The 72089-nt window shown below is 47.6% G+C and overlaps 1 protein-coding gene across 1 annotated transcript; it reads left to right on the top strand.

Annotated features, from left to right (window-relative positions):
* Nucleotides 1-28480: 28480 nt before the first annotated feature.
* MLN (motilin) lies at nucleotides 28481-43074 on the top strand. Its single transcript, XM_078641255.1, has 4 exons — nucleotides 28481-28707; nucleotides 34089-34193; nucleotides 37642-37750; nucleotides 42908-43074. The coding sequence occupies exons 1-4, from the start codon at nucleotides 28591-28593 to the stop codon at nucleotides 42913-42915; spliced, it is 339 nt and encodes a 112-aa protein (XP_078497381.1). The 5' UTR covers nucleotides 28481-28590; the 3' UTR covers nucleotides 42916-43074.
* Nucleotides 43075-72089: the final 29015 nt, after the last annotated feature.

Here is a 72089-nt window from a genome sequence, read left to right as displayed (position 1 = left end):
GTGTTATGTGGTAGATGTGATGTAGCATAGGCTCCAGTAAGGTTGGAAGAGGGTGGGGTATTTAATGGCCTTTTCCACTGTGTTGCAAGGTGTATTTTGGAGTGGAACGGTACACTGTTTTGTTAACTAGTGTGAAGCCATATGGTATGGAGCAATGCAAAGTTGGGTGAAGTTATGTGGTATTAGATGGTATAGTGTACTGCAAAAGAGTGGGGTGTAGTACAGTGTGATGTATTGTCTGGTATGTGATACGGTGCTGGACAATCTTGTATGCTGTAATATGTGTTATGTAGTACAGTCTGATGTTTTGTGGTGTGATATGAAGTGGTATGGTCTGATGCAGCACAGTGTGTAAGTGTGTGAATAGTGTGGTATGATGTGGTTCCAATTATGTAATGTTGTACAGTACAATATGCATGAGGTATCATAGTTGGGTGTTGCATGGTGTGAAGGTGTGTAGAGCAGTGTTTTTTGTGGTATATTATGATGCACTAAAAAAGATTTTGTGGGGTTGAGTCATGTGGTATAGTTTTAAATGGTGTGATATGGAGAGTGGATGGCATGATGTGGTAGACTGTAATTTTGTTAGGATGAAAGTCCTAAGCAAATCTGAGAGAAGACATGCTGTCCTGTCGTGCACACTTATTCTGGCTAACACTATGTTTTCTTCCTGTGAACTTGACAGTCATCCAAGTCGTCAAGAGTTGCTCCATCTTTTTTACTTTTCTGCTCTTCATCACAGCCGAGATAAGCTCTGATGACTGGGGGATGTATAAAGTAAGATGCATTATTAGTGAGGGTAAAAATTGCCATTGCTTAAAGGCCATGAAATGACGGTTGGAGGTGATAAGTTGTTTAGTCTGTGAGCGTAGACCTGTATTGGTCAAACATATCATAAGGAGCTGAGCAGCTGTCAGATTGCTGCTCTCCCTCCACACTGGTCCTTTGGAAGGTATCCTGCATGTAGTGACATAAGGAGAGGCAGAGAGTTTACCAGTATGCACGAGGAATTAGTATTTCATTTGTATTCCATGCTGTATTTCAAAATGTGTAATTGTCTGCCTTTCTCATTTCTTCTAAAATACATACATTAAATGTCATTGTATTATATGTTAGCAAAAAGGAAGCAGGAATCATAGGGTGAGTGGTGTCTAAAGAGAAGGGATTCAGTCATTTCTCATGCACCAGAAGATTCCACCACCACAGATGAGTAAAATGAGGGTATCAGCACAGAGACTGTGCCTGCCTGGCGAGTGACGGTCGTAATCGAGTCGGTCATATCACCAACCCCTCATGTAAGGGGTGGATACACACACTCGTGCTACTGGATAGCAACTACCACCAACAGCAAAGATCTCCGCGGGTAGATTTTTCTCTGTGAGTAGGGCCCTATTTTTTGGAAGTAAACAGTTAAATTTGTAATCCAATTACAGGCTAGAAACTAAAATAAATATTAAAGATTTGCAGCCTGATTTTAAGTTTGATGGAAGGATTTCCCACCCATCTTGTTTGAGTTTTATTCACACCTTATTTTATATATGTATTTGACAGTTCATCATCACTGGGTTAGCAATAAAATTCAGCGTTCTTTTGGTGTATTTTTACATTTTGAACGTGGCACCACTATTCCATTCACATTCCATCAAGTACACCACCACTGTTGCAGCAATACCACAGTACAGGATGTCTTATCAGACTTGTGTGCCGCCTTTCATTTCCACATAGCCTCCTAAACAGTCAACCCAGAGATGTCTGTTTCTATATGGTCCTGATTATCAGGAACGATTCCTTAGAGAGGTCCAGCACCCAAGCTGCTCCGAGATGAGTAAATTCACAGAGGGGTGCTGTGCATCAGCCATAAAGGAGGGGAGGACCCAGATCGGTGGAGCGATTGGTTCGGTCAGAGGGATCCCAGGATTGGGGATCCAAGTGATCAGATCAAAGTTCCCTCACAACCAGGTAGGGTGTCATGCTTCATAATTGGGCGCTCATAATCAGGCCGACGCTGAAATGCATTGCGGGCTCCACAATGAGGGCTCTTTGACAGAGATCTTTTGGTCTTAAAGTGGTATGATGAGTGCAAGTGAGGGGTTATGGGTGTAGGGTGGTGCAACTGTGATTAAAAAAGTCTAAGGACTCCAAAGGAGTTTTAATGGAGTGGTGGTTCCCTTGACACAGTAAAAACAAGTGAGCTGTTGTGGGTAGTAATGTACTGTGAAATCTTCATTGCGTGTTGAGTGAGGTCAACTCAACGCACTCAACACACACTGAAGCTCTCACAGTACATTTTGCAGTTTCCCTATTTTCCCATGCAAGAATTATGTATAAAAAAAAGCTTGATTTTGAGAGTAAAGTTGTGTGCTTTTGTAAGGGCGGGATTTTTTCCTTCTAAAGTCTGCTTATCATTTTCTGGAAATCCCGTCACAGGTCGACTGGACCTTTTTACCTGTCATAGAATGAATTAGGCAATCTATCTACCAATAATCAACAAATTTCGACAGTTCCCATTGTTTCCCCCAAAGAACCACCAACCAAAGACTAAGTTTGAAGATTTATTACAAAGCCAAAAACAACTGAAGGTATAAACACCTCAGCAAAAGGTTCAGAAGATAAACAGGCACTAGTACAAACATAATCCTACGAAAGAGTCTCAGACGGCTTAGGAATACTACAAGGATCAATTCAAGAATCATCAGGCTAACAAGAATTGCTATAACCTGAATTTTAGTATGCATTTATAAAAGGTATAAATTCAGGTTAATCTGTCCCTACACTATACTAAGTGACATCCCTACTCAACAATAGCCCAACCTAATCAAGGTGTCAGCAGTGGTGACTTCCAAAGAAGTTCACCCACTTTCTCTCTGTTAGTCTAGAGTCTCCTCAGTCATAGCTACGCTCTCTGGCAACCAACCGCTCCCTCTCGTCTCTCAGCTCATCTGCTCTGCCTTCTCCCTCGGGGTGCTGTCCCTAATACAAAACCCCACAATGCGGACGACACGCCTTCAGGTACGCCCCTCTCGAAGGTGTTGGTTTTCAGATTTTTCCATTATGGCACCTCTCCATCCTTGTCCGTTAAAACGTCCTTGGGTCCCAGGCTTTCCTTCGCTTCAAGTTGCTTTCTTAAATTCCTCGGCTACTCCTCCACGTCTGAGCCTAGCATCCTAACACTCATACACAATGGGCCCTTCTACTCCACTATCGGCTTAGCTCTGCACCTGCAAAGGAATACATGTGAATCGGCTCACAAATTCCTAATGTTGCAATTGACTTTAGCTAAAGGCAGCTTTCTCTAAAACATTTCTACGATTTAATGCTAAACAAGACATTTTCTATCAGGCCTACACGATTTCCATGAACTAGGTCTCTGCACGTTTATAGGCCCAACATCCTAACATGAGCAATATCCTTCGTTCTTGTAGCCTCCATCTTTAAAGCAAAATACATTTTCTATCTCAAGCAATTTTATCACGGTTACAAAGGTACAACTATGTATTATAATTAAGCAGATCTAGAATTACAATGGTCTACCAAACACATCTCTATGTTAAAACAGCATTATTGATTTTCAACTCTTAACATTAACTCTCCATGTAATTCTAATACCAAGTACATTAGTTCTCAGCCCTACATTGCATTTGAACACGATTAGTAAATCCTTTATATATGCGGGTGTTAACTACTTGTACATATGATACACCCCTACAAATTTTACTTCTGTTTGGCGCTCTCTCAGTTCTCCCCTTTGATGACCTGTGTCATCACCACCATCACACCATCCCTAGGGTAGAAACCGAGTTAAACAGAGCCTGTCGCCATTTTGCCCCGCTTGAGCATCTCCAACGCTCTCAAACTTCGATATTGACTGTCCTGCAGTCTCTCCATTCTTTGCTCTTGCGCTCTCATTGATCTTTCCAATCTCCTTGACCTATACCCCTTGTACACTCTTACCAAACCCCACAATCCAATTACACATGCCACAACTATGATGAGGGGTTTCAGTACAAACCCAAGGAAACTCCTCCCCAGATTGGCAAACCAGTTTCCAACATGTCCAACTCCCTTGCCAACCTTCTCCCACACGTTCTCTTGTGTCAAATCCTCAATTTCATAATGAATGGCAGTAATGTTACTTATATATTTCTCCAGATCCTTGGAATTGTCTGGAATATATGTGCAACATTCCTGGACATTCAAACGTTTACAGACTCCTCCCTCTTTTGCTAAAAGGACGTCTAAGGCAAGACGGTTCTGTAAAACCATTGTCCTTATCGACAACATCTCACCCTCAACTAACACTAATGACTTAGCTGTACTCATTGACAGTTTATCCACCACTGTTGCCAACCGCCGTATCTTTACGTCATTCAAAATCACTCCCACCATGGGTATCACTGCTCCAAACACGTCTCCAACTCCAGACCCTGGTCTGATTTCCTCCCTCCAAGAGAGCAAAATCCTCAGTATGGTAAATTTTGGGAAAAATAATGTGAGAAGTTGGCCTGATGTGCAGTGTTCACTATTCTAGTGATCACTATATATCAGTCCAAACAACCCTTATTGATGATTGGTTGTAAGTCAACCTTATAGACCAGCTATCCTAGTAGCATGGATACGAGCAGTCTAAGGCTAAGACTCTAGAGGGCGTGTTAAGCCAGCTGTTTTACCATCACATTACCCCTTGAACACCCAGTGAAAGGACACCACACAAGTGTTATGGAAATAAACAATGTATTTATTAGAATCACAACAACCCTGTACTCTTTATGAGGACAGGGTGCTAAGCACACAACAAAACTCTTATGAAAATACTTAAGTTAGCACGTTATACACAAATGCCCGAGGGGCACGAAAAACCATATACTTTAAAAGTGGAATGCGAAATTACTAGCAGGTAAGTACAGTACTAATAGGCTTTGGAATCGCTAGGACTTGACTATAGAATCGTTAGATTACTTCTAGGAGACCTAGGGGACTCGGGTGCAGAGTGTGCACTCTCACGCGGGATGCGGGACAAAGTCTATGGAAGCTAGTAAAGGCAAAGTTAGTGTTCACGGGCGAACCCGACCTGGTAGGAAGAAAACGACAGTGGATCCTGACCCTTGGATAGTGAGGCTATGCTGGGACACCGAAGTGCCGAAGTTACCTAGCCCAGGGGCTGCAGCTGCATAGGTCTGAAAAGACGTCGGGAATCTCGTTGCCGGACCAGGAGCCTGGAAGAAGGAAGTTGCTGGCAGGCGACCAGTGAAGGAAAGTTCGATGGATCCAAGCCTGGATCAAGGAAGAAGGAAACCTGAAAGCAGAGGGGACCAAGTTCTTGAATCACTAGCCAGTGATTGAGTGGGCACCAGGATGGCACCGGGCGAAGTCACCGCAGTCAGGTGAGTGGGCGCTGCTGGGCTCTGCAGTCTCTCGGACCAGGAGGCGTTGTCGGCGACCAGGATGGAGGTGCGAGCTGTCCCACGAAGGTTCTTGCTGTCGACGTCGCTGGACCCAGGATTGGGCAACAAGTCTTGGCAAATGCAAGGCCCACGCGGTGGACCTAAAATGGCGTCTTAGCCGGACCAGGAGGGTCCAGGGTACTTCTCCGATGGAGGGAAGCAAGGGCCAGTCTGGAGCAACCAGACCAGCAGCAGTGTTGTCGTCGGGCGTCGTTCGGAAGGCCACAAGCCAGCGGGCTAGTAGCCAAACAACGCGGTGAGCAGCAGAAAGCAGAAGGGCCCCACGCCGATCGTGGAGATGCTGGGGGGCTGCTCTTCGGTGCTGGAGCTGCTCAGGGTGGGGGCTTCTCGGACCCCAAAGCACTCACCAGGAAATTACTCGGTGGGCTTGCTGTGCAGAAGTCGTGCAGTCTTGGCGATGGCCGGTCCCTCGAGGTCTCGTCACACCCACGAATCTCAGCGTGACTGATGATGTAGGTAGAGGTCAGAGGTGCCAGGGAAGCCGGTTCTCGTCGAGCTGGGCAGTCTTGATCCGGAGGAGAGACTTGCAGCAGACCGCAGTGTTCATAAGATGGTGCCTGCGGATGCAGGGTGACTACTCCTTAGTCACAAGGGAGAAATCTTAGGAAGAAGTCTTGAGTTCCTTTCGTGGAACGTAGTTTCAGGATTCAAAGATGATCTAATTTGGAAGGGGGCCTGCTCCTACCTTTATCTGGGAAAAGGGGGCTGGCACGCAACTAAGTCCTGCCCTAGGGGTGGGACCAGGAGGGGGGTGGTTACACCCACTTCCTTGGCGGGCTTTTCCCCAGCACAGGGTCTGGAGTGTCCCTGGAACTGGTTCAAGCCAGCCTATGCACAGTGAGCACCGGGGTGCCACGTGCAGTCACCTTCCTCTGTAGTCCTGCCTACCTGGAATACACAAAACCCTGTCTGGGACGGTGCTGGCACCGCCCCTGGCAGGAAACCCTTTGTCCTTATCTCCTGCTCTGGGAGGACTCCCAGCAGCAGGAGGGCAGACTTGTGTCTCGGTGGCAGCATCCATTTTGTGGAGCTGAGGCTCTGTTGGACTTTAACCGGGGTTAGGGGTTACATACATGTCGTGTCCCTCTAGAAGGGTGGAATGCTAACCCCATCGCCAGAATTGGCGAGGGGTTAGTATTCCAATTCGTATGACACCTTACTCGACATGTTTTGATAAAGCGATACCAGAGTTGGCATATAACCGCGAGGATTATAATGCACTTAAGAGTGTATGGTATGCGATATCATGGAAACGGCTAAGGGATAGATCCCGAAAGCCGCAGACAGGCTCAGCTCATGCCAGAGCACCATCTCACACGATTCCAAGCACTCTGCCTTCAGGATTGTTAAGGCCTGCCATAGGAGTGACTGAAAGGAGATCTGTGTGTCCATTTTAGGGTTAGATATAGGTATACTATATCTAAAGCAAAGGGTGATTACACCACCTTGCCCCAGCTGTCAAGCAGCCAGTTGTGTCAGATTTGGATGGCCAGCCAGGGGTGGCATAATACATGCTGCAGCCCCTGGTAGGCCCTGGGTACACCTATGCCCTGGGTACCTAAGGTACACTGTACAGGGACTGATAAGGTGACTCAGTATCCAATTTAGATATGTACCTAAGGTACATGGAATCCATTTTACAGAGAGAGCAGTAGGCCTGGGGCCCTGAATAGCAGGGTCCCAGGTCAACTAAGTCAGAAAACCAGCAAAACACCAGGCAAAAAGTTGGGGGCAACCATAGTCAGGGATCTACCTTCCTACATAACCCCCCCCAAACGAAAGGAGATAAGGCTAGCCTTGCCAGGTAAGCCTATATTGCCTGAGTGGCCATATAAGGAAGTACCAGCACTGGCATGGTTACCCCCTATCTCATGGTCCACTAAGCAATCCCTCACCCTAAGGGTGTCTGAGGGTCTCCACCATAGGGAATCTCTACCTGTGGTGTGTTTTGGCAAAGTAAAAGGCTGGTGCTGAAATGGAGTACTGAAGTGAGGCTCCACTAATTTTGGGCTCAGCTTCCTCCAATCATTTTCCACCATAGAGGCCTTTCTTTCCAAGACTGAGTTGTTTTGGGCTCTCAGGGTCAACCTCTGGCTACCTACAGCTGGAGGTTGGGTCCCTCTGTTTGTCTTACTGGAGGGACAGGTCAGGTTTGGGGCCCTCAGGTCCCAGGTTTGGCTGTGCCCAACAGTGTCCATCTGTGGGAGGTCCCTAACTAAATTTAAGGGGGATCCCTCAGGAGTTGGTTTTATTTTCACTTGGCTAGGACTACTAGCTTCAGTGCCCTTAATCTGCTGATTGGGGAATTCTTTTGGACAGGGGGCCCTCCCTTTGAGGTCCACCACTGGCCTCCCTGACCTCTACAGCCCTGGGCTGACCGAGGCAGGGTAGAGAGGGGCAGGTTACCTGCTCCAGACTGGGTCCCACCTTGGAAGGGTCCACTGACATCAGGGGTTCTGCCAGGCTAGGCCTGACTACCTCTGTGGCAGTTTCTTCACAAGGGGTCAGATCAGTTCCCTGAGGAGGCTGACCCTTTCCTAAAGTCTGGTGGGAGGGAGATTTCTCTTCCTCCTCAATGCTCTCTGTCTGAGTGGAGTGATCCCTAGTTTCAGGCTTCACAACACTATCATCTGTCTGAGTTTGAGTTGTGGCCATCACAACTCTCCCAACCTTTTCAGGAGGGGGCTCAGTTTGGGTGTGGGCTGTGACCATCACAGCCTTGACAACCTGTTCTGGGAAGGAAGTTGTCTGAGATTGGGCTGTGACTGGCACAGCCCTCCTGACCTGTTCAGGGAGGATATCTTGGACTGGGGCTGTGGCTACCACTGCCCCACTAACCTTACCATGGATGTTTACCATTTTAGAATGGGTTTCTTGCTCAACTTCAGCCCAGGCTGAGAGTTCTAAATCATTCCCCAGTAGGCAATCTACAGGCAAGTTTGGTGACACTGCCACTCTCTTGTGGCCAGTGACACCTCCCCAGCTGAGATTGACCACTGCCATGGGATGATCTCTCTGTACTCCATCAATATTGGTCACCTGGTATGTGGCACCAGGTAAAAGTTGCCTTGAGGGGACTAGACTCTCAGTCACCATAGTGATGCTAGCCCCTGTGTCTCTATAGGCCTCAACTTTTATACCATTGATGAGGGGCTCCTGTCTGTACTTGCCCAAAGTGTTGGGACAAGTTGTGAAGTTGGCAAACCCCATGCCAGTCTCACAGACAAGAGTATCTAAGTTTGGGGACCTGGTTAGGCCAGAGTCCCCAGGAACTCCCAAAGTAAATGCACCCAAATTCTTGGGGGCACTTCCACCACCTGGGGGATTACTACTAGTAGTAACAGGAGGTTTGGGAATGTTACTTGGGGGTATGTTTTCCTTATTGTTATTCTTTGGGCAACTGCTGTCAGTTTTTAAATGACCCACCTGTTTACAGGGATAACAATAAGGTTTCTTCTGATTGTTGGAAGGATTCTGGGACCCACCCCCCTCAGAGGATTTTTGGGGCCCTGATGTGGTTTGATCTGTAGATTTATTCCCACCCTTCTCTTGAGGCTTGGTTGATTCCTTTTTCTGGTCACCACCTTGGTTCTTGGGCCTAATCCTGGTTCTGACCCATTTGTCTGCCCTCTTACCCAATTCTTGTGGAGAGGTCAGATCAGAGTCTACCAGGTGCTGGTGTAATAACTGGTTCTGACAATTATTTAAGACTTGCTCTCTCATAATAAGATTATACAATCCTGTGAAGTCAGTAACCTTGCTACCCAGTAGCCAGCCTTCCAACGCCTTAGTGGCACAATCAACAAAGTCAGACCAGTCCTGAGACTGAGTTTTCTGGGTGTCTCTGAACAGCAACCTGTACTGCTCAGTGGTTAAGCCAAACCCATCAACCAGTGCATTTTTCAGGACCTGGTAATCATTAGCATCCTCCACTCTTGTAGTGAGGAGCTTATCTCTACCTTTACCATCAAAGGAGAGCCACAGTATAGCTGCCCACTGACTCTGGGGAATGCACTGCACAGTGCAGGCCCTCTCCAGAGCAGCCATCCATTTCTGGATATCATCCCCTTGCTTAAAGGGGGGCACTATCTTAGTCAGGTGTTTAGTATCTAAACCCTTCTCTCTATCTCTTGGGAGATTGCTGCCACCAGTGGGAGCTAGCCCACTCATCTGCTGCTCTCTAGCAAAGGCAAGCTTCTCTTTGGCCAGGGCAAGTTCTTCCCTTTCAATCCTCAGTTCAGCTTGTCTCATCCTAGCTTCATGCTCCCTTCTCTGAGGGGAAGTAAATCTCCTCTGTGGAGGATTCCTTCTCCCCTGAGAAGAGGCATTAGAGTGCAGAGATCTATTGGAGTCCCTAGAAAGAGATCTATCTCTCCTAACTCCAAGGTTAGGCCCACTTCGGGTTAGTACTGGGGGTCCCCCAGATCCTAGCCCAAGTAAGTCTAAGTTGGCCCTGGTTAGCCTTCTGACTACCTCAAGACCTTTGTCTACCTCATCCCCAGAGAGTTCCTCTTGATCCTCCTCCTCAACTGCAGTAGCAATGTTGGGGAGATCTGGATCCTCAGAGGTTCCCTCTAAGGCTGGCATGTTCTCATGTAACTGAGAAAGCTTTCTGGCATCATATGTCTCTAAGAGACCTATCAGAAAGGGAATGGTGGGGTTAGACCCCTGCTTCAGTTTCCTGGAGACACAGATCTGTCTCATCTCCTGGAAACTGAGAGCTGCATATCTTGAAGTGACCTGTGGAGGGTCAACACTGACCAGGGGAGTCTCAGTAGATTCTCCCTGGGTAGACATGCTTTTCTAGTGAGGTGTAAGTGGTGCACTTACCTACACTATATGTTTGCCTACTGATCCCTTGCTAGAGTTGTAGTTTAGGGTGTGCTAGGCCCTAGGAGCTACAACAGCTGGTTCAGTAGAACTCAGAGTATTCTAAGCTAAGTTATATGTACCTTTAGTACTTATGTGATCTTTCACAAGATATTCTTAGGGCATGTGTGGTAAAACAACAGCAAGCTCAAATCCCAACCGCTGCTCACCAATGTGAGAAGTTGGCCTGATGTGCAGTGTTCACTATTCTAGTGATCACTATATATCAGTCCAAACAACCCTTATTGATGATTGGTTGTAAGTCAACCTTATAGACCAGCTATCCTAGTAGCATGGATACGAGCAGTCTAAGGCTAAGACTCTAGAGGGCGTGTTAAGCCAGCTGTTTTACCATCACATTACCCCTTGAACACCCAGTGAAAGGACACCACACAAGTGTTATGAAAATAAACAATGTATTTATTAGAATCACAACAACCCTGTACTCTTTATGAGGACAGGGTGCTAAGCACACAACAAAACTCTTATGAAAATACTTAAGTTAGCACGTTATACACAAATGCCCGAGGGGCACGAAAAACCATATACTTTAAAAGTGGAATGCGAAATTACTAGCAGGTAAGTACAGTACTAATAGGCTTTGGAATCGCTAGGACTTGACTATAGAATCGTTAGATTACTTCTAGGAGACCTAGGGGACTCGGGTGCAGAGTGTGCACTCTCACGCGGGATGCGGGACAAAGTCTATGGAAGCTAGTAAAGGCAAAGTTAGTGTTCACGGGCGAACCCGACCTGGTAGGAAGAAAACGACAGTGGATCCTGACCCTTGGATAGTGAGGCTATGCTGGGACACCGAAGTGCCGAAGTTACCTAGCCCAGGGGCTGCAGCTGCATAGGTCTGAAAAGACGTCGGGAATCTCGTTGCCGGACCAGGAGCCTGGAAGAAGGAAGTTGCTGGCAGGCGACCAGTGAAGGAAAGTTCGATGGATCCAAGCCTGGATCAAGGAAGAAGGAAACCTGAAAGCAGAGGGGACCAAGTTCTTGAATCACTAGCCAGTGATTGAGTGGGCACCAGGATGGCACCGGGCGAAGTCACCGCAGTCAGGTGAGTGGGCGCTGCTGGGCTCTGCAGTCTCTCGGACCAGGAGGCGTTGTCGGCGACCAGGATGGAGGTGCGAGCTGTCCCACGAAGGTTCTTGCTGTCGACGTCGCTGGACCCAGGATTGGGCAACAAGTCTTGGCAAATGCAAGGCCCACGCGGTGGACCTAAAATGGCGTCTTAGCCGGACCAGGAGGGTCCAGGGTACTTCTCCGATGGAGGGAAGCAAGGGCCAGTCTGGAGCAACCAGACCAGCAGCAGTGTTGTCGTCGGGCATCGTTCGGAAGGCCACAAGCCAGCGGGCTAGTAGCCAAACAACGCGGTGAGCAGCAGAAAGCAGAAGGGCCCCACGCCGATCGTGGAGATGCTGGGGGGCTGCTCTTCGGTGCTGGAGCTGCTCAGGGTGGGGGCTTCTCGGACCCCAAAGCACTCACCAGGAAATTACTCGGTGGGCTTGCTGTGCAGAAGTCATGCAGTCTTGGCGATGGCCGGTCCCTCGAGGTCTCGTCACACCCACGAATCTCAGCGTGACTGATGATGTAGGTAGAGGTCAGAGGTGCCAGGGAAGCCGGTTCTCGTCGAGCTGGGCAGTCTTGATCCGGAGGAGAGACTTGCAGCAGACCGCAGTGTTCTTAAGATGGTGCCTGCGGATGCAGGGTGACTACTCCTTAGTCACAAGGGAGAAATCTTAGGAAGAAGTCTTGAGTTCCTTTCGTGGAACGTAGTTTCAGGATTCAAAGATGATCTAATTTGGAAGGGGGCCTGCTCCTACCTTTATCTGGGAAAAGGGGGCTGGCACACGACTAAGTCCTGCCCTAGGGGTGGGACCAGGAGGGGGGTGGTTACACCCACTTCCTTGGCGGGCTTTTCCCCAGCACAGGGTCTGGAGTGTCCCTGGAACTGGTTCAAGCCAGCCTATGCACAGTGAGCACCAGGGTGCCACGTGCAGTCACCTTCCTCTGTAGCCCTGCTTACCTGGAATACACAAAACCCTGTCTGGGACGGTGCTGGCACCGCCCCTGGCAGGAAACCCTTTGTCCTTATCTCCTGCTCTGGGAGGACTCCCAGCAGCAGGAGGGCAGACTTGTGTCTCGGTGGCAGCATCCATTTTGTGGAGCTGAGGCTCTGTTGGACTTTAACCGGGGTTAGGGGTTACATACATGTCGTGTCCCTCTAGAAGGGTGGAATGCTAACCCCGTCGCCAGAATTGGCGAGGGGTTAGTATTCCAATTCGTATGACACCTTACTCGACATGTTTTGATAAAGCGATACCAGAGTTGGCATATAACCGCGAGGATTATAATGCACTTAAGAGTATATGGTATGCGATATCATGGAAACGGCTAAGGGATAGATCCCGAAAGCCGCAGACAGGCTCAGCTCATGCCAGAGCACCATCTCACACGATTCCAAGCACTCTGCCTTCAGGATTGTTAAGGCCTGCCATAGGAGTGACTGAAAGGAGATCTGTGTGTCCATTTTAGGGTTAGATATAGGTATACTATATCTAAAGCAAAGGGTGATTACACCACCTTGCCCCAGCTGTCAAGCAGCCAGTTGTGTCAGATTTGGATGGCCAGCCAGGGGTGGCATAATACATGCTGCAGCCCCTGGTAGGCCCTGGGTACACCTATGCCCTGGGTACCTAAGGTACACTGTACAGGGACTGATAAGGTGACTCAGTATCCAATTTAGATATGTACCTAAGGTACATGGAATCCATTTTACAGAGAGAGCAGTAGGCCTGGGGCCCTGAATAGCAGGGTCCCAGGTCAACTAAGTCAGAAAACCAGCAAAACACCAGGCAAAAAGTTGGGGGCAACCATAGTCAGAGATCTACCTTCCTACAAATAATCGCTAGATAACACGTTTCATACCACTTTTCTGGCAATCTTACATACGCATTCCTCCCGCAAACAAAATAAACGGTAGGTATCACCTGCACCAAGCTCTGCAAGAAATCCTTCGGGTAATACTCCAATGTGAAAGTGTGTTCACAGGTAGTCTGACCCACATACACATTTTCATAGTACGTCTGTGGTCTGTGAATGCATAGCTTCCCTTTCTGCACTTCATCTAGAGCTATCGGACCATAACTCCCTCTTGACTTGTGCAGCTTCTCCTCATCCGTCCAATCAACTTTCCCTTGCCCTGAATCTCGCAACTGTTTCTGCTTTTTGTACCTGTCCTCTACTTGTTCGATGAACTTTTTCTCTGTCTCTGATAACAAACATGTCAAATTGCGTCGGTGAGCGTATGAGGTGTCTAACTCTTGTGTTGGAATGAAAAAATACCCAAGTCTATCCTCTGACTTATAATAATCGAACTTATTCAGGTGTTTATAAGCAGGGACCTCTGGAAGCACAGCATCATAATTCGAAAAGAAATACTCAAAATGGTTTCGCCCATAAAATTGCTAAGCAGCAGACTACATGAAATCCCATATGTCAATGGAAGGTGATGGTATCTAATACCCTCATCTACTGAAGCTGGCAATTGCATACACACATAGCAGTCTTTCGCATCCATCGCATCAATGTATTCATACAACAACTTTGCATACGCATTCTGCTTAAAATTTCCCTTAGACATATCTGTATGTAACCTACAACTCTCTTCTGCTAGCAACGCCTTCTCAACCTTCACTGGCTGCTCGTGTGGTACTACATAGGAAATTATAACTACTAAGAAAATAAAGAATATCACTCCTCCTAAAAGGGTGCCTACAATGCACTTAGCCCTACGAGTCGGGTTTCCAGCCTCCATGGTCTCGGAACAGTGTAGCTTGTTTTCAGCAACAACCCAAAGTCTCTTTCTTGGTTATTTGAGTCTCTGAAACCACACCTCTGAAAGCAGAAATCCCCGTTCTGTTCTTCACTTTCATCAACAATAGGCAACCCTAACCCTCCTCCATCCTCTGTGGAAAGTCCCTAAATTTCTTCTTCTTCCACTCGGCTCTAGGTTAATTCAACAGCTATTTACAAAAGTCTTTAGTAATCAATGATAATATTTGCTCCAACTGCACTTAGCACGTATTCCAGAAGTTCCATGCGAAGCACAATCGATTCGTGAGATGGTATTTCTGGACCAAATGTAGGAAAAATCAGTCTATTCAGAATTAAATCACGTATCTTGGTTAGGTAAGGGGGATTAGGAACGGTGAGTGTCAGTACGCCTTCGATCTCAAGTCCTGGTACCAACAGCACCACATCCAATTTAACATTGGGATTTGTACTGGTCACTGTCACAGCCCTCACCCTCCGTGATCTCAGTACACCGGGCATCTGTCACAGGGTAGGGACACTCGGGAGTGTCGTATCTTCTGCAAGGTACTCTCACCCTCCTTGACCTCCTCGGACCTCCTTGCTCTGTTTCTTGTTCTCCCTCTTCCGGGTCTGATTCTTCAGATACAGGGGCAAGATCTCTTTCGGAAGCCAGTCGTACGTTCAATCGCCTCCGCCTTTCAGGCCAATGAGCCTCTGCGCTTCTCACTCTTCTGTTTCTTGTTCTCACACCCTGCTCATCACTACTTTCAGCTTGCTCTGCGCTCAAATCGCCTTCGCAGCCACTTCCCCATTCAGAGGCAGACTCAGTGTCACTGTTGTCGTGATTTCCTTCAGCTTGATCAGATGAGTTACCAGCCTCTTCAGACACCTCCACAGCTTGACTTGTCCCCTCTAGTGGATCTTCCTCCACAGCTGGATTTTCATCTACAAGGGGAGCTGTTTCTTCCAGAGGTGCTGGAACTCATCGAGTGTGAGAAGCATGGACCCAGTTTGGCAATCCTCCACACTTTACAGCAGTGTTCGTCACCAAGATAACTTGAAACGGTCCTCTCCAGCGCACATCCAGGCAGCTTTTCCTTACGTGTTTCCGCACCAGGACCCAGTCACCCGGACACAGGTCATGACAAAGGTCTCTAGAAGCCGGAACTTCTGCAGCCTGCACCTGAAGGGACACAGAACGGATGACATCAGAAAGTCCTTTGCAATAATCAAGAATCAAATCATCTGTGATATTTAGCAAGGCTGTTGAAGGAATAGATGGCAGTCTCATAGCCCTCCCCATCAATACTTCGTGAGGTGAGAGACCTGTCCTCCTGTCTGGCGTACTACGCATGCTCATCAGCACCAACGGTAATACATCTGGCCATTTCAGGGACGTAGATGAGCACACTTTCGCCATTCGGGCCTTGAGTGTTCCATTTATTTGCTCCACTATGTCAGAAGCCTCTGGTCGATAGCTACAATGCAGTCTCTGGTCAATGTTCAATGCAGAGCAGAGCATTTTCACAATTTCGCTATTAAAATGCGTCCCTCTGTCCGATTCCAAAGAGGTCGGAACCCCGAAACGTGGCACAAGCTCCCTCAACAATAACTTTGCTACTGTGAGTGTATCGCACCTACGAGTTGGGTATGCCTCAACCCACCTGGAAAACACACACACGATCACCAAGACATACCTGAGGCGATTACACCTCGGCATCTCAATGAAATCCAGTTGCATCCTGTTGAAAGGTCCGGCGGACCTCCCAATGTGACTCAATGAGACTGGTGTTCTTTTCCCAACGTTCATTTGTTGACATGTAACACACCTCTGACATACTGCTTCCGCAGCTGTTCAGAATTTTGGATTGTACCAAGTTTGTCTGAACACACGCATCATCGCATCTCTTCCCAGATGTACAGGACCATGTATCTGTCGTGCCATCGGACTCACCAGTTCATTCGGCAGCACCGCTCTCCCATCAGCCGAAACCCACAAATCCAACTCTCCTTTGACACAACCAGCTGTCCCCCACACTCTTTTCTCATAGTCTGACGCCTGTTCCTGCATGCTCTTCAACTCTCCAGTTATCAGCCACCTCAAGCATCATGTTTAACTCAGTCCTTCCCTGCGGCCCTTCAACCGTTTGTTCAGTACACGAGTATCCCTGCTCGGCGCAGTAACGTGCAACTTCATCAGCATTTTTTTGTTTGAATATGTTTATTGCATTTTCGTTTTCTCAGTCCTTACATCACAGTACAGTATAACAAATCGGAGAAATGATAATCGATTAGCATTGCTTGAGTATAATCAACAGAGCAATGGCTACTACAGTCAATCACGTACAATATACAGTATGGCCGTGTGGGCCAGCATATAATCAGGGTAGCAAAGTAGCATGGCAATCTGTTGAATAAACGGCATATTAATAGGAACTAGGAGGTAACATGGGTGGTAGTAGAGCAAACGTTACGTCTCGGCATCCAGTCAGATTATTATTCAGTTCGGAACTTAGGATGTATAGTGATAATAGCCCAAGGTAGGGTGGGCTCGTCCGGTATGCAATAGACTTTCAAAACTTTAGTACTAAACAGGTGAACATAAGGAACAATCTGAAAAGGTAGGTAGTAGTACCAGAAATCGGGAGGGTGCTTTTATCGTGTGTGTATGTCGACATGAAGTGTGCAGGCCAGGCAGGTGGGCGCAGGCACGTGCATCATTCCAGTGGCAGCGGGCATTGGAGCATTCTGACCAGCATGCGCTCAGTGGGGCGGGGGGGCGGGAGAGGGAGGGGGGGAGGAGGGGGAGGCAGGGGGAGGCAGGGAGGGCAGGAGAAAATCGTGCGGGGTGGGAGAAGGGGAAAGGGGAAAAGACAGCAACGGGGACACGCAGGGGCGGTCAGCAGGTTCTAAACAATGCCACTACGCAAGCACTATTGATGAAAGGCCGCTAGAAGGCCATCCCAGTCTTGCGCTATGGGATACTTGTGGAGCCCCGTGGTTTCTTCTCTGTGTAGCGCTGTGCTTTCCGCTCGTGCCCAGTTGTCAAAGGACGTACGCCAGTGCAATGTTTGAGGGGGAGTGTCGCTTTTCCAACGCCTAGTGATGAGGCGTTTCGCCGTTACCAGTCCCAGATCCCAAAATCGTTCCTGTACCTTTGTCTGTTTCGTCCGTTTAAACAAACCCAATCAGCCCGCTTCCCAAGTATGTGGCAATCGTCCTCCTGTCGCTTTCGACAGGGCATCTATCACCGCCCGCCAGTAAGCGCTCAGAGAGGGGCATGTCCAGAGGGCATGGAGGAATGGAGCGTCTACTAGCTTGCATCTGGGGCACGCTGATGTGGTCAGTCCAAAGTATCTATTGATTTTATCAGGTGACAAATAGGCACGATGGATAATATAGTATTGTATAATTCTAAAACGGGCATTGCGAGGCACGTGCAACATCCCAGCCAGTATCCTTGCCCATTCCTTATCTGTCCAGTCCCGGCCCCGATCGGCCGCCCATTTGTCACGCAGCCGTTGCGATAGGAACTGCGTGTGGAAGTGTAACGCCTGAGCAAGCCAGTGTACCACGTGGGAACTGTTCCCCATCACATGTAGGTATTGGATCAGCAGATGAGGTGGGGGCTCCTCCGTCAGTGGTCCCCAAGCCTGTGTGAGAATGTGTAGGAGTGTCGCTTGTGTCAAGAACTGGCCAGCCGGTAGGTCCGCGTCTCTCACTAGAGCCGCGAAGGGAAGGAGGGCTCCATCCTCAAACAGATCGCCTAGGCTCTCCAGATCAGCTGCCGTCCAGGCACTCAACGCCGGTCCCGTGAGGGTTCCTCCAGTCCAGGCAGTTCCCAGTAGAGGCAGGTTGGGCGCATATGGCCTGGTGGTGCTCGTGAGTTTCAGGGACCTGATATAGCACTTTCTGGCCACCGCGAGGTGTAGCTGGCCAGGACAGCGGGACTTAGACAGGGGGTGAAACAGTGAGAGGACCTGTGGGGTCGTCATGATCTCATCTAGGGTAGCAGTATCACCCAAATTCTTGCCAGCCAGCCAATATGTGACCCATTGGAGCTGTGCCGCTAGGTAATAGAGCTCGTGATTAGGGACCGACAACCCACCGCTCTCCGTTGCAGCGTACATAGTTTTCAATGCCACTCTGGGGCGCCCCTTATTCCAGATCAGACGCCTGGTCAGAACTTCCAGTTTGCGGAAAATACGAGTAGGGACGTATACAGGTAAGTTCGCATAGAAATACAGCAGCCTAGGTAGGGCAATCATCTTTGCTAGTGTAATGCGACTTGGGACGCTCAACGGTAGGGAGGTCCAAAATGACACCTGGGCTGTGAGCGATGAGATTGCCCTTGTGATGTTGCCGTCCAACAGATCAGTGGGATCGCGATAGACCCGAATGCCTAGGTATCTGAAGACGGTCGGATACCAAATTAGTTGCTCCCCTGCCACCGTGATGTCACACTCCGGGGTGTCCGCAGCGAAAGAATACACCCCCGACTTCGCCCAGTTGACTCGCAGCCCCGATACATCGCCAAAGGTGTTGAAGATGGCAGTGAGCGCGCGCGGAAAACAGGCCAGATCCCTGACATAGATCAGCAGATCGTCCGCATACAAGGACACAGAGTGTAACCCGTCAGCTAGGGGGATACCCCAATCCACTCCAGAGGCACGCAACTGTGCAGCCAAGGGTTCCCTCAGGAGCGCAAAAAGCAGAGGGGAGAGGGGGCATCCCTGTCTGGTGCCTCTACGCACTCGGATCGGATCTGAGTCTACCAGTACGTACTCGTGCTACTGGGCAAGAGTAAAGGAGTTCCACTATCTGGATGTAGTCGGCACCGAGGTCATATTTTTCCAGAACTTGAATAAGGAAGGGCCACTCCACCGAATTGAACGCCTTTTCAAGATCTAGTATGACACAGCCCGAACGTGGCCAGTGGGACACAGCCAGGCTCTGCACTCGGAAAAGTCGCCTGATGTTATAGGACGTGCTACGAGTAGGCACAAAGCCGTTTTGGTCCGCGTGTACCAGTGTGGGAACCAGAGGCGCCAGTCTCTGAGCCAGGGCGGACGCCAAGATCTTATAGTCCGTGTTGAGGAGGGCTAGTGGTCTATAGGAGCCCAGATTAAGCCCGTCTCTACCAGGTTTCAGAAGGGAGATTACATTCGCCTCATTAAGGGTGGAAGGGAGAATAGCATCGGTCACTGCCGCGCGATACATCCGTAGAAGCTCAGGAATGAGGATCGTTGAGTAGGCCTTGTAAAACTCCGCCGGCAAGCCGTCGGGGCCTGGGGTTTTACCGTTCGACAAGGAGAATATAACTGTCCGGAGTTCTTCCGCCGAGAGGGGCGCGCCTAGCTCGTCGCGTTGGGCTGCAGTGGCCGTCGGCAATGGGAGGTCCGACAGGTACTCCGCGATGTCGTCCCTGGTGGCTCGGAGTCGGGAGCGGTACAGGTCTGAATAGTGAGTACTAAAAGCATCATGTATGGCCCTCTGCGTGTACACCACTGCCCCCTGTGTAGTGCGGATCGACATTATCGGCAGTGATTGAGCGTCTTGCCTAATCAGCCAGGACAAAACTTTGCCTGGTTTGTCGCCAGCATGGTGAGTGCGTGCCGAGTGTGCAGCAAAGTTTAGGTTTTTGAGCCTATCCATGAGCTGGGTATGTTGCGCACGTGTGGTTATGAGTCTTGTGTCGTCACCCTGCGCAGCCTCCTGTTCGCATTCCAACAGTGCAGTCTCCACCCTCGTCAGTTTCCTATCCACCTGGTGCCTCTGCCCCGCCTGAGTGCCCAAACAGCAACCCCGTGCGACTACTTTGAATGCGTCCCACTCGACCTGCGGGGATGACGCTGTGTTCGCGTTTTCATCAAAATACTTCAGGATGTGAGACAAGAGTGTTTCTCGGAATGGGGCATCTAGTAATACATCTGGTTGCAGTCTCCAAGTGGGGACCGGAGGGTGTGGGCGTTCCCAGGCTAAGTCAAGCGTGTGAGGGTTGTGATCGGAGTGTGTGCGGCCAAGATAACAGGTGCCAGTGACATGAGGTAAGAGGTCTCTAGACAGCATATATCTGTCTAGTCTGACGTGCAGTGTGTGCGCACCCGAATAATATGAGTACATTCGTACGGTAGGATTGCGAGTACGCCAAGCATCGTGGAGATCCCACTGAACCGCCCAGTCAGCGAATGCGCGCGAGGTACCAATCACCAGTGCGCTCACCAGTGGAGGGAATGAGCGGTCAAGGTGGACGTCCAGTACGCAATTATAGTCACCCCCGAGTAGAAGTGGAACACCCGGCCATGTCGCCAGCACTGCCGATAACTGTGTCAGAAAGTGTCCCTGCTCAGTGTTGGGGGCGTACACAGAGGCTATGATTATCTGCTGGCCATCTAGCCTACCCTGCAATATTACATATCTGCCTTCAGGGTCCAGTGTGCTGTGAGTAAGAGCAAAGGGGACTCCCGGTCGAACCCACACCAAAGTCCCACGCGCATAGGCCGAGTAGTTTGTGGCGTGTAGTTGTCCCCTCCACCTACGGCGCAAAGTGGGTGTCTCACAATCCATCAAGTGTGTCTCCTGCAGCAGAGCTATCTGCACCTGGATGTCGCTTGAGATATGAATATACCTGGTAACGTCGCGAGGGGGTATGCATGCCACGCACGTTCCAGGTGCAAAATCTAAAAGGAGACATTACATTGACATCAACATTCCCCTCCCCCCGTCGCCACCACCCACCCCCGCCACCCCACCCACCAGCACAACAGATCAATGCGTCATACCATAGCTCCCACAGCACCCGCACCGCCCCGTCGTCCCGCCCGCACACAGCAATAGGGAAGGGAAAAGGCACCATTTCCAGTAACTTGAAAAACATTAACTGAATACCAAAAGGGCAACAGTCGAACATGCCGCCGTCCAAACGCTCTAGTGAGCACTAACAGTTCGTATCTGTAGGGGGGAGGGCAATGAGGTTGCAGCAGGAAGAGTACTAAGGAGTCATACAAACAGGGTGAGGGTGTAGACTCCCCAACACAGGCAGTTAGTGTTTCAATGCCCACAAACAATAGTGTTCAGCAACACATGGTGGAGGAAGTTCAAATGGGCCGGGCACCATGGAGGTGACAGCGGGAGCCGACGGGGCGCACACAGGCACTCCCCTCTGGGGAAGTACGCCCCCTCGACATGTAGACCCAGGATGTGCCATTGTACAGCGCCGACAAGGAGTTTCAGCAGTCCATGCGAGCTCGTTCAGGCGCCCGGGAAGCAGCCCCAGTTCGGACACCATCAGCAGAGGGACATCAGCATGACCAGTATCTTGTGGGTCAGCCTCTGGGGAAATGGCAGCCCCCTTTCCGTGAAGGTCGACCAGTGGGAAAAGATTATCAGTGCAGCAAATCAGCAGTTTGCGGTGTAACGTCAGGTAGATCTCTCGACACCTGGGAGTCTGACAGTCCATATAAATACTCATCATCACTCGGCTGATGTTCGGGGCTGGCTCCCAGGGCAGGGTCTCCTGGAAGCGATCCGCTGATTTTCCGCAACCATGCGGAGAGCCTCCTGCTGCTCAGTCTGTTGATGCTCAGGGGTAGGACCCACTTCAGTATCCGTGTGGGTCGAGGCCGTCACCGATGGTCTTCTGCGTCGGCATCGTCGGGGACCTCTGTCGCGACGTATCCTCGGGGGCATCCCGCCAGGTTCGGTATCAACACCCGAGTCGTGCCAAGTCTCCTCAGGGGTATTGAAAAAGTGCGTCTTGTCCTGAGCCACGACTCGTAGGCGAGCAGGAAACAGTAAGGAATATTTGAGAGCCAGGCGGCGGAGGCGCTGTTTCACTCCCAGGAATGAGTGTCGTTGTCGCTGTACTTGTATCGTGTAATCTGGGAAGAACATAATTTTTGCGTTCTCAACTCTGACTTCGGTGAGCTTCCTTACTTCACGGAGGATAGCGTCGCGGTCACGATAGTTCAGTACACGGATCAGCAGTGGCCTCGGGTTGGATACTTCAGGGGGGGGCCGGGACGGTACGCGATGAGCACGTTCCACAACAAAGTGCTGTGAGAGGGTACCGTCCGGGAGAATGGTTCTCAGCCACCGTTCCATGTGTTCGGGCACCGCTCTAGGTTCCCAACGCTCCAAGAATTCCACCCTATTGAGAAGGTCGCGAACATGCGTGTCCTGCTGAGTTACCTTGGGCGTCAGGTCTGTCATCGCGGATTCCAGGGTAGTGGTGCGCTCAGTAAGCTTCTTATGGTCAGCGCGGAGGTGGGTCAAATCTATGGCCACACTGTCTATTTTGGTTTCCAGCGAGGTGCGGGTCAGCTGCAGCGACTCCTCCAAGCGCTCCATTGCCGCCAGCATGGTGTCCAGCTTGGAGGCCGTGTGGTATTGTTCAGATGGCTTCATCGTCTTGCCTCGCACCTGTACGCCACTGGCCACGGCTCTCGTTTTGGGTCCAGTAGACATGGAAGGTGTCGCTCCGTGGAACTAAACAACTGGAATAAGTGCGTGTGTAGAAACGTCCGGGTTCAGCACTCAGTCGGAGGGAACGGCGTACGGTCTCAAGGAGAAGGAATCACCAGCGACCGCGCCGCCAACAGGGTCACAGGAGTAGTAGTGGCTGCTGTGAAATGATGCAAGTACCAGATGAATGCGCCACTATCTTTGTGTGTGGAGGGCCGAAGAGGCGCAGGTGGGAGGAGGGGGCTCCACCTCTCAAGTGCCCATCCGTCTCTCCACGAGGGCGGCAGCAGTCAGGAACAAGTTCGTGAGCCCTCGCAAGCCTCTTCGCGCCGCCGGGTGGGTGCCAGTCTCCTCGTGTGTCTCAGCTGCTCACTCACGCACAGTGCATCAGTGGCTCGGCGGGAAGCACAGTGTGAGTGGGCGTGTAGCAGGACAGTTCCAAGGTGCGGCTTCAGCACCCCAATCCAGAGCAGGGGGGGCGAAGGGCACCGCATGCAGAGCAGGGCCACAGCAACGCTCAGGGCAAACGTGGAGCGACGTAGCAATCAGGACCCCCGCAACAGTTCCTTAATGGCATCCACCACCGCGCCAGCGTTCAGGGGGAAGCCGCAGCCAGGGGGGAAAGGGGGGGGGGGAGGGGAGCCGCCAGGCGCAACTCACCACAGTCCCCGTCGTCTCTCAGTCAAGCGCCGGGGGGTAAAGAGGCGTAGCTGGACGATGAATACAGCGTCAAACAGGAGCACCGTCAAGGCGCCACAGTCCCCCGCCGATGCCCCTCAGCGCGGAAGCGGTAGGGTGACCGAGCTCGTCTCCCAGGTCTCAGTGGCCGCAGGCGCCGGGCAGAAATGTTCGCAGCCAAGGGCCCTGCGCAGAGTTACCAGGTAGGAGAGTGCAGGGAAGATCATGCGCGGTCTCCGGCAAACAGGGGAGGTCCACCGCCAGGTCCTCCGCGGCAGTCCATAGGTGAAAGTAGTCCCGGCGGCAGTGGGCCTCGTGACTCCAGCACCCCCCACTGCAGCACAACGGGCAGGGGCGAACCTGTCTCGCCGCCGGAGGTCCTCCGCTCACCCACTCCTCCGAGTCCTATGGATAGCGCCGCTGAGCGTTGCCGTCTCCCTGCGCGAGGCCCAAGCAGTCAGGCGGATCCCCGACCTCGAGTGTTGCACCACACCGAGCGGGGTCGCTCGCAGGGAGGGCGGGTAGCAGCTACCGCCGCCGGAGCAGTTCCTCTGGGGCCAGCAATCCCAAACTTTGTCAGGGGATAAAAGGATGTCCAATACTAACTCGCTGCCAGTTATCGGGCAAAGCGGATAGTAATCACGGAGAAATGGCCTGTGGTAGGGGAGCCTCTCACGGAGCTCTACCCAGGCACGTCGTCCACCATTGCGCGCTCAGCCACGCCCCCGTGCAACTTCATCAGCATAACGATTACGCAGGGACACAAAGTCGGTACCCTTGCTATGTGCAGTGCATTTCACAACGGCTATTTCTGCTGGACCTTGCAAAGCCTCCAGCAGCAATCTGATAAATTCTCTATTCCTGATAGGGGAACCTGATGATGTAATGTAACCCCGCTGAGACCACAACTGACCGAAGTCATGAACCACACCGAACCCATATTGGCTGTCAGTATATATGGTGATCCGAATCTTGTTGGCTGCCAAACAGGCACGCGTCAACGCAATTATCTCAGCCACCTGAGCAGAGTGTACTCCTTCCAGGCAGGCCGCTTCAGTTATTCCAGAAATAGTACAAACAGCAAAAGCTGCTCTCAACTGACCAGTATTGTCCCTTACACATGAGCCATCGACAAAGTAAATTTCATCAGGGTCTATCAGTGGCTCATCAACAATATCCGGTCTAGGTTTGGTGCACAGTTCAGTCACATCAAGGCAATCATGGTCTTCACAATCTTCGTCTAAGGCATTTGGCAATGGCATCAAAGTGGCAGGATTCAAGACCGAGCACCTCCTAAGGGTCCTATTCTCCGCAGCAAGTATAACCTGCTCGTAGCGTGTGAGCCTATTATTTGTCAAGTGCTGCGTCTTGGTCCTGGTCATCAACAATTCCACTGAGTGGGGAACATGTACAATCAGTGAATGACCCATCACAATACTCTCACACCTTTCAATGCTGACACCTGTTGCAGCAACGGATTTAAGACATCCGGGCAACGCTGCGGCTACTGGATCTAAGGTAGCCGAGAAGTAAGCAACTGGTCTACGGGCTCCTCCATGATCTTGTGCTAAGACTGCCAAAGCACACCCCTCTCTCTCACAACAGAACAGTGAAAATTATTTGGTGTAATCGGGCATTCCCAGAGCCGGAGCCTACACAAGTCCTCTCGCAGCCCAAGGAAAGCCATCATACAGTCTTTGTCCCATGGTACCGGATCACTCACATCCTTGTGCGTCAGTTTCTGTAATGGTTTCGCCTTCAGGGAAAAATTGGCAATCCACTGGCAACAATAGCCAACCATGCCCAGGAACATCCTAACCTCTCTCTGGGTCGAAGGCCCCATCATTTTCATGATCACCTCAATCCTGTCGGGTGACACTTTCCTCTTTCCCTTCTCTATTCTGTGTCCCAGATACTGTACTTCAGACAAACAGTATTGTAACTTGCTGGGGGATACCTTGTGTCCATTCTCTGCCAAATGGTTCAACAAGGCAATGGGGTCAAGCCTACAAGCGTCTTCTGTCTCTGACGCAACAAGGAGGTCGTCTATTTACTGTACGAGAACAGAGTTCTGCGGCAATACCAGACTCTCTAGATTCTTTTTCAGCAACTGATTAAAGATCGATGGGCTCTCCGTGTGCCCTTGGGGGATACGACACCATGTTAAAACACGACCCTCTATTTTGAACACAAAAAGAAATTGGCTCTCCTCATGCAAGGGGATCGAAAAGAAGGCCTGACACAGATCAATCACAGTAAACCACTCAGCTTGGAACGGTATCTGAAACAGTATCACTGATGGATTCGGTACCACTGGACAACATGGAACAACTATGTTGTTCACCTTTCGCAAATCCTGCACAATCCTAAACTTCCCGCTAGGCTTCTGCAAGCCCATGATCGGGGAGTTACATGGACTGCCTATGACTTCCTTCAGTATTCCCTGTCTAATCCTGGATTCGATCACAGGTTTGATTCCTGCAATCGTTTCCGGAGTCAACTTGTATTGTGGTGTTCTTGGGAACTCAGCATTCGGCCTTACTTGGATCTTAACTGGCTCAACTCCTCTAATCAATACAACACAACAATACAACATAACACCGCAATCTAACAACGCATGACCCTTTTTCATACTCACTCTCTTACGACCTGCTGCTTTCTGCCGCACCGTCACTCTCCGTCAGTTTCCAAGGAACGCCATCCTCCATCCGCGACTCTCTGGATGCTCGTCATTGGATCTCTATGGGCCTCGGGGAAATCTCAACCTACTCTAGATTACCCTCACTCCAGAAGATAAACTATCCTCTGCTACCAACTGTAAGGGCGGGATTTTTTCCTTCTAAAGTCTGCTTATCATTTTCTGGAAATCCCGTCACAGGTCGACTGGACCTTTTTACCTGTCATAGAATGAATTAGGCAATCTATCTACCAATAATCAACAAATTTCGACAGTTCCCATTGTTTCCCCCAAAGAACCACCAACCAAAGACTAAGTTTGAAGATTTATTACAAAGCCAAAAACAACTGAAGGTATAAACACCTCAGCAAAAGGTTCAGAAGATAAACAGGGACTAGTACAAACATAATCCTATGAAAGAGTCTCAGACGGCTCAGGAATAATACAAGGATCAATTCAAGAATCATCAGGCTAACAAGAATTGCTATAACCTGAGTTTTAGTATGCATTTATAAAAGGTATAAATTCAGGTTAATCTGTCCCTACACTATACTAAGTGACATCCCTACTCAACAATAGCCCAACCTAATCAAGGTGTCAGCAGTGGTGACTTCCAAAGAAGTTCACCCACTTTCTCTCTGTTAGTCTAGAGTCTCCTCAGTCATAGCTAAGCTCTCTGGCAACCAACCGCTCCCTCTCGTCTCTCAGCTCATCTGCTCTGCCTTCTCCCTCGGGGTGCTGTCCCTAATACAAAACCCCACAATGCGGACGACACGCCTTCAGGTATGCCCCTCTCGAAGGTGTTGGTTTTCATATTTTTCTATTATGGCACCTCTCCATCCTTGTCCGTTAAAAAGTCCTTGGGTCCCAGGCTTTCCTTCGCTTCAAGTTGCTTTCTTAAATTCCTCGGCTACTCCTCCACCTCTGAGCCTAGCATCCTAACACTCATACACAATGGGCCCTTCTACTCCACTATCGGCTTAGCTCTGCACCTGCAAAGGAATACATGTGAATCGGCTCACAAATTCCTAATGTTGCAATTGACTTTAGCTAAAGGCAGCTTTCTCTAAAACATTTCTACGATTTAATGCTAAACAATACATTTTCGATCAGGCCTACACGATTTCCATGAACTAGGCCTCTGCACGTTTATAGGCCCAACATCCTAACATGAGCAATATCCTTCGTTCTTGTAGCCTCCATCTTTAAAGCAAAATACATTTTCTATCTCAAGCAATTTTATCACGGTTACAAAGGTACAACTATGTATTTTAATTAAGCAGATCTAGAATTACAATGGTCTACCAAACACATCTCTATGTTAAAACAGCATTATTGATTTTCAACTCTTAACATTAACTCTCCATGTAATTCTAATACCAAGTACATTAGTTCTCAGCCCTACATTGCATTTGAACACGATTAGTAAATCCTTTATATATGCGGGTGTTAACTACTTGTACATATGATACACCCCTACAAATTTTACTTCTGGTTGGCGCTCTCCCAGTTTCTTTGCTGCTACCAAGCATGCTGTCTGACCTTTTTCCTGACCTTACTGTTCATTTAGAACTTAGAATATTTTTTTGATTTTGTATTATCTGTATTGCTCTTTATCTAAGAGCCTTCATGTCATTGACTGAACCGTTTATTTTTTAACTTTGTAATAAAACCCTTTAAATTTTCATTGAGATAGAACTCAACTATTGAGTAATTCTGAATTGTTTACTCTGCTAAATGATGTTTTGGAGTTGTCTTGATGTGCAAGATTAACCTGTGGGAGAATGGCAGAAGGTAAAGAAATGTTGGGGTACTTAAAATGTGGGGTAAGTTTGTGCTCCCACATAGCCAACACTGGCACATTGCATATGTACATACGTATCTTAACATGGGGTATTTGTACAGGTATTGCACTGGTACATAAGTTGTGATACTGTGCCTGTCTCATACACTTTTTCACCCACCACACTAAGTTCTGTGCCCCATGACACATGTACCTCGTTGATCCTTACGCACGACATGTAAACACTTTCCAAATTAGATCAAAACAAAGACAACAGACTTCCAATCAAACATGTATGTAGCATGCTACCCATGCAGGCAAGCACTTTAGCGCACAACATAGTGGTAGTAAGCGCTATATAAATGTTATAATACAGTACATGTGCGTTCGCGTTGCACATAAATAGCCATAATTCTGACCTACGTGCATGCATACAGCAGGCACATACTGGAAGAACAGCGCGTGCACACCCACTGAATTGCTGCGGATCACTATTTCCATTTTGCAGAATCCAATAACCCTTAACATTCCGTGGTGATGGAGGTTTCGATGCAATAACGCGAGGGCGGCTGCCCCAGTTACCCCGAGCCCCAGGTATCCAAGACACCAGCTGGGGCGAGCCGAAAACGGCCGTGCCAGCAAAGGTCGGGGCAATAAATCACCCACAGAACCTCGGGTATAAAGGGCTTGAGAGAGAAGCCTCAGGAGATCCACAGGTAGAGATCGGGCAGAGAGCTAGAGAGTGAAAAACCACTGTGTGCTAGAGAGGCCAGAAGAAGGGAAGAAAGAGACCGAAAACTCCGCGCCCTACTGCCCGGCACTCCAGACTCGACATGGTCTCGCAGAAGGTGGTGGCTGCCCTGCTAGCCGCCTACGTTGTTGCCATGCTGGCCGAGCAGGCCCAGGGCTTCCTCCCAATCTTCAGCCCCAGCGACGCCAGGAGGATGCAGGTGAGCACGGCGCTTCAGGCGGCGCAGTTTCCTAGAAGAATCGGAGAGCCCGTTTCTCTCCTCGTGCAGGTCTGTCAGCAAAGGTTGGCGGCCGGTGCACAGGGATTGTGTTAACCGTGGGTTTAGTTGCAGGACAGGCGGGTCACGCAGCAGGGATGACGTTGCAAGTCATCTTGGATATTGCACACCAGGTGTTGACGAGTTGCACTCCTATGGGCGGCATTGTAAAGAGAGATAAAGGCAGAGTGTTTAAGAGAGGTATATGGAGGCGAGAAGATGAGTTACCCCTGTAGTGGTACCAGGCCCGGTTCTAGCGGGTGGGCCGGGTGGGCCCGGCCCACCCAAAGATGAGCCTGGCCCACCCAAACAGGAGCCTTGGCCCTCGCAGTGAGGGCTTGAAGGCAGGCGCAATGCGCAGGTCGTGTGTGTCAGCCCAGGGAGACAGCTTCCCGGGCGCACACACACAGACAGTTTAAGATTATCGCAGCCGCACCAAAGTACTTAACAGGTCTTTAAAAGACCATTAACATGTTAACTAGGCTTTGTTTACTTTTTTCACCACTTCATCTCTGCATGGTGAAAGGGGACAAATCCTTTCTTTGACAATGGTAACCTTTGCCTACTGTCCTGCTGCGTTGATATTTCTTTTTCTATGCAGCGCAGGGGAAAAGTGGTCTGTTTATTCCTAGTCACCCCCTGACCCCTGCAGCTGCTTATCACATAAGGCTGTGACACAAAGTATGACTATTGGAGTAGGTAAGAGAATATGTTACAAAAAAAATCTTTTTAAAATCTGCACAGGCCCAGCAGGACACATACTTCGTATGTGCTTCATTTAAACAGTTTTTATCATTTCATCATAGCCGATGCTGGTCAACAATAAAAAAATACAAAATGGCAATGCCCAGATAAAGTTGGTGATTAATGATCCTGCTTTAGAGCAATCGTTTGTCTGTTAGTATTTTTTAAATGCAGACGCACTGTATTTTATGTGGATAGCTCAGTGGGTTACTGCCTTTGTCACGGAGATCCTTGTGTTACTTCAGAAGTTACAATCCTAACAAAAGGCAGTGAACAATGAACTGCCACCAAAGAGCTGCAAACAGACATGAATGGTATAATTAGAACTTCGCTTTTTTTGTTTTGTGATATAGTTAGAACTTCCCTAGTCTTTTCATTATTCTAATGTTGCTAAAATGAGTATGTTTGGGCAGATATACATTTTTATCAGTAAAGCTGACCCCCATGGAATACTCTTTAAATCCTAAGGTTGTGTTTCCCCAGACCAAACCCTCTTAAAATATACTACCCACCGGAATCGATGACCTATGATTCCTACACCTTGTAATCCTCATTGGTTTATGTGACATTCCCTGTAGACTGATTTACATACTTGCATGATTCATTGTCTCTGTAAGTGTGTGCGTGATGTAAAGTACTGACACACACTACATTGATATGAGCAGCGTTATACAACAAATTAAATGCATATGAGAGAGGGGATATGTAAACATGAGGGGCACTGGTGGAGGGTGCCAGTGAGGGAATCCGAGGAGGAGGTAGTGGGAGGGGCTATGGAGCGATGAGGGGCACTATTGGAGGATGACAGTGAGGGAATCCGAGGAAGAGGTCATGGGGTGGAGGGGGAAGCTAGGGAGAGATGAGGGGCTCTGGTAGAGGGTGGCAGTGAGGGAATCCGAAGAGGAGGTCATGGGGTGGAGGGGGAGCTAGGGAGAGATGAGGGGCACTGGTGGATGGTGGTATTGAGGGAGTCTGATGAGGAGGTCATGAGGGGGAGGGGCTACAGAGAGACGAGGGGCACTGGGGGAGGGTGGCAGTGAGGGAATCCGAGGAGGAGGTCATAAAGGGGAGGGGCTATGGGGAGATGAGGGGCACTTGTGGCGTGTGTCAGTGAGGGAATCCGAGGAAGAGGTCAATAGGGGGGGGGGCATGGATGGATGAGGTATACTGTTGGAAGGTGGTAGTAAAGGTATTTATGGAGAAAGAGGTTTTTGGTGCAGCGCCAAAAAAGACTTTTGCATCAGCGCTGAATCCGGCCCAGTCATGGCCTTTCTGTTTTTGTTCATTTAATTAGCAGTCGGGCCATAAGGGCCACTGTGGAACATACTTTAAAGTGTGTGCTAATTATATTTATTGCTCTATTCAATGTTTTAAGTATGAAGGTGATTTTACTAATGTTTTTACCGGGAGATGGTGCCTGACATGGGGCGGGGCCCAAGGTCATCTGTGAGATAAGGTGCACTGGAGAGGAATAATGGCTAATCAAGCTTGTAAGGGAGTGCGTTGAAGAGTCCGTGGTCAGGTGGAGGTAGTAATGAAGAGGGATTCTCCCTGAAGGCTCAAACAGAGGGAGCCCGAGAAGTGTCACTTGCCTGATACTCCCACCTCAGAAACCTCCTCTTCCCATCAAAGGAACATTACATAGAAAAAACACTTTTTGTGAGTGATAACATTAAAAAGAGATTTGGAAAAGAGTGAGTTTTACTGGGCCTTGTAAGACTAAGAAGAGGTAAAGGAGGGCCCTGAAGCAGGCCTGCCTAGACATATATGCGACAAATCGAGCCCGCAGTGGCCCACCCAAATGCGTCCTTGGCCCACCCAATTAAAAATTCCTGGAGCCGGGCCTGAGTGGTACCGGTGAGGCCTCTTCTAGAGTACCGTAATAATGGGCTTTATTTTATTATAAAAACATTTATTTACGGCTATAAGCGCCATAGGATAACAGGTGTTATGATTCTCCAATTTCATGACACTCAGTTTATTGAATTCGGGAAGGATAGAAGGTCGAATCAGCCTTATCTAGATTCCTACTCGTGACCTGCAGATCACAGTGTGTCAGGAGCGACCGTTCAATTCAGTGAGCCGCCCTGCCTCCTAACCGCACGAGGCCCATTAGAAACAGCGGACAGTGCTCACGAGGATGGTAATGGAGAGGGTGTCGCGGTGAACCCGGCATCTTATGACTAGGATCCAGGAGTGCCAACCAAGTGCCCACATTTCACTCTGTGGTCTGGGCGAGATATGCATTAAAAAAATCCCCAGAATATAAAAGCAGTGGAAGTGCACAGCATGCTTCAGTGGAGGTGCGAACCAGGCATAGAAGACAAGGCGCCATGTGGGCAATGAGGAATAACCTAGGTAGCTCGCTTCACAGACAGGATGGTAAATATGTGGCACCCACTCTTCATTAGGACTGGTGGTAGGGTGGAGTCAATAGCAGAACCGAACAAGGCCTGGGCCAGGATAAGATGAGTAACTCCTTGGGCTGACATCTTTTTGTATCCCATGATTAGCTGGGTCTGCTCTGCTCCTCTGGATAGGAGGCACTCAGTACAGAAGCCATCAAATGGCAGTGAAGATCTTGGTTTCACCATCTAGTAAGCGACGCTGTCTTCCCGTGGGCATGCTACATGAAGGAATTCACAAAGGAGTGCATAAATATGCCAGTGATAGCGAATTCATTGTACAATCACTCAAAAGCATTTTTGCACGCAAACATATTTTTGGGTACGTTTAGTGGACATAACGGCCGAGCAGCAGTGCCATTACACTTTGCATTTTATTTCTGATTTCTCAACAGAAGAAACTTTTCTCCATGGAGAAATACTTTCGGTGCATCCTCACCAATTCCAAGGGTGTTCTCGTCCCATTTTCAAACTTAATTTACTCCTGCTCTCGATAAGAGTAAATATTTGACCATATACAAGGTGAGATTGGGCTATGGAAAAGTATGCAAATATTGTTTATTTATGAAACTCACTTTCGAAGGCTTTCCGACCTTGGATCGCCCTCTCCACACCTCTTATGAAGATTTACTCACATAATAGTTATTTGATTCTATATCTCTTTTTAAGCATGAATCCACATTTTCAGAAAATTGAAAGTGCATTTAATCAGGTAAATCAAGCTATTTGCAATCCAAAACTGAATTAAGGCACACAAATAGCTTTGTGAACGAGCCCTAAGTGCCTAGCAAGTAAGGGTCTTTTCTTCAGGTGTGTTGCCCACTTGCACTTCTCAAGCAGAGCCTGACTGTGATGTTTATCCAGCTTCTTCCCAGTACGGAGCGCTACATACCTCTAGGTTTGATACTTATCAGTTGTGTATGTGCCCTTAAGTCACACTCCCTTTTCTGATAGTTGCATTGCTTGTGCCCAACAAAGAAATCTATCCCTCTGCCGTGGGATGGTCCTAGCTCATGCTTATTTATTATGGTCTATTTATTTGCCATTTTATAAAGCGTAAATCAGACCCAGAAGGGTATCATTGCGACTTACAATAGGAATTTGTTGCATGCAAGGGAATGCTGTTTAGGTGTTGGTTGGTTGACGGTGGGTGCTAGGCAAAGTTTGGGCTTCTGAGAGTTCCTGATGATTTTTTCGGAGTTTGGTTATAGTCTTGAGGAGTGGTCAATGTGAATTCTGAGCTCTTTCTTGAAAATTGTTTGCAAGAATGGGTTGGTTCTAATGGCTGGTGTAATGAAGTTCCAGATCTGGGGGGCCTGCCTGAGAAGGATTGGCTTCTTGTGCAGGATTTTCTGAACAGTCATAAAGATTCAGTGCTTTTGAGTAGACGTGATCCACAAGATATGTTTTCTCATTTGCAAGACGAGTAATGTAGTGGTTCCATGGTGAATGGTTTTGTGGATGTTGTAGGGTAGCTTGAGGAAGTTTCTGGCTTTGTTTGGGAGCCAATTCGTGTTAGCCAGGATCGGAGTGGTATGGTCTTGTCTGTTGGCTTCCTATATCAGCTTTAGAAAGCGTGAAAAAATATTCGTAAAATTGGTCCCTCTATTATGTTTATTCGTTATCTATATATTGTGCTGTGATATGTAAATATATTCTTTGTTTTCACTTCACATCACCAAATCAAATGTAAATATCTAAGTGTATATCTGTGTGTGCATGTATTTGTTTTGTTCTCATGTTTTGAGTACATTTCTTCCATTCAATTTCTATAAAATCATATACTGATTCAGGAGTACGATTGTCATTTGTTTGGACGTAAATTGGATATGCTCCATTCAATGCTAGTCCCATCTTAATAGAGGGACCAATTTCACGAATCATTTTTCACATTTTCTAAAGCTAATAGGTGGCAGAACCACTATTTACTTAATGTACGAATCCCCAGGTTTTGCACTCAACTGGGTTACCCCATTACGTTATACTGGCTTCCTATATCAGTCATATTAGGAGCCATGTGACCAGCAAGGGAAAATATTTTTCTTCAAGTGCATGTCTGATGTGTAAGTAATAGGCACTATATTCCTCTGGGTATGATGATCATATTAAGGAATGTTGTCTTTGTTTACACACAATGATCCTGACAAAGCTGTGCCTATTTTTGTCTCTTTATAGGAGAGGGAGAGAAACAAGGCTATGAAGAAATCACTGCGATCAGAAGACGGGGAATTTGCAGATCTCAGCAACTTTGACAATTTGGAGGAAGATGAAATTATCAAGGTAAATGAGATATACCGGCCACCCTTCAAACTCACCATGGCCTTTTCTGAACCCAAAGCTTCGCCAGGTAGCATGACATGAATTGCTGCATGTGTTAGTTTTTCAGGCACTATAACACTCAGTGTCTCACTTTAGGGAGCAATTTTGAGTTCATCAAGATCTCAAGCTACCATGGGCTTTAGAAGGGCACTAACCCCAACCACTGCCTTCTTAGCAGTTCCATTAATCGCTTATGTTACACAATACTTGAAGTTGGATTTTAACCGAGCAGCCATTTTGTGTGTTTGGGAGTGGCATCCTTGTTCAGCAGCACTGAGGCATTTGGTTTCATCTATGTGCAGACTCATGTATTGACTCAAAAACAGTAAAAAGATTGAGAAACCACAAAAGGAATACCTATGTCCCTTGTGAAAGCTGCCGAGACATCTATTTCACAACACTCAATGTCTTGGAGGCCGTACAGCACAGTAGTGCTATTGCTATTGGAAATTACAGCTAGTCAGTTAAAAATGGTTCCCATTAGATAGATATCGTTTGTATATATTGCTTTTAGGATATTGAACTATATAGAAGTATAAGGAAATTATACCGCCTCAATAAAACACCAACTGAAACTGAAAGACACAGTTGAGCACCAATACTGGTTGAGCAATCCCCAACTGGACAGGAGGACTGGTCTGAGGTCAACAGGAAGCAAAGTAGTTCATAGGGTTGCTGCAGGGACAAATGTGTGTGTTAGAGGGAGATGCGATTGTTGAAAATAAGAGTCCATGTCTGATACCCTACCCCACACACACCTTTTATAAACACACACCATACAGCACTGTTGACAAATCCTCTTTTGAAAAATGCCATTGTGTCAGATTCATGAACCTACAGTATGAACATATGAGCTCCAGAACAACCTTGAAAGAGGAATCATAGTCACATCTGACTTTTGAGAAGAGATGAAGGCTATAGGAACCAGCAGACTCAGACTAATTCGATGCAGAGGTCATCACGCATTTTCCATAGACAGAAATGCTTTGTTTGGTGCGTACATTAGCAAACAGGGAATAGAGTCACCCAGAGAGTAGCCAACCAGCCTCCAGGTGGAGCATGTGTAATCTCCTAGTAGAGCCTACTGGCGTCAAGATAAGGCGCTGAGGGCCTGGGTTTCTTCTACAAAGAGATATACTAACAAGGATTCTGCTCAGTAACCAAATATACATTCACTCTTTATGGCGACTATACCTGTGATTACTTTGGTATCTAACTGTGGAAATCAAGTTGTCACTGGCGCACCAAATTTAAAGTGTAGCCGCATTACGTGTGTTCAATATACTAACTGTCAAACGCCCTCAGGCATTTTGAGTAGGCACTATGCTGTGTGTGGAGCTAAGTGACGGTGAAGTGGGAGGTTAACTATTCTGGATGGAGCCTCTTTACACGTTTGCATTTTCAAACCTTCTCCTTTTCTGTGTTATCTGTTGATGTTGAACCTGAGGTGGACTTGTGTATGTTGGCCAAGTTTTGGTCTTATCTCGTTCCTGATGGGCATGCCTGAGCCCTTAATGATCCTCGGAGAACACTCAGTACTTGGGACCAGACTATTGGGTTACTTGAGGAGCTGCCACTGGAAGCTGATGTGTGATCGCATAACTGTTCTTCAAAGCCATACTTATGGGCTGAGTGTGAATCTTGTACAGATGCTTAAAATCTCATTAGAAACTCAGAAGAAGAAGATGAATCTTATTTGTTAAGTCATATTCCCATGTCAGGAATTTAAAAAAAGTCTTTCTACTGTCAGATGGTATGCCTTCACACTCCCTTGTAGAGAGTGGCCCCTCCAGCTTTTCACCACCAGTCCACATTCATCAAAATTCCAGAGACAGGGGAAGTGACATCATACATCATTTGGATTCAACGGCTCCACAGGAAGTTACATTAAAATAACCTTTGACTGAGAATCTGTGCAGAAAGTTATGTCAATGAACTAAACCCTGATGGCATCGCAAAAACTGACAATGCTGAAGTCCAACAAAAACTGCGTGATTAACATAATAACGCAAGACAGATAGATGGGTGTTCGAGATATCATCTATTTTTGGATTGATTGGGGTGTTTCCGCAATATGCCAGAGGAACAGTTTTCATTTAGGGGATATAGGTCCACAAACTGCAGAACAGTACTGCAAAACTAAATTATTTTTGCCAATGCTCCCCTACTTTATACATCAACAATAAATGTATTGATAAATCCAATGGGGAGGGGAAAGGATAGAGACAAATATAAAGGGATTTAAAAACAATCGTAGTCAAGACCACCTGTATTAATTGTCATGAACCATTTATTGAATATGAAAAATGGTATTGGCTTACATTATTTCTTATTAGCAGTACATTTTAGACCTGATTATAAGTGGATCAGAGTTCTTCTACCCCTGTGAAAGTACCTGTTTGCACAAGGGTCAGAATTCTGAATTGTGCAGAGTTTACCACACTCAGTAATTACCAGCTGCAATAAAGCCTGCATTCTAAGTTACATTTCAGCAGGTCAAACTTGCTGGATTTAGTTGCGGGGGAAAGAGTACAGTATTGACCATGAAATGCACATTTTTGTGCAGTAAACACTAAAATCTTCATGCTAGTACCCAACACTTTACATAGGTGCAACTTATTGCACCCCAAAATGTCCAAACCCAAGGTAGTTATATTTTATCCAGTGCAATCAGCATCACCTTTTCTCCCCAGAACGTGTAATCAGGACTTTAGATTTATGTTCATTTAAAAGGCATTATCACTCCTGCGAAGCACAAGGGCAAAGGTTTTATTCAGATATATCTTGTTGGTGTATTTACAATAAGCAAGATTGGCAATAACTTGTTTGCAATATGCTTATTTTTTATTTTTTATTTAATTATTTTATTTCACAAGAACCTTGCACTGCGGAATTTATGTATTTATTGCACAGAGCTGAAGGCTTATGTCTTAGGCCCACTGGAAGCTGCAAAATAGTAAACAGTGCACACCAAGATGCTGTTTACCTCTTGCCACCTCTGATGGCTAGGGTCTCAAAGACAGTGCCAGTGATTGCAAGGAGCTTCACTTTAATGCATTTTCTTTAGTACAATTGTTGTGTTTCTATTTCTACCTTTCTTACAATGCCAGAGGAAAACCTTGGTGATGACACCTGTTAATAGAAAATGCTGAACAAAAAATACCAAATAACAAAAAAAGCTAAACATTAGAACAGTGCAATAGTGATTGAACGTAACGATAAATGGTACTCTTCATGCCACATTCATACTGTATATACGGAGGTAAAGAAGATTGCACCATTATGTGTGTATACTGTGAGACAGTTTTTTTTCTTTGCTGACACCGCCCCTTATCAATGCCCTTTAAGCATCCCCTTCCTGTTTGAAGGCTGACGCTTGAACGCTGTTCCATTCCCGCCTCTCCCACAGGTGACGGCTCCAGTGGAATTTGGGGTGAGGCTGAGTGCCAGGCAGCTGGAGAAGTGCCGGGTGGCCCTGGAAAGTCTGCTGCAGGACATGCTGCCGGAACCCCGGAACGGTAAGGATGTGACATCATGGGCTGAGGGTTCCAACAGCAGATTCACGATCAGGTGTCAGAGGGGCTATTTTTGTTTATATTCATTAGTACCAGGGGTGCAGCCTGGTCATTAAAACTTGGGGTGTGTGGGCTTCTGATTTTCCGACAATCACGCAGTGGAGGAGTGTGGCTCAATGGTTAGAGCGGCAGACCGTGATGCAGAGTTCTAGCCCCGGACCAGGGTTCAATTCCCGCCTCGGCGGGTCTTGGGCTCAATTTCCTCGGACCTGACAATTCTCGCCTCGGTGCCTATTCTAATCATGGGCCCCACCCTGCAACTCTGGGCAATAGCTTTCTTAACCTCCACACCGGCCCCAACAGCGCTAGGATGCCTGGCTTCACCCTGGGAGTCCCCAGGAGTGGACACTTCACAGGGAAAGCCAGGAAGGGTTCCACAGCGGTATGAGTAATAGCGCCAGGAAACCGCTTGGTGACAGTGCGCTCTACAAATACCTTGACATTTACATTTACATAACATGTTTATTATTATATGGGAAGCAGCGCATGGGGGGGGGGGCGTGAGGGCCAGTGGAAAGAGACTGGAGTGCGGGTTGTAAAGGGTACTAAAAACAGTGTATTGTAAAATAGACACGGTTTAAGAGCTTCAAGACAGAGACTAGAGTGTGTGTGTTTTTACCTGAGAGAGCAGTTAACAATTCCAAGGTGAAATCAACACATATCTGAAAGCTCCTGTTCCTGTTCCCTGCTCCTGTTCCCAACTATTTATTAAATGATAAATTTCCTAGGCGAGTGTAATAATACCCCCACACCACGCCCCTGAAGCTACACCCACACCCCTGATTAGTAGATGTCATTTGCGGCTTGATGGACAGTCAGGGCGTGTTTCCTCGGTGGCACAGTGTTGCTGAAACGAAATACTGATTTGTAAAGGGCACTAAACCAAAGGGTACCAAAGTGGTGATGACAAGAAGTTGAGGGGTGTGTTTTTGGCGGCAGTTTGTTGACAACAGGAGGTGGAAGATGGGTCTTGCTTGCATAGTGATGAGGAACTGTAGAGAAAGGATAGGTTTTTCGTGACACACTGCTGATAAAGTAGTGTATAGTTTGTTCATTGGAGGCACAGCGTTCAGGCAAACCACAGACCCAAGGTTTTGGGGTGGCGGGTACTAACTGCCCCGGGTGCTCACGGTGGCACTTTCTTTCAGAAAGTTACTCCTGCAGATAGGTGGACTGGGCTCGCACTGGGATCCGTGCCTTAAGCCTCCTATGCTGCTGCCCTGGCATCATTCTGGCAACCCGTACACAGGTCTAGATGGGCAGTGGAACACGGGAGAGAAGCGAGCTACTGGAGGTTCCCCATGTATCCGTTCACAAACGATGTCTAACGTCATATGCACATCTATTGTCACCTAGGACCCTAGTGTTTTTTTCTACTATAAGCAGTTTCGCTCTAATCACACGTTTTACTTTTGTGCCTCTATATACCAATTTTCCTGTGCTAAATACAGTTTCGTCACCACCTATTTTCCATGGTACATTCATCCTTCTATGGTCAATTTCAGAATTGCTCTTGATTTATTTCACTCATCTCTCATTCAGCTATTATACATCTTTCACTATTTATTTTATATCTATTACTGATCACTTCTTTCACATTTTGTGCAATTTACTACACTGCAAATAAGGGTCCTGTAGTGTTCACGATAACAACAGGAGCAATTCAAAGAATAGTCATTGGCAGGAAGTGTTCAGTAAATTCTGCAATACAAGACAGTACAATAATTACATGTTTATATGGCCACATGCACTTTAAGTTAGGGTTTGCCCAAGCACTTGAAATGAAATTAGAAAGAATGGTAGGCAAAATGAATTGGTAGTGGTCAGGCAAGTGGTTGTTGTAGGTGGAAGTGTTTTAGTGGTGTGTTGTTACTTAGCGGGTAGGTCCTGGGGATTGATGAAGGACTTTTGGCATGTGGCTAAGTGGCGTAAGCGGAGGTGCAGAATGATAGTGCTGGGGGACCAATAAGGTTACAGCAGTGCATGTAGTGGAGTGTAGTTTCAGATGATGTGCAAGGTGAGGAAGTGGTAGGGATTCGAGAATGGAATGGTGATACATGGAGGCATTTTTAGTTCAGTGGCACTACTGGGTGCCGAAGCTGTAAGTTTAGAAGTAAATACAGGTTGGCGGAGGGTGTGTAGTGTTAGAGGCCTTGCAACACTGGGTATGAGTAGGCTTCTGAAGGACTGCTGACAAGTGTAGGAGTGTGTAGTGTTAGAGATTCTGCAAGGTGGGTGTGACAGGAGTAGTGTATGGGGCTGTGGTAGGTAGAGGCTGCAACCATCACTTGACCCTCTGTGCCCAGTAAACTACCAGCCGATCTCCCTTTTGCATAGTGTGGCTAAGGTATGTGAGAAAGTGGTCACTAGACAGTTGACCAACTTCGTAGAAAGGTCAGGCCTTCTCCATCCTTCACAGTCGGATTTTAGGGCCTCCTTTAGTACTGAATCTGCCCTGGTGGAAATTACTGAAGCCATCAGAGACTGTTTGGATGCCGGCAGGAGGGCTGCCCTGGTTTTGCTGGACCTCTCGGCGGCATTCAATACAGTTCCCCATGCATTGCTGCTCACCCGACTGGCAAAGATTGGTGTATCAGGAACTGCTTGGGGCTGGCTCGAATCCTTCTTGGAGGATAGGACGCAGCAGGTGTGGCTCCCACCGTTTTTCTCCTCACCAAAGAAAGTGACCACATGGGTCCCACAGGGTTCTTCCCTAAGTCCTCTTATTTTTAATATTTATGTTACTCCTTTGGTCCAGCTGGCTGAGGACTTAGGTGCGAAGATAATCGCATATGCAAATGATACCCAGCTCCTGTTCACATGGGGAAAAAAACGAGTGGTCTATCTCTGCAGCCAAACATTGCTTGACCGCAGTTTTTACGATAGCTGGCTGCTGCAGAACTGAAATGTAATGAGAAAAAATCAGAAATCCTCTTATTTGGAAAGTGTCCCTCTCGGTTTAGGGAAACACTCTGCCTTTCCGATTCAGTGCTTCCTGCCTCATCAGGGAATCCTGTTAAGAACTTAGGGGTCTGGTTCGAGGAGAATCTCTTATTCTAGACTCAGATCAAGAAGCTGTTAGGGACCTGCTTTGGATTCCTAAAAACTCTCAGGAAGTTCCTTCCCCATCTTTCTCTGGCAGCCAATCTTTCTTGGCTAGATTATGACAACGCTTTATATAGTGGCGTCCCGAGTTACTTACTAAATAAACTGCGAGTGGTGCAGAAGGTGGCTGCCAGGCTTCTCTTGAACATCCCATCCAGATGTATCATGAGACAATATCTTCGCACTCTACACTGGCTGCCTTTGGCAGAGAGGGTTAGACTCAAGTCCTTAGTTATCGCCCAACATGTTCTGTATGCCACAGGGCCAGGCTATCTTCAGAAATGGTTTTCCTTTTATACCCCCGCAAGACACCTGCGTTCCTCCTCCCAACTCCTGGCTCAAGTCCGGCGTTTTGGCTTGCAAAGGACCGGCAGCAGCTCTCTGGCTATGAAGGCCGCTTTGGCTTGAAATGCTCTGCCCTTCGCTCTCCGATGCACTCAGAACCCTAGTCTTTTCAAAAAGAAGCTGAAAACTGACCTGTTTCCCTAAATTTGGCTACTCTTTACTCTCTCAAGGTTCGCGCCGGGACACTCTTGTAGTATCTGCATGAATTAGAAATGAAAATAACATGCAGTGGAATCTCTTAGCAGTGAAGAAAGGTTAATATAGTGCTATAGGTGGAGCAGGGTGGAATGTGGAAGCAATCAAGAAAAAAAAAATTGTGGTAGGCAGAGGGACGGGTAGCATTAGGAGCTGCAGGGGGGAGTGAAACAGCTGAAAAAATGTATGGTAGCTTATAGAGTAAAGGCTTCTTGCTAGCTGATCATATAAATGTGATGGCCGGTTGCGCTCTATAAAGCTCTCAGGTTAATACGTTTAAATAGATTGCTTCTGAAAGCATTCTGAAGGTAAGCAGCAGACAGTCCGAAGAGTGGAACTGGCTGACAATAGGGACGTCCCTAAAGGCTCGAGAGAGAGAGTATTAAAACATGAATACAAAATAATCACAACATAAGAAATAATAATAACAGTGTCAATTAAATGTAATATTTTTGTTGATAATAAGAATTGTTACCTTTCATCTTTTAAAGCACTATTTCACCTAAGCTTCAAAGCATTGTGAAAGTTGCAAAATTATAAAACAGAAATAACTTTTGTGAATGACTGAAATTTCTGAAATCTTTTTTGGGAATAAGTTAGCATTCATGGGGGTACATTTGGCATTGACTACTATGAATTTAATGCATAATGTAGAATTCAGGATAAGACTTACTTAGCCATATCTGACAGAAAATCAATTTTCCTGACCTTAATAGGAGCTATAAACGTGCAGGGGCAGGCATAGCTGCTAATCCAACCGGAACTCACAAATCACGTGGAACGAGTAACACCCAGCATTGCATCTCATGGTGCAGTAGTGATCAGGAATCAGTAGAGGATACAAGGGATGGTATGTTAGAGTGTGGCTGCAGTCATGTACTATTACAGACACCTATTCTTACCTGTATTGCACAAGAGGGAAAACATCAACAAGTATGCATGTCATTTGGTCTGCCCCTAGTTTAACCTTGCGTCCATGGGTGGTAGAGCCTTTTCTAGTACCATCCCTCAGGCTTGGAACCGCCTTCCAGTTAAACTTCGGAAGGAAACTAATTTACTCCCTTGTAGGAAAAATCTGAAGACTGTGCTTTTCCTGGAAGCCCCTCTGAACTGGTGGCTCTACGTCTCTCGTGGGTTGTGTATGTGCGCTGATAGCGCTTAGATACCTCTGGGTGATAATGCTCTTTAAAAGTGTATATTAACATAACATAACATAACATAACATAACCGTGCTGTAAACAAACAATGCAGATTGAAGAATCGAGAGCAGGTTGGTAAATGAGGGTTCTCAATAGCCACAAAATGAACCTTTTGGGGAGCCAAGGTCACGTCTGCTGTAAAGTTCCCAGTAAATATTCCATAGTTCTCTTAAAACAACAACCTATGGTCTCTGGTGACAGGGTTAAGCGAGCAAGCGTTGATGTGCATCTGATTTCAGTTTTCTCTCTATTTCAGTGAACTGATGGTCGGAGACCAAGGAGAAGACGTTCCCGGCAGCTTCCCCCTTTCTTTCCCAATCCTGATTCATATCTAAACTTGAGGACACTGTGCAAAACCGGGACATAATTTTTCTGATGCAACGTGTTGATATTGTGTGATCTAATAAAGTAATTCAGAAAGGCTTAGAGGTGCATCTTGATTTCATTCCACAATTAAGAACCAGCACTGGTGACAAGAGCTTCAAATTCTGAATTTGACTGGTGCTTAAATGGGGAACAAGCAGAAGGGTTTGTCAATGTTTTTTAATCATGCTGTACAGCATCCCTGAAGCTATGCAGCATGGCTAGGAGAAGCAACAGAGATGGAGTTGGCAGGAGGAGGCAACACAGAGTTTGGTGAGGATGAAAGCAACACAGAGGGTGGGGTGGAGAGAAGAAGGAACGGTTGATAGGGAAAGAGGGAGCAGGTGGGGAAACTATATGGAGGGTGGGGGTATGGAAGCAACATTGAGGTCAGGATGAACAGAAGAATAATAAGGCATGAGAGCAACATGGAGTGGGCAGGGAAGAAGCACACATGAGAGAAAGCAACGGTGTGAAGGATACAATAGCGAGTGATAATGGGGGGACGGGGAGAAGCCCACAGGCTAGAGAGAGAAATAAAGGGTGCAGGGGGAGAGAAATACACGAGGGAGATAGCTGGAAAGCACATGCATTCTTGTGTAGTGCCTAACCAAAAAGAAAAAGTGGTGTTTGAAAATCATGCTATGGAAGCATAGAAGCCAACCAAACAAAAGAGATGGTAAAGAGGATGGGAGGGACAAATACAAGATTGATAAGCTCGAGCACAAATTCGATGCAGACAAATCAGTTTGACAGGAAAGCCAACCAATGGTAAGCAATGATGCAGAGATATGTGGTGACTGGGTGATAGATGTTGCAAACAAAACACCAAGTAAAAACTATCTAGAATAAACATGTCTCATAAACTCCCAGCGTTACAGTGGGTGCTTTAGCAGAGAGGGAGAGCCAGCCAAGCACACCTCAAATTTAGACAAAATCCAAAATTCCCTAGAAATCCCCAAGCAGTTCAACATAGAGTACATGAACTCAAAGGTTTACAGTTGTATAGCATCTTCTCATTAGTTTTATTTGCACTCAAGTGAATTCCCATTTATTAAATTCTAGAAAATACGTGTTTCGTTGTGTTTCTATTTTTGATCTTGGCGAGAGTAAATACATTAAACCAAATTGTAAAAATTATTGATGGAGTATTGGTGTAACTGGCACGTTGTGGTTCGCTGAGGAAGAAGGTGGGTAGCAGGGATAATTAGGCGGCAGTCGACAAATGGAGGTTAAGCCACTACTTTGGAAGTTTGCTCACGGTATGCAGAGCAGAAGTAGGCTGAGGGGGATAGTCGTTCATTCAAAGGATTCCACATTGTGCCTTCTTTCACCAGCCCAGTTCTGTGAAGCACAGGGGAGGAGGCTCATGCAGTCTCTTGGCCCGCTTTTCATAGCTCTCGGAAACATTCCTTAGCCCAGTCAATTACTTTCACCACCCGGTCTGGGCAATACTACCTGGCAACATGAAGTTGTAGGTCCGGGTGAGGAGAGGGCAGTTGGTCCGCCACACTGAAGGCACAAAAGGAATAATTGATGAATGGGGATGAAGCAGGAGAGCCTCTCGGGAGAAGGAGGCACACTGTCAAGCACACGTTGATCAAAGTAGCACCCAGGCAATCCAGGTACAACCTGAACACAAATCCACTCCCCCAGACCTTCCCTTAGAAACGAGGCACAACGCCTGGTGTGCATTGATATGAGTCGCTCCAGACAGTATGGTAACACACAATGAAGAGCCGCAATCTCAGTACCTTCTTAAAAATGAGGCACAATGTCTGGTGCGCGTTGATTTGAGTCTCACTAGACAATTCTGGTCTCACACAATGAAGAGTTGCAAATTGCTTACCTACCTGGGAATGGAGCAGAACGTCTGGTGGCGTTGACGCGGTTTGCACCAGACAATTCCGGTTACACGCACAGGCGCACATTCAGCAGTGCTGCATGAGGTAGAATGAGGCACTACCATGGATATGCCCTCACCTCCGAGGGTCGCACCCTGTGAATTGGACATTGCACGCAATGAGCATGCAGTCAGGGTGTCGCACAAGAGAGATGCTGCAAGATCGACGAAGCGGGCCATGCAGGGTCCTGCAACTGAGGAATCCACTTACCACCAACAAGATGCTTTATGCATGTTGAGGCCCCAAGATGCAGGGGCCACACTCCTTAGATGCAGGCAGTCCTTTTGGGGCTCCGCACAAGGCAATTTGGTCTCCAGGCACAATACTATTTTCCACACTCACGCTGTGCTACTATTGGAATCCAGCAGATAATGTGAGCACTTAAAAGGGCACCATCCTCCAGGTATCAAAAGTAGACAGTGTGGGTCCCTCGTGGGAGGACTTTGATTGATGTCCCTGAGACCAGAGGGCAAGCCAATGCGTCCTTGAAGAGTACACTTCAGGGTGCCACACTGCAGCAGGTAGTCAGCCCAGGCCAGCCACTATTCTGGAAGGGTGCACAGTCCCTTCCAATGGCAGTAATCCTCCTTGTGCACAACAGCTTCCTCTAGCAGTGTGCACCATGCAGTTCCAGGTTCTATGGTCCCACTTGTGCACAAGTGTATCTCTCCCCTACTGAAGTATGGCACCAGTAGTTCTACCGTAGTGTTGCTTTGAAGTTAGGAGTGGATCAAAGTGTTTCCTTTTGAACCACAGATGGCTCCCCTAAATGTCAGTCCTGTCTGCCATGTGGCAATGAAATGCAAATCTAAATCTTTGGTGAGGGCATGATCTAGCTCCCAGAGGCCAAGCATCAAGACCTCTTCCTCCAATCTGTTCAGCAAGGCCCTCAAATGGTAGAGGTTTGTCCTTCCAGTTGGATGCCCACTGTTTATACAGATGTGCTCCCCAGCCTCCTGTGGACCGTAGTCAGACTAAAAGGCACACAACGAGTTTTGGAGAAGGGAAATGGCCACTTTCTAGAAGCAGCATTTCTAAACTATTAATGACGAATCCCTCTTTACCACAGCACAGGAGAGGGTTTGTCATTGTGAATCCAATGATAGGAAACATTATGAGATGGCTCTACTGTAAGTCACCATCGCAGCTTGAAATAAATGTAGTCACTCCCCCATATTAACCTATGGGAAGAGCAAACCTCATAGGTAGTGAAAACACACATGGGTATTCTTCACTATCTGGGTAGGGAACACACATGTATGCATGCCCTGCCTTTCACCTACCAATTTCCAAACCCCAGGGATGAAAGGTCCCCCTCAGGTTTGGCCAATGGTTTAGAAAGGCCAACCTGATCATAAGGGCAATTGTGCACACAGAGGCCTGTGAAGGCAGGCTTGATACATATTTAAAAACACTATAGGTGCAAGTGTGTCCCCACAGGCCTGCAATGGCAGGCCTGAGACATGTTTAAAAAACATCAGGTAAGCACCACTTGTGTAGGAAGGGTGCATGCACTTTACACTATATTTACAGTGAGGAAAGTGCCCAGACCCATAAGGTCACTAAAAGAGAAATAGCAAACCCCGGTGTATTCCCATGGGAAGAGCCATCCTCCTAGGTAGGGAAAACCACATGGGGGTTCTTCACTACCTGAGCAGGGAACACCCATGTGTACCTGCCCTGCCTTTTGCCTATCACTTGCTCCGTCCCTCAGGGCTTACCCTATGGGTGCTCTAGTGGTAGTTGAAGGCATACTTAAGGTTGGCTAATGAGTTGGTCATGCCAAACTGAGGATAGGCGCAACTGCGCATGCACAGGCCTGCAACGGCAGGCTTGATACATGTTTGAAAGGCTATCTTGGTGGGTGACACAATCAGTGCTGCGTCCCACCATTAGCCACTGCAGTACCTGCCCTGGATATGTGGTGTGCCTTTTTAAAAGGCACTCACAATTACAACACCTAAACTAATCAAGCAAGCACCACTTGCTAGGAAGACCGTGTGTGCTTTTACATTGCATTACTGTGGGAAAGCGCCCAGAGTCCTAAGGCTATGAAAAGAGAATCAGCAAAACCAGGAAGAGAGAAAGCAAAAAGTTTTAGGTAAATCCCCTTAGAAGAGCCATGTCCAACAACTATTTTTGTTGTTGTCAGTAAACTATAACCAATCACCAGTGTTGCAATACATTAAACTACAAACAATTAAGAAAAAGTTGCATGTAAAGGAATGGGAGGATATATAATTGCAGAGAAACCCAAAATTCTAAGAGTGCACAATGTATCTCAACAAATGCTAGCACCATCAAATATTGTAATATCAAATACAAATTCAAACATTGTGACACAGCAGAGAATCCATCACCCAGAGTTCAAAGTGGCTAAACCAACAACAACTACCTATTAGACAAGAAAAAAAACACCCTGAGTCAGGTAACAACTTACCTGTATCTAGTACCATGAACCAATCATCATGTTAAGTTATGTAAACAGAGTTTGTAGAGTGCACTACTCCTGAAGGTGTCAAAGTGCTTTGGAAGGCAGTGTGTAGCAGTTTACAGCAGTTACTTGGATAACTTAGGGGATTCACAGGAAAAAAAACATGTCTTTAAATGTTTTTTAAAAACAGAAAAGGAGTCAAGACCAGTGATGTGTGGGAGGAAGGGTGTCCCAAAGTTTGGCGGCAGCCACTGAGATGGAGCGACCTCCACATTTGACCTAGGAATCCAATGGTGAGGTGACCAAGACAATAATAACAGATTGGCGAAGTTCTAGGGGAATGTAGGGGAAGATCTTCCTCAAGATCCTAAGAATGAGAAAACTGGAACTGGTAGTACGGCTAACTTGAGTGTCAAAACTTAAGATGTTATCAAAGATGACATCCAGGTTTTTGGCTGACTTGACCAGAGTAGGAAGGGGTCCACAATCCTTCGGCCACCAGATGTTACACGAGATGGATTCTAGCAAGCCAAACACTAGAACTTCAGTTTTCTCTGCAATCATTTTTAGGGCATCGCCCTACTTCCACCTACTGATACTAGTCATACATTGCCTGAACGCCTCTGCCACAGAAGTAGGATCATTAGAAATGGACACAATGATCTGTGTGTTGTCAGCATATGACAGTACATGGAACCCAAAGGAGCACACTTCTTCTGTTAGTGGGGCCACATAAACATTAACCCCTTACATGCTTATGACGAGCTCAGCTCGTCATGAGGGACAATGGAGCTGTGCTCATGACGAGATGAGTTTGTCATAACTGCCGCGGCCCTCCCAAGCGCGGCTAATTCCCGGCCTGTGCAGGCGTTCTATTGGAGTGGGCGGAGTCATGACGAGTCCAACTCGTCATGAGCACAGCTCCACTGTGCAGCATGACGAGCTGGACTCGTCATGAGTACCGCGGCGCGTGGCCCCTCCCCCCGCACCCCAGGGAAATTAGCCCCACGTGGAAGGGGTTAACAAGGATCCAGGTATGGGATGAACCCTAGGGCACTCCACACGGGAGGTTAAATACTGTCGCCCTGAAGCCTCTGCAGCTGACAATTCGTGTTCTGTTGGTTAAAAAAGAGCAAAGAAGCTTCAGGGTGGTACCATGTACACTGACTTGCCGTAGACGTTGGTCCATCCGAACCGCCGAGACGGTGTCAAATGCTGCGGATAAGTGAAGCATTACCTGAATGCTTTCCCTTCCCCCGATCCACCTGATGTCGGATATTGTCCGCCACCACAATTAGTGCTGATTGTGTTGGTTCATCGATGTTTCCACTTTGCAAGCTGGCTGAAGGAAACAATGGAAGCTGCTGACTAAAGAGCAATGTACTATATATTTTAAAAGAATAGAACATACATTCTGGTGACTTAAGCATCCAGCATTGCATCCATTATTATGGGTTCATTGAAAACTGCTTATTAAAGCACAATGTACAAAATATGAATATGCAATTTCCTGCCCCTATTGTTGGTGCTTCTGTATATTTTTTATGTCCTGATGATGACCCTGCTTCAAATAACTTATGCCCAAGGGTCAAAACATCGACAAATCAACACATGTGGACTGTGTTTCAAAGAATTTAATGGTGGATATCAATACTCGCTTGACGATATTGACTTCAAACACTCTATAACCCTTTCAGCCACATGTATAGATTTTTTACATAGCACTTATGCACTTCTTCACTTTTGATCACTCTCACTGCACCTTCACTTTATAGGAGCACCTTATCTTTTGTATGATATAAGTAATGTATAATAAACGCAAAAAAATGATATATATATATATATATTCATGACTGAGAAGATACATACAAATAAATGCACTAAACACATTATTGAAAACCGACTCTTGTAAGGGGTTTAATCTATCTCTGTTTTGATACTATTGCTGTGGAAGTCAAGGGCTACACTTCCCCTGTGGGGACCACCTTTTCATACAGTAAGTGTTCCCTTTCCCCAGGTTCAGAGACATTTTAAGGTATGGGCAAAGTGGGCTCTGGCCCAGTGCCCCAGCCTTTCAGGGGGCCCGATAGAGCCAGCTCTGTTCTTAGAGAGTCTTGCCCCAATGACCTTAAATATTTCTTAAGTGGATTGTTTTAAATACTGTTTTCTTTTTTTTTTTAATTATGTGGGTGATGTGTGAGAGTCTGTTGCAAACAAATGTTGTGTTTATGCTTCATGCAATAGCCATAAAATTAAGTTTCTTTTAGATCAAAACAGGACTTCACTTATGAGAAATTGGAGGGTGCCAGAGATTATTTACAGTAATATTCGTGAGCTGCTGCTATATTACAATATTGAAAACACATAATTGTTCTTGAATATTACATGCAAACACATTTAGAATTTGGATGAGTGTACCTGTGCAGTTTCAGTGAACTGACTAAGATAGGACATGAAAGAACTGAAACTGTATCATACATTCAAAGCTGTTCCGAACAGGGGCACCCATAATACGTTTGGCCCAGGGCCCTCAAAAACCTTGAGATGTCCCTACACTGGCTGCTCCTGTACATCCTGCTCCGCCCTTGCTGACCGGAAGCAGTGTCTGGTGTCCACCGCTGTGCGAGGGTGTGCAGGATCTTAGGGCCCTGCTGCATTCCAACACTGTGACAATGCCTATGAACATAGTAACCTGCAGACAGTTCAACTTAAATACATTTTTCAAATCACCATATATCATTGTTATCAAATGAGGAACACAATGCAAAATAAGCAGATCCAAATCAAATTGTTTAAACACAATAATATAAATGCATGATAGAAGAGCAAAACAATACAGGCAGGAATAAGTATAGGTTAACAGCAGAGCCGGTGATCATATTTCAATGAATATCAATTGGGCATTGTAAGCAAGAAAAGCAGGAAGCCCTTTGAAAAAGATGTTGGAACTCTGCTGTACCACTTGCAATCCATTTTAAGAGTCAACAATTGCAACATTGTAACACACTTGGGACTAAGTTGGAGTTTGGCAACGTGACTTTTCAAGATACTTCAGATGCTTCACTTCTATTGCCAATAAAGGAATGCGAAAAGTATCCAGTCACGATGTTGACACTGTTTTCAGACTAGGAGGTTAATACCATCATGAGTTTTGAGTGGGTTATGGTTGAAATTAAAGTGCACTCCACAGTTTTCCAATGATAACAATTGAGATTTGACTAGGAGCAGAATTGTACTCCCACATAGCCTAGGATGCTCTGTTGATGCAATATCTATCCAAACCATGTGTCCATCCCCTGGAAATCCACAGAATTACAGACAAGACAATTAGGGACTAATTACGAGTCTGGTGGTCAGGGGACTGACAGGCCCGTGGTGGTGCGGCAGTCCACTCACCGCCACATCGGCGGTCCGACTGCCCAATGATGACTCGGGCGGTTGGACCATAATTGAACCGCCGGCTCCGCCAAGAAATGGCACAGCCGTCAGCAACTATGTAATATGCAGGTGGTGCCGCTGAGGGACTGCGATACATATTACAAGTTTCTGGACCTTCAGAGGTTTCATGGAGGTCTTTGCTTCATGAAAAGGCTGGTGGTGCTGAAGCAAAGGTGGCCCATCAGGGCCCCCTGTGCCCCCTCAGCCTGCAGATGGGTGCAGGGGGGCACAACATGTGCATCCCTGTGTGCATGCACCCAGGTTCCCGCATGGCACAGTCTTTCATGTCCACGCCGAGCAGGAACCCTGTGTGGTATTCCCATTGCAGTGTCTTTTTGAATGGCACGGCTGTCTTTGAAAGACGCAACGCAGCAGTGGCTGCCTGCCAACCACAAAATAATCTGATGGGAGGGTGCCAGCGGCCTTCAGCGGAGCGGTGGCGCAGCGGTTGGCAATGCCGCCCTACCGCTCCACCAAGAGTCGCAATTAGGCCCTTAGTGTCTCAACAAAACACAAAGTAATTATGTTATGTTATGTTATGTTATGTTATTTTGTGGCTTTTATAGCGCACGGCTACTCAGAGAGTGTCCCGGCGCTTTATTAACATCCTGAAAGCAAACATAACACACAAAGAATAAAGAAGGGAACAGAAGGGAATTTAAAATCTACGAGGCAAACAGCCAGGTTTTTAGGCCCTTTCTAAAGGATAGCATGTTGGAGTTGCTTCGTAACGCGAAGGGCAAGGAGTTCCAAAGCTGAGGAGCCCGAAGCATAAAGGAACGACCTCCCAGTCGGGCCCTCCTCACTCGAGGAACAATGGCGAGAAGCTGCGATTCTGATCTCAAAGATCGCGACGGACAGTATTGCTTAAACCTCCTCTGCAGATATTTAGCCCCGGTGGAATAAAAGGCCTTATGGGCAAGAGTCAAGGTTTTAAAAACTATCCGCTGTCGCATAGGCAGCCAGTGAAGTGCCTGTAACAGGCCAGACACATGCGCTCGCCTGTGCAGACCAAAAATGGCGCGAGCCGCCGCATTTTGGACCACCTGCATCCGCTGCAGGAGGTATTCGGGCAGGCCAAGATATAAGATGTTAGCATAGTCCAATCTTGACCCAATCAAGGCCTGCACCGTGATCCTCCTGTGATCCTCTGAAAGCAGCGAAAAAAACTTCCGCAGCATGCGGAGAAGTCCAAAGCATGTGCCTGTAAGGGTGAGAATCTGAGATCTGAGGGTCAATTTTGACCCCCAGATTCTTCGCAACCTGCGAAGATTGGCTCGGGGGAGACATGTCCGCCGGCCACCACATCTGCCAGTCCGGGTCGGATTGACAGCCGAAGAAGAGTATCTCCGACTTATCAGAGTTGCACTTGAGGCTGTTCAGTTGGAGCCATTTAAAAACAGCCCCAAGGCACTCACGGATACTCTCTCCGTCAAAATCCTCCCCTTTCCGGCAGGTGAAGAGCAGCTGGGTGTCATCCACGTAGGATACGATCTGGGCACCATAGGACTCCGCCAGAGCCGCCAAAGGGGTCATAAAGATGTTACACAGAGTCGGGCTCAATACCGAGCCCTGCGGGACTCCGACTCCCAATGGCGGCATCTCGGCGGAAGCCGAGGAAACCCAGACCGACTGTCGGCGACCAGCTAGAAAAGATGCAAACCATCTAAACACCGTCCTCCTCAGACCGATCTCATGAAGTCTATTGATATGCCCCCGAGAGAAATATAATTTTAATTATATAACACCTCTTTCAAGAACGCGTGATCCAAAATGTTTTCAAGCCATCATTTTGGTATGGGGTGTGGTGTAGCAGACAGGGTGACTGACGCCGGACGCTGGGCATCACGGTTTTATCCCCGGCACCGGCGGCAGTGGTCTGCCCAGCACCATGTGACTCTGGGCAATAGCTTGCTTCATCTTCTCGACGGCCCACAGTGCTAGGAAACCTACAGGTAGCTGTGCGGTTTACAAATACAGGATTATTATTATTATTATTAAAGCGTTTATGATGGTGGTGGTGGTGGACGAGTGGTGTTCTTCTTTTGGCAACTTTTTTTTAAATGAGTTTGCAAAATATCATCTACTTCCTGACGCTCCAGAAATAAGAGACGATGTATGCAATTCTCATGTAGTGGGTGAGAGCAAACTTGTGCAACACTGCAAAAGCCAACTAAAATCATTCACGTGATGTGTTTGTAAATATTTTTACTTCTGAAAGGCAAAAATACTGTGCAACAAAATGAATACAAGACGCTAATCATCAACATTGCAGTAATGTAGGGGGCGTGGCTAGCAACATGGCCGAGTGAGTCGCACTCTGCGCCAGCTCCGGCTAGCCTTCCTGATCCGTCGATATTACCAACATCCACATACCTTCTGGAGGCGATTTGTAGTAGTGGACCGCCCGCTGACTGCAGCGACGGTGCTGGAGGGCAGTTTCACCTAGTTTGGGGCGAGATAACAGCCGGAGTCCGAACTACAGCGCGGAGCCGGTCCGGCCTCAAGATGGCGGCGGCCGTAACTGCCCACTGAGAGCCCCGGAGCCTGCACTGGAAGCCGCATAAATCACAGAGAGCGGAGGCGGTATTACGGTGCTATTAGCCGGCGAGACTACTGCTTGGCCCCCTGTAACAGCCGGAGAGACTGGGAACAAAGCTGCCGCCAAGAGACTGCGGACGGGGCTGCGCTGTGCCGGCGGCCCCATCCTCCTCTCCGCACTGAGCCCGGCCCTGGTCCGCATCAAGCCAGGCCCTGGAGATGGCGAGCTGGCGCATGAGGTGTGGATCCCTGGGAGGATCAGAGAAGGTGAGCGCCTGTACAGCGGCACCCAGGGGGAGGCTGTGTCCTAGGGCCGTCCTCTCCCGCACCGCAAAGGGCACAAGTGGGCCGACGGCCGGAGACTGCCTGGGCGAGGTGCTGGCACCAGATCTCAGCGTGGGGGCTATGGTACATGTCTGGCGCGAGTGCGGCTTACCCCATACCCCTGCCATTCTGCCAGAGGGGGCTGGAGTATGCCGAGGACTGAGGGACGGGCACCGGTGAAGTGCACCACATAGGATTGCCCCAGGAGGAGGAAACATCTAGCTGGGGGTGGAATATCCCTACTCAACACCAGCTCTAAGGGCATTGGTGCGATGGGGCTGAAAATAGACACTGGAGCTGCGGTGCTTGTGCCCGGAGTCGGGACCCCCTGACCGTTGCCCGTTCTGGTCGCTCCTCACTGCGGCGGAGTAGCGATCACTACCGGTGGAAGGAAGAAGACTTAGGGGGCCGGGCCCAGAACATACAGGGCAAGAGCCTGAGCACCACGACAGAGGACTCAGTGGCTGGGAGCAGAGAGGCCCGGGGGATAGACACAGTGGAGGGCCGAAGTCGTCGCCGAACGGCGGTGCAACCTCTAGACCCCCCCCCCTTCCTCAGCGACAAAGGAGCCAGACCACCATGGGAAAGAGAGACACGGCCCGAAGACCCCGAAGCAAGGCCTAATAGATACATTTATGGTGGGGCCTCAGCCCGGAGCCGCAGGGGAGATGGGAGCGAGTTCGGACACTGCCCTCCTGATGGGCGCGATCCAGGCGTCTAGGGTGGATATCCAGGCGTCCAGAGCGGCTCTAGAGGGGAAGATAGGAGAAGTAGGGGTAGAGGTCAACCTACTGCGGCAGGACTTCCGCAACCTCACAGAAAGGGTCACCACGGCGGAGACGAGATTGGGAGAGACTGAGGAGGTAGTACATGATCTACGGAAGGACGTTAAAGACTTACAGAATGCCCACAGGTAGTTACTATGGAAGGTGGACGATGCGGAAAACAGGGCGAGGCGGAACAACCTCCGCTTTGTGGGTTTTAGAGAAGGAATTGAGGGGACCAATATGGCGGGGTTCCTACGCTCCTGGCTCCTCGAGACATTACCCCAGGCGGCTTTCTCCAACTGTTTCATCATTGAAAGGGCACACAGGGCATTGATGGCCAAACCATTGGTGGGAGGTCGGCCGAGACCGATCATAGCGAGATTCCTCAATTTCGCTGACAGAGACTTGATTTTAAGAGAGGTCAGGAAGCTGGGCGAGATCAGATTTGAAAACTCGCAAATTATGATATTCCCCGACTACAGCCAGGAGGTGCAGAAGGCGCGACGGTCGTTCAACGCCGTCAAAGCAAAATTGAGGGACTTGAAGATCCAGTACATGCTCCTCTTCCCGGCGAAACTTAAGGTCATCTACAAGGACAAGACGCTCTTCTTCGCACACCCGGACGACGTGTGGCAGTGGCTCGAGGAACGCCCGATCCCCCGGAATAGGGAGGGGAGAGAACACACTGAGACGGCGACGAGTCTGGCGGCTGGTAACCTGTGGGAGAGGGTACATTCGCAAAGGCGGCGTAGACAAAGGGGGCACCGGAGGACACAAGCGACACCCTTCCCATCGCAGCAAGGATCCCCGAGGCAGCAGCGGAATAGGAGCTTGCCTCCACCGAGCAGTCCAACGGGATCCAGATATTCAGCTCTTGACTTAGAAGACCACACCGGGAGGGAGAGTGAGACAGGCGGGGAAGCATCGGAGGTGGAGGAAGGTGATGGACAGTCCCTCCACCCGCTAGTGCAGGCTATCCATGAGATGGAGAGTGGATCGGCCGAGCCTGGGGCCCTGCTCCCGGGAGAGACTGATTCCCGCATCACTTGAACTAGACAGAAGGTGGACGGAGCAGAGTTCGGCTAGACCACATAGGAGCACGCATGTGACTTGCACGTCGCCTGAGTTTGTTTTCTTTGTTGTGCTTTCTTTTTCTTTCTTAGTTGCTTTTGTTCCAGATCTCTCTCTTTACAACGAACTTCCACGCAATATTGTGGACTGATTGGTGCGAAGCCTTGTTGGTTACTGCTTGACTAAAGAGTTGGGGTAGTTCGGCAGGAGAGAGAGATACCAGGGTGGGCGACAGGCCTTTTCCCGCCGACAAGTTCTATCGAAGGGTGGTAGTTGATGGGGCTATTGGGGGAGGAAGGTGGGGTGGGGGGAGGGGGGCTGAGTTGGGGTACCTAAAAGTTCAGTTGGGGAGGGGAGTTGGAAGGAGGGGGGGCGGGCAATCATGTTCATGCAGGCATACACTCCAATGTTCCACGATACACTTGCATACTAGAGATCGACGACACCTTACAATTTGGGAGACTGAATGGCAGGAGATGATGATACACTGAGTACAGACCATAGGGGGTTCAGTGTCCTGACGTGGAATGTCAACGGCCTTGGTAACAAGATCAAGAGGGGATTGGTGAACTCCTATATTAAGCGTCAGAACCCAGACATAATCGTGTTGCAGGAAACTCATCTTAAGGGGACCCACTGCGCATTTTTAGCTAGAGGTCGCCACAAAGTCCTAGCACATGCGGGGTACACCACTGATTCGAGGGGGGTAGCCATCATTATTAGGAAGACTACCCCGTTCTGTGTTACCCGTTCTTGGACGGAGCCATTGGGGACTTATGTGGGAGTCAAAGGTACATGGAACCGACGCACATACACGATCATCTCGGTATACGCCCCTCCTAAGCTACAAGCGAATACTTTCTGAAGGGTGGCGGATATATTATTAGACACAGCGGACACTATTCAGATAGTGGGGGGGACTTCAATGACGTCATGGATTCAGGGTTGGACAGGTCTGGAACTGGACCAGGGGCGTCTGTGCGAACCCCCCTGTCCAACCTGTTCGCCAATATGGGCCTCACTGACGTTTGGAGATGGCTGCACCCCACTCGGAAGGCCTACTCCTACTATTCGGGCGCACATAAGGTCTTCTCAAGGTTGGACTATGTCTTTGTAGCTAGGCAATATTTGACGGTGGACGACAATGCGGACTATAAGGCGAGAGGGATTTCCGACCATTCCCCCCTGCTGACCAGGATGGGGTTGGATCGGAATACGGCGCGAACGTCATGGCGCTTAGCGGCATGGGACTTGCAAAACGCAGATGTCCTATAAGGACTGAGAGCGAACTTGGCGGTTTACGTCGCGGAAAACGAGGGGACAGTAGAGTGGGGCGTGACCTTTTGGGAAGCACTAAAGCCTGTAATGCGGGATAGGATACAAAATAGACTGGCGGAGGAACGGAGGAAGGTATGCGCTGAGGTGGCGACAGTGGAGGCAGATATACTGGAATTAGAGAGGGACTACCAGACGTCCAGGAATGTAGACACTCTACGGAGACTGCTGGACCGCCAGAAACACTATAGAGAGCTGGTTACTGCGGAGGCAAAGACTCAGGCCCTGGCCACCCTACATCGACTGTACGATGTGGGTGACAAGTCGGGCAAACTACTGGCGTGGCTGAGAAAGAAGGAACGCGCAGCCAGATGGGTGGAACAAATTAGGGACCACGATGGGACGGTGGTCAGGACTGACGCCCGAATTGCTCAGGCCTTTGCCACACACTATGAACTATTCTACACAGCCAGGGATCTGGGGACATGTGAGGACGCTCTGAGGTACCTGGAACAAGTGGACCTACCAGCTCTGCCTCCTGAGTCCCTTAGGGCAATGGAGTCGGACATCACCCTGGACGATATTTCGGACGCAATTGCCCGACTGCGCCCGGGCAAAACCCCGGGGCCCAATGACTTCCCGGCTGAGTTTTTCAAACGCACCTCACTGTCCGCCACCTAAAGGGACTCTTTGAAGGGGCCCTGCAAGAGGGGGGACTCCCCCCAGACCTTGCCGCGGCGACAATCATTCCCATCTACAAAGAAGGGAAACCGAGGGAAGATTGCGTATCCTATCGCCCCATCTCCCTCCTTAACACGGAGGTGAAACTTCTGGCGACTATCTTGGCGCAACGGCTGAGGTCCGTGATACCGGAGCTGGTACACTTGGACCAGACGGGATTCCTGCCTGATAGGGCTACCAGACTGAACCTCCGGTGATACCACAACTGGCTACAGGAGGTGAAGGAGAGGGAGGAACCCCATTGGTTTCTTTCCCTAGACGCCGAGAAGGCATTTGATGCCATACACTGGCCCTTCCTTGAGGGAATCTTGCAGAAGTTTGGCTTTGGCCCAAAGTTCCAGAAATGGGTACGGCTCTTGTACACTGGCCCTCGGGCCAGAGTCAGAGTGAACGGGAGGGTGTCGAGGGAATTCCAGATCCAGAGGGGAACCCGACAGGGATGCCCGCTGTCCCCCCTCCTCTTTGCACTCACTATTGAATCGCTGGCCGCTAGGATTCGACAGAATATGGACGTCAGAGGGTTTAAGAGGACGGCGATGGATTCCGCGCAGGAGAAAATATCCCTCTACGCGGATGACATCCTTCTATATATTACGAGCCCCGAGACTACCTTGCCTGCATTATTCCACGAACTGGAGCGCTATGGACGCCATGCAGGATATCGAATCAATTGGCATAAGTCAATACTTTATGACCCCAGGGGGCGGGGTGACTGGGGGATACTGCCGGGACGACTACGGACTACAGTGGAGGGCTTTCAATACCTCAGAATCTATATAACTTTAGATAGAGCACTATCATTCCAGCGTAACCTGGAGCGCATAATCTTGAACTCAGTAGCCGACATGGATCGCTGGAGACAGCTTCCCCTTACTCTCCTAGGCCGAGCGGCTCTTTATAAGATGATTATTCTATCCAAGTACCTCTATGCCTTACAAAACGAGTACTACCCTCTCCCAGTAACCGTACTATCCAGAATACACGCAGACCTGAGGGCGTTCCTCTGGCTGGGTAAACAGCCTAGAGTGGCCTTAGCAACTCTTCAGAGGCACCAATACAGTGGGGGAATCTCGCTGCCAAACCTGGAGGCCTACTATTGGGCGGAGCATATTTCCCCGATCAATGACTGGCTGCACGCCCCAGCTGACCACCCAACGTATGCCCTTGAAAGGCACAAGCTGTCCTCACAACATTTATTGTACTATCTCTATGGGGGGACTAGACGGGAGTCGCTCCTACCGGCAACGGTTATCACCCTATTTCTATGGAATAAAGCTACAAAACGCACGGGATGGGAGAAGAAGCCCACTCGGCAGACGCCACTCTGGAACTGCAGGTGGCTGACGGAACTCAACAAGCTGACAGGCTTCCACAAATGGGATGACATTGGCATCTCCACCATAGGGGACGTGATAGCACGGGGGACGCTGAAATCCTTTGCGGCATTAAAGACTAATTCGGTTTGCATCCCTCGCAGGTTTTTAAGTATGCGCAGCTGAGACATGCTTGGCAGGCCCAGAACATCCAGTTAGCTGAACTCCCAGAGTATGCACCACTAGAGGGTAGACTACTGCAAGAACACATACAGGGGAAAGCAGTCTCACTCACGTAAAAAACCTTAACTAACAACATGCTGGGCGATCTGGCGACACTTAGAAGGACATGGGAAAATGAGGTGGGAGGCATGGACGATCTCGATTGGGACATAGTCTTAATGCACCCCAGAGACGTTGCAATTAAGTCCAGATTGCGCCTGATTCAATTTAATGTGCTCCACAGAACATACTATGACAGAGTGCGACTCCATAGAATGGGGAAAGCGGAGGACAGGAACTGCCTTAGATGTAAAGTGGAAGAAGGGAACTTTTACCACCTTATATGGATGTGTGCTCCGATCCACACTTACTGGACTTGCATTTTTCAGGAACTAAGTGAGGTCGTAGGGATCCCCCTCCAGCCGGAACCCAGATTAGCCTTGTTGGGTATGACCAACAATGTCACCCTCCCCAGGCCCTATTGACCTTCTTGGTGTTGGCACTAGTGGTAGCCAAAAGGGACATTTCAAAACACTGGGGATCACCGGTACCTCCGGAGTTAGAGGAATGGAGACGAGGCTTAGATATGTACATGGCAGCCGAAAGGGTGACTTACAAGGCTAGAGGGTGCCCGAGGAAGTTCCGTAGGGTCTGGTAAAAATGGAGACACTATCATGGCTTGGATGGGGGGCTGTGAATGGATCGCCCTATGTGCTAGTTTATCCAATTCCACGGGCACTCCCGGTAAGGCTTTTAGTGGGAGGTTGTGGGGGGAGCAGGCAATGCTGTTCTTGGTGTCATCTTGCCCTGAGATGACTTTTGATGGAAATGTACAACTCTGGAGGGGTGGGGGGGGGACACCTGGATGTGTGTGCAGTTATTTGCATGATTGCCATGTTATGTTCTGATAAAATGAAAATAAAAATATTTCTAAAAAAAAACAACATTGCAGTAATGGAAAAATGAGATAGATTCACCAATGATACACCTTTAAGTAGCCTCACACAACTATTATTTGAAGATGTATTCTGAATATTTCCAAAGATAATGATAAGGTGCATTCTCCCAGAGTTTATTTCAGCTGTTCTTTTTAAAATTCTTGAATGTCTAATGAATGCCATGCATTGTTCCTCAGCATGTTTGAGCCTTCTAAAGATTTCATTGTAACAGAGAGTGTATTTATTTTGTGATTTTTGTGTCCTCTATTACAAAAAGAGTATCTCTTTTTTTTGGTAACTTTTTATTATTTGAAACACAAAGAAACAAAACACCAAACAAACAAGCAAGGTAGTACAGTAATAATACAGCCATTAGGTCTGTGCTCAAGGAGGACGGGAGAACATGATAGCAGGAGAAAAAAGTCTTTGAATACAGATGAGGGGAGGGAGGCAGAGGCAGAATTGCATATGAACAGCACAATATACTACGGCTGGAAGGGATGTAGGTCAGGGCGACTGGGAAGGACTCGGGATAGCGGTGAGCGGGGGCGTACAAATATCTCCACGGTATGAGTTCCAAGGATTCCAAATCTTCCCCCATTTTTTGGGCCTGCCTCTTGCGATATATACTGTTTTTTCTCGAAACATGCACCAGTCCAGACTCTCTTTCCAAGCAGTCACTGTAGGCGGCCTTGGGGATCCCCACAACTGAGCAATATCCCTCTTCGCAACCATATTGGCCAGAGTCACCCACCGAAGCTGCGACACGTCATAGTCATTCGGACCCCATACATTCAATAAACCTTGTCGGGCTTCCGGCATCATCACAACACCCGTGACATCATCCATAATCTCATGTATACGTTTCCAGAATCGCACCACCTCAGAGCATTCCCATATGATATGGAGATAGGTGCCAAGGAGACCACACCCACGCCGACACATGCCATCCGTAGAGAAACCCATATGAATCAGACGGGGACCAGTGACATAGATTCTGTGGAGGATCTTGAGTTGGACCAGACGGAGGCGGGCCGGAATCGCCACCTCCTTGGGAGAGGAGATCGCGGACTGCCAGTCCTCGTCATCCAGTTCAATACCATCAGCAATCCAGGCCTCACGGAGGCGATCAAGCAGACCCGATCGGTCATTAATCATTTTCTTATAGAACAGTGAGATAGTACTATCCGGCACATAGCCATCTAGTATAGATCTTCGAGGGGGGAGGAATCTGGAACAGCACTACCCACTGGCAACACATAGTTCAGAGCATGACGTACCTGGATGTAACGAAATCTTTCCCTGTCACTCAGCTTATACTCTATTTGCAGTTCCGAGAAGGCCTTAACCTTTCCCGTAACCCAGAGATCCCGCACTTTACCAATACCGATCATGTCCCACTTATCAAATCCCTTCGTCCTCCATAGGCCACCCAACTTCGCAGAGGCATAGAGCGGTGTCGCACCCGTTAATTTATCACTCCAGCCCATAGCCGCCGTTGCGCTATGCCATACCCGCACAGCTATAGCGGTAGGTCCCGTGAGTTGTGAACGGGAGGATCCCGAGTAAAGTGCCCTGTAGTAATCATCACCCGGGAGCAGCCACTTGTCCATTTCAAATGCTGATTCAACGCCGGGCCATACATCCCGTGGTTGATAGCAGCAAGGTAGGAGGCCCAATAATACCTACGAATATCCGGGAGCGCTATACCGCCATCATACCAGGGGAGTGTCAATTTCGGAAGAGCTATGCGCGAACGTCCGTCCCATATTAATTGCCTCTGCAACGATTCTACTTCCCGAAAATATGTCGACGGGATGACATCAAAACTATTCTGGAGGGCATATAGGAAAAGCGGTAAGGACATCATCTTAAAAAGGGCTGCACGCCCTAGGGGAGACAACGGTAATTTACGCCAACGCGCTACATCGGAGCGTAACCGTTGGAGTGGGGGCAGCAAATTACGTTCGTAGCGAACCGCCGGATCCATGGAAATAAACACACCCAAGTACTTAAAGCCAGACTGCGACAACTGGATGGGACAGCCCGTGGCAAACAAGGGACACCACCCGCAAGTACATAAATGTAGGATTTCGACCAATTAATGATGAGGCCCGAGTTCTTCCCGAAGGAGGTAAGTACGTCAAACAACACATTGAGCGATTTTTGGGGAGATGTAAGGTACAATAAAATATCATCCGCGTATAAGGAAATGCGATCCTCCAATTCTGGCGTCCAGCGTATACCCTTCATCGAAGATTCCCACCGTAGCTAAGCGGCAAGCGGCTCCAACGCCAAAGCAAAAAGGAGCGGGGACAACGGACAACCCTGTTGTGTGCCCCTCCCAAGAGTAAAAGGCTCGGAGACGCGGCCATTAACCACCACCTGGGCTAGTGATGTTTCATACAGGAGTTTGACCCAACCAATAAAACCCGCGCCGAATCCAAACTTGGCGAGTACCGCCCAGAGATAAGACCCCTCAATTGTATCAAAGGCCATCGTGGCGTACAAGGACGCCAAATGACTGGTTCACGCAGCGTCGGGGCCCTCGCGAGAACACCATGCAGACGTCGCAAATTTAATGCCGTGTTACAGTGGGGATAAAACCCGATTGATCCGGATGAATCAGGTCGCCAATAACCGTAATCAGACGACTAGCAAGCAATTTGGCGAGGATCTTGGGCTCCGCATTTAAAAGCGAAATGGGTCTTTAAGACGAGCAGCGATCTCGTGGTTTACCCTCCTTATGGATCACAACAATGGTCGCAAGACGCTGATCTCTGGGGAGGGAGCCATTATCTTGCGCAGCCAAAAACATATCACGGAGATAGGGAGCTAAAGTATCAGGGCGTAACTTATACAGTTCCACAGGAAGGCCATTGGGACCCAGAGCCTTGCCGGAGCGGAGGGAGCGCAGCGCGAGAGCCACCTCATCCACCGAGGGCGCGGCATCCAAGCAATCACGCTCCGAATCCGACAAACATGGGAGCGCTATGTCCCGAAGCAACAAGTGCGAATCCTCTTCAGGCCTGTTGGACACCGAGGTATAGACCTTTCGAAAATAATCAGCAAAGCATTCAACAATGCCAACAGGATCAGTTACACTCACACCACCACATGTCTCAATCACCGGAACCACTCGATTCGCTCTCTCCCTTCTGTCCAGCCAGGCAATCAATTTTCCTGCTTTGTCACCCACATCATAGAGCCGTCCCTGCTGTTCCCTATTCATCGTCTTTGCCGCATCAGTAACCAAAGTTTTATATTCTAATTGTTTAAGGCGGAGGACATGCAATGCTTCTCGAGACACCCCCCGCTCCAATGCCGTCTCCAGGTCTGTAATTTCAGTTTTGACCTGAACAATTGCCTCGTTCTTACAATTCTTGGCACACCCCACCAAAGACAATGCCTGTCCCCTAATCACAGTCTTAAAAGCTTCCCACAACGATACAGGTGAGGATACAGAACCAGCATTCTCAGTAAAATACAGATCAAATGATTTAATCAATTCAGTGCGTGTCTTGGGGTTGAGGAGATACCAGGGGTTAATCGGAGCCACCCTGCCTTCGGCCCCGATGCTAAGATTAAAATGAAACCAAATAGGGGAATGGTCCGATATACCCCAGGCCAGGTCAGGTGTCTAATTTCTCCAATCGAGGGGGACAGTGCCGCCGGTATCAGGATATAATCTAATCTAGAAAGACTGCCATGAGCTCCCGAGTGGAAAGTAAACTGTCTTTGCTCTGGATGCATTAGTCTCCAACAGTCTATGAGGCCCAATGTTTCCAGGAAGTCGCCCAACCAGGATTGCGCAGCAGGAAGATCTCGGGGGGATAGCGGTCTATCCTGACAGAAATGACGGAGTTAAAATCACCACCCAGTATCAAAACACCCTCCGGGAGACCCAGAACCATCCGCCCCAGGTCCGTAAATGTCGTGGATTGCAAGCCCTGGTGGACATAAACTGACACCAACGAGATTGGCTTTCCCTCCCACCGCCCGACAAGTACAACATATCGACCCCTGGCATCGAGGATCACATCATCAACCTCGAGGGGGAGGGAAACCCTAAGCAGAATACCCACTCCTCTAGAACTAGATGTAAATCCAGAATGGGCAGCAAGACGATAACCCCGTCTATTAAGAGCGTGACAAGTGTTTCCTATCAAGTGTGTCTCCTGTAACAGAACGACATCAGGCGAAAAGCGCCGCAACAGCTGCATAACCACCCCTCTCTTTATGCGGTCACCCAACCCATTCACATTCCAGCATAATACCCTCAACCCTCTACCCCCCATCCAGATCCACAATGAACTCCCATCGGGAAACGAGCATCACACCAATGTCAAAGATAATGAAAGTACCTTGCGTTGAAGAAGAAAAAACAAACAATCCCAGAACATGTCCCTCCCTCCCCCCAAGGTTCCCAACACAACTCCCCCCCACCCTGCACCCCTGCACCGACTCAAAAGCCACCCCAATTTGCAGTGTGCCTGTCACACTAGCAATTACAAACATGAACTAATCTACACAAAGATAACCCCAGAGGAGGAAAGGGTCCCGCCATCCCTGCTACCTCCGAAGATACAAACGGAATGATCAAAAAAAAAGAAAAGTCAGTGAACACCGGCTGATCACGCTGAAAAGTGTTCCGGACACAGGCACCATAATCATTCTTGGTCCATCAGTCCCCCTTCCGCACCACCAGCATGTCCTGGCCAGCACGGCGAGTCGGCAAAGTGTCCAACCAATCACTCACTTCCTCAGGCCTGACAAAGAAAAATGTTCGATTGTCATATTCAACATGCAGTCGGGCCGGGAATAACATAGCATATTTTAGTTCCATGTCTCTTAGTCGCCGTTTCACACCTTGAAATCCCATACGTTGTTCCTGGACCGATTGAGAAAAGTCCGGATAAAAATTCACAGCGGCGTTCTCGAACTGCGTAGGGCCGCTTGTCCGTGCCACCTGCAAAATGGCGTCGCGATCTCTAAAGTTAAAGATCCGTGCAATAATCGGACGGGGGGCAGCCCGAGCTTCGCCTGCCCCCCTGGCACTCTGTGCGCACGTTCGATGGCAAAGAATTTGCTCAGGCCCTTTGGTGCCAGATGATTAAGAATGAGGTCCTCCACTCGAAGATCAGTGGCGAGTGGACTAGATTCTTCCGGGACCCCAATAATACGCACATTATTGCGCCGTGCACGGCCTTCAAAATCCTCCAAGCGACGAGCAAAAAAAGTCATTAGCAGATCTAAGATTGCGCACTTCTGTTTGCAAGTCGGACACGTCCGTAGTAAGGCTGGATGTCTTTAGGTCTAATGACTTCACTTTCTCATTCGTCTTGGCCAAGTCAGTTCGAATAAGGTTGACATCGATAGCCACCGTGTCCAACTTCAGAGCCAAGGCTTCATACTGTTGGCCAATAGAAGACTGAATACCAGCAATGGCGCCCATCACGTCTTGTAGAGTTAAGTCCGCCAACGCAGCAGGATCGTCGACGACCTCCTCCCGGGTCTTAGGTGCGCCACCAGGGGATCCTTTAGAAAGTGTGTAGCGATCCATGACATTCGTCTCGGTTGAACCTCCACGGATGGTGGTCTTGACCTTCCGTTTCTCACCCTCAGGCTTGCCCGTCATGGCGAGTCTGGTGCCCCGGAGGGAGGCTTGGGATCTGGTCCAAATGGCTCCTTAAAATTCACACACGGGAATACAGGAGGCAGAGTTGAGCCAAGTGGAGTCCACAGCCAAACAGTCGCCCGCTCGAAACTCAATGAGCTGGCATCGGGGCTTGTACGATCAACAGACACACCGCATATATGAGGCAGTGCGCCGGAGAAACAAAACCGAAAATTAAGTGAGGCTGTGGTCTGATCCCCTCGAGCCGTTGTTGTTAAATCACAACCTGGGCACTGCCACCACTCAAGGTCCAGGCTGTTCAATGGAGAAGGCCGCAAATTTCAAGACGGCAAAGCTCGGGGACCCTGCGTCCGATTTCGACCTAAAAACCTGCTAGTACATCAGCCGGGTTGTGTCTTCAATGATCTTCCATCAAATCAGGATATTGTACAGGATAAATGCGGGCGGCAGCGAGGGTCCTCGGGAGCCCTGTGCTCACGCGGCCATCTCGGATGCGCGCGAAGCTCCTCCCCCCATAAAGAGTATCTTACACAGAACTGGCCCTTTGTATAAGATATTATGCTTCCCCACAAATCAATGGAGTGATTCTGAACTAACAATATGTCTCTTAAATAATATAATTTGAGTAAAGCATGAATTACCCAAATGGTGGGATTATTGATCACAAAAACCTAATACAAAATAACCGTTCCAAATAAATTATCCTATCGACCAACAGCAGTTTCCAGAACAAAATACATATTCCTCTACAGCAAAACATCTTTTAGAACCGATGTCATCCCACAAACAATGAATTTATCACAGAGCACTTAACAACTCCTTACAATAGAATTTTCAAGAAAAGTAAGTTTGCCCTCACACATAGAATGTTCTCATGAAAAAAATTAAGATTTGTTTCACCCAATGAACATTGAGTTAGAAATTACTTATTTTTCTGAAACAATGCAAGTATATAAAAATATACTAGAACCAATGGGAAACTCTTCAAGCACAGGTTATGGAAGCATTATTAAAAATAATAATTTTCATACTATATTTGATAAAAAATAGCTCAATGTCATCCATTATGAGTGTTGTAGAAATTAGTCGTATTATTGTAGCACTGCCAATTAACACCTTGAAAAAGTTGCATTATAGAATAGATCAATCATCCCAAAAGGAATACTGTAACCTAAAAAGATGCAGATCCTTCAAAAAATAACATGACATTAAATAGACAATGAGAACAAAGGAGTGACAACCCCGAAAAGGCATATTTCTTACAACCAGCATCTACCTCCCTGCACATTTATTTAATGCAGTTTTATATCGCGTGAACTTTACCAATAGGTGTCAGAGCTATTTACAAAAGAACCAGATAAGTTACAAAAGGTACACAAGATAGGCTAAACTCACAAACAAGTTACAAATATACAGTTACCAACGTACACAAGATAGGCTGAGCACGCTAACAAGTTACATATATGCAGTTACAAAGCTAACAAGTTGCATATTGATATTGTAAAACATAAAATGTGTCAGCGTTAGGTTAAAGCAAGAGTAAAATACATGTTTACAAAGTTGACCTCATGTGAGTGCTAGATGGCTGTAAGGGTCAAGAAATGGGTCAAATTATTCCAGGAAGTGCCTTTGGGGGAGGAGAATTTTACGATCTGTTTTGAAGATCCAGAAAGAGGTGGTGGTTCGGAGGGATGGAGAAAGTGAGTTCCAGGTTCTGGCCGCACTACCAGAGAAGGATTGAGCCATAAATCTTTCCCTTTTGAAGGTAGGTGGTTTGAGCAGTAAGTTTTCCGCATTGCGTGAAGGTCTAGAGCCGCCTGAGATGTTGAGTTTATTAGCCGGATATTGTGGAGTGGAGGTGTGCAAGGCTTTGTGGGTGATACAGGCAGTCTTGTAAATTGACCTTGCTTCAATAGGAAGCCAACGAAGGTACAATAGTATGGATGTGATGTGATCATTTTTTTTTGCCCCACATACGAAGCAAACTGCTGAGTGAAGGATGAATTTTAGAGGTGAAATGAGGGATTTGGGGAGGCCAGCAAGGAGAGAGTTAGTAGTCCAATCTCGAAAGACCTAATGATAGGACCAAGGTTTTTAGGTCTTGCTCAGGAAAGAAGCGCCGAACTCCCCAGAGAAGGCGCAGTTGGTAGCGTGCATTTTTCGCGATGGTATTGATATGGGATGAAATGTCAAGAAAAATGTCCCCTTTGGGCAAATTTAAACACCACGCTTACTAGCATTAATCACAGCAAATATACAGCATACAGGGATGAACAAAGAGGAATTGTAAAAATAAGCTCATAAAAAAGTATACAATTTATTCCAGCAAATGTTAAAAACATAATACATCTCTATCATCAATACACTCTAAATCACATTTGAATATACGCAATTTAAAAATTTTAAAAACACACACATGGGAAACACAATAAGGAAAATGAGTTCCTATTGAGGAAAGGAAAATACAATAGTCAAAACAGTAATCAGCTCTGATACATAAGTCAATTGTGCTCAGAGTTGTTGCTTCCCCCAACTTAGCGTAATTTCCTCCTATAAATGCATCGACGCATTTCGGTGGGCAATTATTATTAAGTAGCCAACACCTTCTTCAGGAAAAATAATTTTGTTCCCACAAACACATACTATATCTGCAATACAAAAACAATACAAATACAAATATTACACACTTTTAACCATATACAGATAAAAATTACTTTTGCCTATTTTAACTTTTTCAAGGATAAACCACAGTAAATCATTTTCACTGTGACCAGATTCAATATAGTGTGTCACTAGCGGTGCCGTGATCTTCTTTGTTTTTATAGCAGACCTGTGTTCTTGAAATCTAACCCTAACCTCTCTGCCAGTCTCCCCCACGTAGCCGAGGCCACACAGGCATAGTAAGAGATATACAACGTTCTTACTTTTACAATTGCTCATAGTGTTGGCCTTTAACACTAGACCATTGTGTATTATCTCAGTAGTTTGGAGACATTGTGGACAGATGTTACATGTTCCACACCTAAACTTTCCTACAGTCTTAGTGTTACTCATAGTTCTGTGATTTAATTGATGATCTTCTCTATATGTATGTACAAGAAGGTCACATACATTTTTGTTCTTTTTAAAAGTGAATAGAGGCTTTTCCAATTTAACATTTTCATCATGGTTTAATATGTGCCAGTTCTTGTTAACTACATTTTTAATCTGATTGCTAAGAGTGGAGAATTTGCTGACAAAAACAACCTTCTTGAGAGGCTCCTTCTTTTGTTCAGTCTTATTGATATGGGATGGTAAGTGGACCTTTTGCCTAGGAGGATGCCTAGAGATTTGGCACTGTCAACAATGATAGGCTTGTTGTTCAAAATGTTCAGATTGTTCATCCAAGATTGGATAGGAGGAAGAGATAGTGAGGTCGAGAGGAGAAGGAATTCTGTTTCAGAAGGATTCAGTATTAGCTGATGAGTTGACAGTCAGTGGTGGATGGAGTTAAGAGTGGTGTTGAGGATTGAAATGTCATGAATGGAGGATACCTTTAGGTAGATGTGAGTGTCATCCACATATAGGTGATAATGTATCCAAGATTTCTTTAGGAGATTACCTAGCAGTTCAATGTAAAGGTTGAATAGTGTGGGCATGAGGATTGATCCTTGAGGGACGCCTTGTCCAATAGCCATTGAACTGGAGAGACAATTTGCTATTTTGATCATCTGGGATCTGCCAGAGAGGAATGATTCAAACCATTTGAGCATTGTGCCTTCAAAATCCATTCTTAGCTCTAAAGTATTCCAAAGAGTGTTATGATTAACAGTGTCAAAGGCTGCGGAAAGGTCAAGAAGGATCAGCAGAGAAGATTCACCAGAGTAGTATTCGCAGGGCATCATCGATAACTTGTAGTAGGGCTGTTACGGTCATGAAGCATTGGGTAAAACCAGATTGGAATTCATCAAGGAGGGAGTTGAGCTTGATATGTTGGGAAAGTTACTTCGCCACACAACTTTCTGTAATTTTAGCAAGAAAAGGGAGGTTGGTGATAGGGTGGAAGTGGATGAGATCTTTCGCATCAGCAGCAGGGTGGGGTAACCTGTCCTGTTTTAAGGGCAGCAGGAATGGAGCCTTGGTTGAGGAAGGGGTTTATCAGACTGGGCCAGTAGGAGAGTGTGTGGGTCAATGGAAATGTCACGAGGGATAGGGTCGATGGAATGGTTAGAGGGGGTAGTTTTCTAGAATGCTTCCAAGGAGGGCCATTTTGGCGATGATGTCAAAGTTCTGCTATTTCTCCCTCTGCTGATTTTTGCAAAGACATCTCATCATAGTTTGAAGATAAAATTCCTCAAAATACACTGAGAGCACTGTATCTGAGGTGGCAAGGGAATATGCTTCTATCAACATCTCGCAATATGTTCTTTCATAATTCTTGTCTATGGAAATTGAAGTGACTGTAGCATGTGCATGTGCAGTTAAGTCGAACTCTCATAATGACCCTTGCTCTGCACACATCTTTCACCTGGCCTTAGACGCTTTAGCACCAGTACTATATTTATCGTCATAGAAATTAAGAATAATCTGGACCTTACGCAGGTAAGCTTTTGCTCCCTCTATGACATTGAGATGGCCGTACTGGTAGGCACTGAAGACATCCACATGATATTAGATAGAGGAGGTAGTGCTATGCTAATGTTCTTAAATCCTATCGCCACATTCAACACCGCCTCTCATCCCATATCATTGCAATGGCTGAACTCTATTGCCATTCAAGACAAGGCACTTGACCTGCTCGCTGCCTTATTTGGAGCAATGCTTGCAGACAGTATTTCCAACTCCATTTTACTCATGTTCTATAGCTCTGGTGTGCGGTGTGCCCAAGGTCATCACTAAATGTAACTCTTTTAAATATTGATCTTACCCCTCTGGCTGATTTCTCTGTAGATTAATGTTCTCTCTAATGTTGCTCACTGTTCAGGCCTCGGCTCCTGCCGACAACGCCTATGCATGTCTGTCGGCTGTAGCTCTCTGAATAACACATAATTTTTTAAGCTAACTGGAGGCAGCCCCGACCTGCTGTTATTTGACAGTGTCTCTATTATCGGATCTGCCTCCTGGTGGACGTGGAAGCAAGGTGCAACTCCTGCTGATTCTTCTAGGAATGGGATTTATTCTGGGAGTCTCCTTGACATTTGTGAACCAAATCAGCGCTCTCACTTCCTCTTGCTCCTACTGCATATGTTTGCTATGTACTATTATACTATTGCTCCCATTCAACTCTCGGCATTCGATAGTACAAGCAACTCTTCTGTCATGCACTAACTACATTAGACTTTCCCTCCAAAAATGTCATTGTATACAACTAATTCAGCCACACATCTCTTAAATCTTGCCCCGCACTGTCATATCTCAGAGAACTTCACTGACTGCCTGTGGAAAACTGCCCAAATTACTAAGGCCCTCTGCATTTGTCTTAGGGTTCTGAACAGGGTAGGGCATTTATTCAATATAGGACCACATACTATACACCCAGGCGCAAGCTCAGTTCTGACGAGGTTTCCCCAAATTTCCTGCTACTGGCTGGAAAGGAAATCTTTTTCCTTTTTTCCCTGCTCTCCAAATACTGGAATACCTTGTCATTTTACCTTTGTCAACAGCCTCATATTTCGCAAGGGTCTGAGAACCAGATTAGTCTGTCGAGTTTTCTATTGCCTTCTACTACTTTAGAGCACGGACATCCACTCCCGATAACAGTCTCACTTTACAAATACCTGTAATCGTCATCATCACCATCATCAAATGAATCAAAACAAATACTCAGAGCGTTACTACAAAGTCGTGCTAGAGTAATATTCTCTCTTTCTTAAATCAGTGATTCGTGACCTTCTGCTTGCATGGCAGGTGTATTATCTAACAGTCACAGGCTCTTGATTTGTGCAGCAATTTTAAATATAAATATTCACAACTCCATGGGTTTCCAGTTACAACAGCCTAATTAAAATAATCCTAGCCTTCAAATCCACAGCTCAGCTTGTAATGTGACTTCTGCGTCCGGCTTCATGAGAAACATAGGACTTACACTGCCAGATTTTTTCACAAGGAAAGTTAACAAACCTGGAGTGGTTTGGAATGCCTTAATCTTTTCTCAAAATAATAAACTAGTGACTGTGGTCATTAGACCCTTCTTGCACTACCGTTGGCAGAACTCCGTCTGCTGTTGTAACCCACAAATTTACTGATGCTTAGTTCTGTTTACAAGATTCTTTTAATTTGAAATAAATCATTTCATTTTCTCATGATTATGAACACATCCATTGTGTACATTTTTTTCTCCAGCAATCGATCTTGCTTCATGTTTTTTTTGCGAAGCCAATATAGATGCTTATAACAACAAGTAACCAAATTAAAACAAATGCGAAATCAAATCCCAATGCATTTCGGGAATGGTTCCCTTCGTCAGGGGAGCTGAAAAACATAAAACAAT

The sequence above is a fragment of the Lissotriton helveticus genome, chromosome 5_1 (assembly GCF_964261635.1).
Source record: "Lissotriton helveticus chromosome 5_1, aLisHel1.1, whole genome shotgun sequence".
In the NCBI taxonomy this organism is placed as follows: Eukaryota; Metazoa; Chordata; class Amphibia; order Caudata; family Salamandridae; genus Lissotriton; species Lissotriton helveticus.
The sequence above is the reverse complement of the archived record's forward strand: the minus strand, read 5'-3'. Positions and strand labels throughout refer to the sequence as shown.

What these genes read in the sequence shown, in the direction of transcription:
- MLN (XM_078641255.1), top strand. Translation starts at nt 28,591, where the DNA reads ATGGTCTCGCAGAAGGTGGTGGCTGCCCTGCTAGCCGCCTACGTTGTT. An exon ending in GCGACGCCAGGAGGATGCAG is followed by an intron (nt 28,708 to 34,088) that starts GTGAGCACGGCG and finishes GTCTCTTTATAG; the next exon opens with GAGAGGGAGAGAAACAAGGC. An exon ending in AGGAAGATGAAATTATCAAG is followed by an intron (nt 34,194 to 37,641) that starts GTAAATGAGATA and finishes CCTCTCCCACAG; the next exon opens with GTGACGGCTCCAGTGGAATT.